The sequence below is a fragment of the Phalangium opilio genome, unplaced genomic scaffold (genome assembly GCF_054372755.1).
Source record: "Phalangium opilio isolate 3A_F unplaced genomic scaffold, DU_Popi_V2 ptg000360l_1, whole genome shotgun sequence".
Lineage (NCBI taxonomy): Eukaryota > Metazoa > Arthropoda > Arachnida > Opiliones > Phalangiidae > Phalangium > Phalangium opilio.
The window spans coordinates 417780-488913 of record NW_028324230.1 but is presented as its reverse complement, the minus strand read 5'-3'; the positions used below and the strand labels follow the sequence as shown (position 1 = coordinate 488913).

The 71134-nt window shown below is 41.4% G+C and overlaps 3 protein-coding genes and 8 non-coding genes across 11 annotated transcripts; 6 read left to right on the top strand and 5 right to left on the bottom strand.

Moving 5' to 3' along the window:
• Positions 1-24023: 24023 nt before the first annotated feature.
• TRNAN-AUU (transfer RNA asparagine (anticodon AUU)) lies at positions 24024-24096 on the bottom strand. The gene has a single exon. It is a non-coding gene; the product is annotated as a tRNA-Asn (tRNA).
• A 2573-nt stretch (positions 24097-26669) lies between these two features.
• Positions 26670-26742, bottom strand: TRNAN-AUU (transfer RNA asparagine (anticodon AUU)). Its single transcript has one exon. It is a non-coding gene; the product is annotated as a tRNA-Asn (tRNA).
• An 8835-nt stretch (positions 26743-35577) lies between these two features.
• On the bottom strand, positions 35578-36219 carry LOC149597381 (uncharacterized). The gene has a single exon (XM_089860909.1). The coding sequence runs from the start codon at positions 36217-36219 to the stop codon at positions 35578-35580; it is 642 nt and encodes a 213-aa protein (XP_089717035.1).
• Positions 36220-36295: 76 nt separating this feature from the next.
• LOC149597380 (uncharacterized) lies at positions 36296-38545 on the bottom strand. The gene is made up of 2 exons (XM_089860908.1): positions 37808-38545; positions 36296-37759 (listed from the first exon to the last, which is right to left on the bottom strand). The coding sequence occupies exons 1-2, from the start codon at positions 38543-38545 to the stop codon at positions 36296-36298; spliced, it is 2202 nt and encodes a 733-aa protein (XP_089717034.1).
• A 3-nt stretch (positions 38546-38548) lies between these two features.
• Positions 38549-39028, bottom strand: LOC149597379 (uncharacterized). The gene has a single exon (XM_089860907.1). The coding sequence runs from the start codon at positions 39026-39028 to the stop codon at positions 38549-38551; it is 480 nt and encodes a 159-aa protein (XP_089717033.1).
• Positions 39029-42003: 2975 nt separating this feature from the next.
• TRNAH-AUG (transfer RNA histidin (anticodon AUG)) lies at positions 42004-42076 on the top strand. Its single transcript has one exon. It is a non-coding gene; the product is annotated as a tRNA-His (tRNA).
• Positions 42077-52261: 10185 nt separating this feature from the next.
• On the top strand, positions 52262-52334 carry TRNAH-AUG (transfer RNA histidin (anticodon AUG)). The gene has a single exon. It is a non-coding gene; the product is annotated as a tRNA-His (tRNA).
• A 2075-nt stretch (positions 52335-54409) lies between these two features.
• TRNAH-AUG (transfer RNA histidin (anticodon AUG)) lies at positions 54410-54482 on the top strand. The gene has a single exon. It is a non-coding gene; the product is annotated as a tRNA-His (tRNA).
• Positions 54483-60666: 6184 nt separating this feature from the next.
• On the top strand, positions 60667-60739 carry TRNAH-AUG (transfer RNA histidin (anticodon AUG)). Its single transcript has one exon. It is a non-coding gene; the product is annotated as a tRNA-His (tRNA).
• Positions 60740-63107: 2368 nt separating this feature from the next.
• TRNAH-AUG (transfer RNA histidin (anticodon AUG)) lies at positions 63108-63180 on the top strand. The gene has a single exon. It is a non-coding gene; the product is annotated as a tRNA-His (tRNA).
• Positions 63181-70671: 7491 nt separating this feature from the next.
• TRNAH-AUG (transfer RNA histidin (anticodon AUG)) lies at positions 70672-70744 on the top strand. The gene has a single exon. It is a non-coding gene; the product is annotated as a tRNA-His (tRNA).
• Positions 70745-71134: the final 390 nt, after the last annotated feature.

Below are 71134 nucleotides of genomic sequence, written 5' to 3'. Positions count from 1 at the left end.
TGAAAATAGTTAAGAAATACTCAAAATATGCTTTTCTGGCCGTGAAACGTCGATTTTGCAAATGTTATTAAAAATCGAGGTACATTTTTATTTATTGTTCAATCGAGATGAAATCACTTTTAAGGAGTATTTTATAGAGAATTAAGCTGAATTCGGTCAAAAATTTGTCCAGAAAAAAATGCATTCAAAAATGTACCGAAAAAATCGTATGTTTTTTTTCTTCAAGATACAAAATCCGTGTCAACGATTTCTTGTTGAAAATTGAATTTTAACAGTTTTTTGAATGACTATCGTTACATTTGCTTGAATTAAAGCAAAAAGTACAAAAATAACGGCTTCAGTGGCTATATTTGAAAATAGTTAAGAAATACTCAAAATATGCTTTTCTGGCCGTGAAACGTCGATTTTGAAAATGTTATTAAAAATCGAGGTACATTTTTATTTATTGTTCAATCGAGATGAAATCACTTTTAAGGAGTATTTTATAGAGAATTAAGCTGAATTCGGTAAAAAATTTGTCCAGAAAAAAATGCATTCAAAAATGTACCGAAAAAATCGCATGTTTTTTTCTTCAAGATACAAAATCCGTGACTACGATTTCTTATTGAAAATTGAATTTTAACAGTTTTTTGATTGAATGTCGTTACATTTGCTTGAATTAAAGTAAAATGTGCAAAAATAACGGCTTCAGTGGTTATATTTGAAAATAGTTAAGAAATACTCAAAATATGCTTTTCTGGCCGTGAAACGTCGATTTTGAAAATGTTATTAAAAGTCGAGGTACATTTTTATTTATTGTTCAATCGAGATGAAATCTCTTTTAAGGAGTATTTTATAGAGCATTAAGCTGAATTCGGTAAAAAATTTGTCCAGAAAAAAATGCATTCAAAAATGTACCGAAAAAGTCGCATGTTTTTTTCTTCAAGATACAAATTCCGTGACTACGATTTCTTATTGAAAATTGAATTTTAACAGTTTTTTGAATGACTATCGTTACATTTGCTTGAATTAAAGCAAAAAGTACAAAAATAACGGCTTCAGTGGCTATATTTGAAAATAGTTAAGAAATACTCAAAATATGCTTTTCTGGCCGTGAAACGTCGATTTTGAAAATGTTATTAAAAATCGAGGTACATTTTTATTTATTGTTCAATCGAGATGAAATCACTTTTAAGGAGTATTTTATAGAGAATTAAGCTGAATTCGGTAAAAAATTTGTCCAGAAAAAAATGCATTCAAAAATGTACCGAAAAAATCGCATGTTTTTTTCTTCAAGATACAAAATCCGTGACTACGATTTCTTATTGAAAATTGAATTTTAACAGTTTTTTGATTGAATGTCGTTACATTTGCTTGAATTAAAGTAAAATGTACAAAAATAACGGCTTCAGTGGTTATATTTGAAAATAGTTAAGAAATACTCAAAATATGCTTTTCTGGCCGTGAAACGTCGATTTTGAAAATGTTATTAAAAGTCGAGGTACATTTTTATTTATTGTTCAATCGAGATGAAATCTCTTTTAAGGAGTATTTTATAGAGCATTAAGCTGAATTCGGTAAAAAATTTGTCCAGAAAAAAATGCATTCAAAAATGTACCGAAAAAGTCGCATGTTTTTTTCTTCAAGATACAAATTCCGTGACTACGATTTCTTATTGAAAATTGAATTTTAACAGTTTTTTGATTGAATGTCGTTACATTTGCTTGAATTAAAGTAAAATGTACAAAAATAACGGCTTCAGTGGTTATATTTTAAAATAGTTAAGAAATACTCAAAATATGCTTTTCTGGCCGTGAAACGTCGATTTTGAAAATGTTATTAAAAATCGAGGTACATTTTTATTTATTGTTCAATCGAGATGAAATCACTTTTAAGGAGTATTTTATAGAGAATTAAGCTGAATTCGGTCAAAAATTTGTCCAGAAAAAAATGCATTCAAAAATGTACCGAAAAAATCGTATGTTTTTTTTCTTCAAGATACAAAATCCGTGACAACGATTTCTTGTTGAAAATTGAATTTTAACAGTTTTTTGAATGACTATCGTTACATTTGCTTGAATTAAAGCAAAAAGTACAAAAATAACGGCTTCAGTGGCTATATTTGAAAATAGTTAAGAAATACTCAAAATATGCTTTTCTGGCCGTGAAACGTCGATTTTGAAAATGTTATTAAAAATCGAGGTACATTTTTATTTATTGTTCAATCGAGATGAAATCACTTTTAAGGAGTATTTTATAGAGAATTAAGCTGAATTCGGTAAAAAATTTGTCCAGAAAAAAATGCATTCAAAAATGTACCGAAAAAATCGCATGTTTTTTTCTTCAAGATACAAAATCCGTGACTACGATTTCTTATTGAAAATTGAATTTTAACAGTTTTTTGAATGAATATCGTTACATTTGCTTGAATTAAAGCAAAAATTATGGTTTCAGTGGTTAAATTTGAAAATAGTGAAGAAATACTCAAAATATGCTTCTCTGGCCGGGAAACGTCGATTTTGAAAATGTTATTAAAAATCGAGGTACATTTTTATTTATTGTTCAATCGAGATGAAATCACTTTTAAGGAGTATTTTATAGAGAATTAAGCTGAATTCGGTAAAAAATTTGTCCAGAAAAAAATGCATTCAAAAATGTACCGAAAAAATCGCATGTTTTTTTCTTCAAGATACAAAATCCGTGACTACGATTTCTTATTGAAAATTGAATTTTAACAGTTTTTTGATTGAATGTCGTTACATTTGCTTGAATTAAAGTAAAATGTACAAAAATAACGGCTTCAGTGGTTATATTTGAAAATAGTTAAGAAATACTCAAAATATGCTTTTCTGGCCGTGAAACGTCGATTTTGAAAATGTTATTAAAAGTCGAGGTACATTTTTATTTATTGTTCAATCGAGATGAAATCTCTTTTAAGGAGTATTTTATAGAGCATTAAGCTGAATTCGGTAAAAAATTTGTCCAGAAAAAAATGCATTCAAAAATGTACCGAAAAAGTCGCATGTTTTTTTCTTCAAGATACAAATTCCGTGACTACGATTTCTTATTGAAAATTGAATTTTAACAGTTTTTTGATTGAATGTCGTTACATTTGCTTGAATTAAAGTAAAATGTACAAAAATAACGGCTTCAGTGGTTATATTTTAAAATAGTTAAGAAATACTCAAAATATGCTTTTCTGGCCGTGAAACGTCGATTTTGAAAATGTTATTAAAAATCGAGGTACATTTTTATTTATTGTTCAATCGAGATGAAATCACTTTTAAGGAGTATTTTATAGAGAATTAAGCTGAATTCGGTCAAAAATTTGTCCAGAAAAAAATGCATTCAAAAATGTACCGAAAAAATCGTATGTTTTTTTTCTTCAAGATACAAAATCCGTGACAACGATTTCTTGTTGAAAATTGAATTTTAACAGTTTTTTGAATGACTATCGTTACATTTGCTTGAATTAAAGCAAAAAGTACAAAAATAACGGCTTCAGTGGCTATATTTGAAAATAGTTAAGAAATACTCAAAATATGCTTTTCTGGCCGTGAAACGTCGATTTTGAAAATGTTATTAAAAATCGAGGTACATTTTTATTTATTGTTCAATCGAGATGAAATCACTTTTAAGGAGTATTTTATAGAGAATTAAGCTGAAATCGGTAAAAAATTTGTCCAGAAAAAATGCATTCAAAAATATACCGAAAAAATCGCATGTTTTTTTCTTCAAGATGCAAAATCCGTGACTACGATTTCTTATTGAAAATTGAATTTTAACAGTTTTTTGATTGAATGTCGTTACATTTGCTTGAATTAAAGTAAAATGTACAAAAATAACGGCTTCAGTGGTTATATTTGAAAATAGTTAAGAAATACTCAAAATATGCTTTTCTGGCCGTGAAACGTCGATTTTGAAAATGTTATTAAAAGTCGAGGTACATTTTTATTTATTGTTCAATCGAGATGAAATCTCTTTTAAGGAGTATTTTATAGAGCATTAAGCTGAATTCGGTAAAAAATTTGTCCAGAAAAAAATGCATTCAAAAATGTACCGAAAAAGTCGCATGTTATTTCTTCAAGATACAAATTCCGTGACTACGATTTCTTATTGAAAATTGAATTTTAACAGTTTTTTGAATGACTATCGTTACATTTGCTTGAATTAAAGCAAAAAGTACAAAAATAACGGCTTCAGTGGCTATATTTGAAAATAGTTAAGAAATACTCAAAATATGCTTTTCTGGCCGTGAAACGTCGATTTTGAAAATGTTATTAAAAATCGAGGTACATTTTTATTTATTGTTCAATCGAGATGAAATCACTTTTAAGGAGTATTTTATAGAGAATTAAGCTGAATTCGGTAAAAAATTTGTCCAGAAAAAAATGCATTCAAAAATGTACCGAAAAAATCGCATGTTTTTTTCTTCAAGATACAAAATCCGTGACTACGATTTCTTATTGAAAATTGAATTTTAACAGTTTTTTGATTGAATGTCGTTACATTTGCTTGAATTAAAGTAAAATGTACAAAAATAACGGCTTCAGTGGTTATATTTGAAAATAGTTAAGAAATACTCAAAATATGCTTTTCTGGCCGTGAAACGGTGATTTTGAAAATGTTATTAAAAGTCGAGGTACATTTTTATTTATTGTTCAATCGAGATGAAATCTCTTTTAAGGAGTATTTTATAGAGCATTAAGCTGAATTCGGTAAAAAATTTGTCCAGAAAAAAATGCATTCAAAAATGTACCGAAAAAGTCGCATGTTTTTTTCTTCAAGATACAAATTCCGTGACTACGATTTCTTATTGAAAATTGAATTTTAACAGTTTTTTGATTGAATGTCGTTACATTTGCTTGAATTAAAGTAAAATGTACAAAAATAACGGCTTCAGTGGTTATATTTGAAAATAGTTAAGAAATACTCAAAATATGCTTTTCTGGCCGTGAAACGTCGATTTTGAAAATGTTATTAAAAATCGAGGTACATTTTTATTTATTGTTCAATCGAGATGAAATCACTTTTAAGGAGTATTTTATAGAGAATTAAGCTGAATTCGGTCAAAAATTTGTCCAGAAAAAAATGCATTCAAAAATGTACCGAAAAAATCGTATGTTTTTTTTCTTCAAGATACAAAATCCGTGACAACGATTTCTTGTTGAAAATTGAATTTTAACAGTTTTTTGAATGACTATCGTTACATTTGCTTGAATTAAAGCAAAAAGTACAAAAATAACGGCTTCAGTGGCTATATTTGAAAATAGTTAAGAAATACTCAAAATATGCTTTTCTGGCCGTGAAACGTCGATTTTGAAAATGTTATTAAAAATCGAGGTACATTTTTATTTATTGTTCAATCGAGATGAAATCACTTTTAAGGAGTATTTTATAGAGAATTAAGCTGAATTCGGTAAAAAATTTGTCCAGAAAAAAATGCATTCAAAAATGTACCGAAAAAATCGCATGTTTTTCTTCTTCAAGATACAAAATCCGTGACAACGATTCCTTGTTGAAAATTGAATTTTAACAGTTTTTTGAATGTTTATCGTTACATTTGCTTGAATTAAAGTAAAATGTACAAAAATAACGGCTTCAGTGGTTATATTTGAAAATAGTGAAGAAATACTCAAAATATGCTTTTCTGGCCGTGAAACGTCGATTTTGAAAATGTTATTAAAAATCGAGGTACATTTTTATTTATTGTTCAATCGAGATAAAATCACTTTTAAGGAGTATTTTATAGAGAATTAAGCTGAATTCGGTCAAAAATTTGTCCAGAAAAAAATGCATTCAAAAATGTACCGAAAAAATCGCATGTTTTTCTTCTTCAAGATACAAAATCCGTGACAACGATTCCTTGTTGAAAATTGAATTTTAACAGTTTTTTGAATGTTTATCGTTACATTTGCTTGAATTAAAGCAAAAAGTACAAAAATAACGGCTTCAGTGGCTATATTTGAAAATAGTTAAGAAATACTCAAAATATGCTTTTCTGGTCGTGAAACGTCGATTTTGAAAAGTTTTTCCACCATACCTGCCGATCATTTAATTTCTGAGTTTCCGTGGCTCAATGGTTAGCGCGTTCGGCTGTTAACCGAAAGGTTGGTGGTTCGAGCCCACCCGGGAGCGGAGTTGTGAGGCCTCAGATGTAACATAAAAAGTCAAAGTTTTTCTACAATACTGACGACAATTTATTTTCAAAACTTCCGTGGCACAATGGTTAGCGCGTTCGGCTGTTAACCAATAGGTTGGTGGTTCGAGCCCACCCGGGAGCGGTGTTGTGGGATCTCAAATGTCACGTATAAAGCCAAAGTTTTTCCACAATACCTGACGAGCAAATAGTTTTTGGGCTTCCGTGGCGCAATGGTTAGCGCGCTCCGCTGTTATTCAAAAGGTTGGTGGTTCGAGCCCAACCGGGAGAGGTGTTGTGAAGTCTCAAATGTAACGTAAAAAGTCAAAGTTTTTCCACAATACCTGCCGATCATTTAATTTCTGAGTTTCCGTGGGTCAATGGTTAGCGCGTTCGGCTGTTAACCGAAAGATTGCTAGTTCGAGCCCACCCGGGAACGTTGGTGTGTTTTGGTATAAATAACGTAAAAAGTCAAAGTTTTTCCACAATACCTGCCGATTATTTAATTTCTGAGTTTCCGTGGGTCAATGGTTAGCGCGTTCGGCTGTTAACCGAAAGATTGCTAGTTCGAGCCCACCCGGGAAAGTTGGTGTGTTTTGGTAAAAATAACGTAAAAAGTCAAAGTTTTTCCACCATACCTGCCGATCATTTAATTTCTGAGTTTCCGTGGCTCAGTGGTTAGCGCGTTCGGCTGTTAACCGAAAGGTTGGTGGTTCGAGCCCACCCAGGAGCGGAGTTGTGAGGCCTCAGATGTAACATAAAAAGTCAAAGTTTTTCTACAATACTGACGACAATTTATTTTCAAAACTTCCGTGGCACAATGGTTAGCGCGTTCGGCTGTTAACCGAAAGATTGCAAGTTCGAGCCCACCCGGGAACGTTGGTGTGTTTTGGTATAAATAACGTAAAAAGTCAAAGTTTTTCCATAATACCTGACGACCATTTAATTTTTGGGCTTCCGTGGCGCAATGGTTAGCGCGTTCAGCTGTTTATCAAAAGGTTGGTGGTTCGAGCCCACCCGGGAGCGGTGTCGTGTTGTCTCAGATGTATCGTAAAAAGTCAAAGTTTTTCTACAATACCTGACGACTTGAAGAAAAAAACATGCGATTTTTTCGGTACATTTTTGAATGCATTTTTTTCTGGACAAATTTTTTACCGAATTCAGTTTAATTCTCTATAAAATACTCCTTAAAAGTGATTTCATCTCGATTGAACAATAAATAAAAATGTACCTCGATTTTTAATAACATTTTCAAAATCGACGTTTCACGACCAGAAAAGCATATTTTGAGTATTTCTTAACTATTTTCAAATATAACCACTGAAGCCGTTATTTTTGTACATTTTACTTTAATTCAAGCAAATGTAACGACATTCAATCAAAAAACTGTTAAAATTCAATTTTCAATAAGAAATCGTAGTCACGGATTTTGTATCTTGAAGAAAAAAACATGCGATTTTTTCGGTACATTTTTGAATGCATTTTTTCCGGACAAATTTTTTACCGAATTCAGCTTAATTCTCTATAAAATACTCCTTAATAGTGATTTCATCTCGATTGAACAATAAATAAAAATGTACCTCGATTTTTAATAACATTTTCAAAATCGACATTTCACGGCCAGAAAAGCATATTTTGAGTATTTCTTAACTATTTTCAAATATAGCCACTGAAGCCGTTATTTTTGTACTTTTTGCTTTAATTCAAGCAAATGTAACGATAGTCATTCAAAAAACTGTTAAAATTCAATTTTCAACAAGAAATCGTTGTCACGGATTTTGTATCTTGAAGAAGAAAAACATGCGATTTTTTCGGTACATTTTTGAATGCATTTTTTTCTGGACAAATTTTTGACCGAATTCAGCTTAATTCTCTATAAAATACTCCTTAAAAGTGATTTCATCTCGATTGAACAATAAATAAAAATGTACCTCGATTTTTAATAACATTTTCAAAATCGACGTTTCACGGCCAGAAAAGCATATTTTGAGTATTTCTTAACTATTTTCAAATATAACCACTGAAGCCGTTATTTTTGTACATTTTACTTTAATTCAAGCAAATGTAACGACATTCAATCAAAAAACTGTTAAAATTCAATTTTCAATAAGAAATCGTAGTCACGGATTTTGTATCTTGAAGAAAAAAACATGCGATTTTTTCGGAACATTTTTGAATGCATTTTTTTCTGGACAAATTTTTTACCGAATTCAGCTTAATTCTCTATAAAATACTCCTTAAAAGTGATTTCATCTCGATTGAACAATAAATAAAAATGTACCTCGATTTTTAATAACATTTTCAAAATCGACGTTTCACGACCAGAAAAGCATATTTTGAGTATTTCTTAACTATTTTCAAATATAGCCACTGAAGCCGTTATTTTTGTACTTTTTGCTTTAATTCAAGCAAATGTAACGATAGTCATTCAAAAAACTGTTAAAATTCAATTTTCAACAAGGAATCGTTGTCACGGATTTTGTATCTTGAAGAAGAAAAACATGCGATTTTTTCGGTACATTTTTGAATGCATTTTTTTCTGGACAAATTTTTGACCGAATTCAGCTTAATTCTCTATAAAATACTCCTTAAAAGTGATTTCATCTCGATTGAACAATAAATAAAAATGTACCTCGATTTTTAATAACATTTTCAAAATCGACGTTTCACGGCCAGAAAAGCATATTTTGAGTATTTCTTAACTATTTTCAAATATAACCACTGAAGCCGTTATTTTTGTACATTTTACTTTAATTCAAGCAAATGTAACGACATTCAATCAAAAAACTGTTAAAATTCAATTTTCAATAAGAAATCGTAGTCACGGATTTTGTATCTTGAAGAAAAAACATGCGATTTTTTCGGTACATTTTTGAATGCATTTTTTTCTGGACAAATTTTTGACCGAATTCAGCTTAATTCTCTATAAAATACTCCTTAAAAGTGATTTCATCTCGATTGAACAATAAATAAAAATGTACCTCGATTTTTAATAACATTTTCAAAATCGACGTTTCACGGCCAGAAAAGCATATTTTGAGTATTTCTTAACTATTTTCAAATATAACCACTGAAGGCGTTATTTTTGTACATTTTACTTTAATTCAAGCAAATGTAACGACATTCAATCAAAAAACTGTTAAAATTCAATTTTCAACAAGAAATCGTTGTCACGGATTTTGTATCTTGAAGAAAAAAAACATACGATTTTTTCGGTACATTTTTGAATGCATTTTTTTCTGGACAAATTTTTGACCGAATTAAGCTTAATTCTCTATAAAATACTCCTTAAAAGTGATTTCATCTCGATTGAACAATAAATAAAAATGTACCTCGATTTTTAATAACATTTTCAAAATCGACGTTTCACGGCCAGAAAAGCATATTTTGAGTATTTCTTAACTATTTTCAAATATAACCACTGAAGCCGTTATTTTTGTACATTTTACTTTAATTCAAGCAAATGTAACGACATTCAATCAAAAAACTGTTAAAATTCAATTTTCAATAAGAAATCGTAGTCACGGATTTTGTATCTTGAAGAAAAAAACATGCGATTTTTTCGGTACATTTTTGAATGCATTTTTTTCTGGACAAATTTTTTACCGAATTCAGCTTAATTCTCTATAAAATACTCCTTAAAAGTGATTTCATCTCGATTGAACAATAAATAAAAATGTACCTCGATTTTTAATAACATTTTCAAAATCGACGTTTCACGGCCAGAAAAGCATATTTTGAGTATTTCTTAACTATTTTCAAATATAACCACTGAAGCCGTTATTTTTGTACATTTTACTTTAATTCAAGCAAATGTAACGACATTCAATCAAAAAACTGTTAAAATTCAATTTTCAATAAGAAATCGTAGTCACGGATTTTGTATCTTGAAGAAAAAACATGCGATTTTTTCGGTACATTTTTGAATGCATTTTTTTCTGGACAAATTTTTTACCGAATTAAGCTTAATTCTCTATAAAATACTCCTTAAAAGTGATTTCATCTCGATTGAACAATAAATAAAAATGTACCTCGATTTTTAATAACATTTTCAAAATCGACGTTTCACGGCCAGAAAAGCATATTTTGAGTATTTCTTAACTATTTTCAAATATAACCACTGAAGCCGTTATTTTTGTACATTTTACTTTAATTCAAGCAAATGTAACGACATTCAATCAAAAAACTGTTAAAATTCAATTTTCAATAAGAAATCGTAGTCACGGATTTTGTATCTTGAAGAAAAAAACATGCGATTTTTTCGGTACATTTTTGAATGCATTTTTTTCTGGACAAATTTTTTACCGAATTCAGCTTAATTCTCTATAAAATACTCCTTAAAAGTGATTTCATCTCGATTGAACAATAAATAAAAATGTACCTCGATTTTTAATAACATTTTCAAAATCGACGTTTCACGACCAGAAAAGCATATTTTGAGTATTTCTTAACTATTTTCAAATATAGCCACTGAAGCCGTTATTTTTGTACTTTTTGCTTTAATTCAAGCAAATGTAACGATAGTCATTCAAAAAACTGTTAAAATTCAATTTTCAACAAGGAATCGTTGTCACGGATTTTGTATCTTGAAGAAGAAAAACATGCGATTTTTTCGGTACATTTTTGAATGCATTTTTTTCTGGACAAATTTTTGACCGAATTCAGCTTAATTCTCTATAAAATACTCCTTAAAAGTGATTTCATCTCGATTGAACAATAAATAAAAATGTACCTCGATTTTTAATAACATTTTCAAAATCGACGTTTCACGGCCAGAAAAGCATATTTTGAGTATTTCTTAACTATTTTCAAATATAACCACTGAAGCCGTTATTTTTGTACATTTTACTTTAATTCAAGCAAATGTAACGACATTCAATCAAAAAACTGTTAAAATTCAATTTTCAATAAGAAATCGTAGTCACGGATTTTGTATCTTGAAGAAAAAACATGCGATTTTTTCGGTACATTTTTGAATGCATTTTTTTCTGGACAAATTTTTGACCGAATTCAGCTTAATTCTCTATAAAATACTCCTTAAAAGTGATTTCATCTCGATTGAACAATAAATAAAAATGTACCTCGATTTTTAATAACATTTTCAAAATCGACGTTTCACGGCCAGAAAAGCATATTTTGAGTATTTCTTAACTATTTTCAAATATAACCACTGAAGGCGTTATTTTTGTACATTTTACTTTAATTCAAGCAAATGTAACGACATTCAATCAAAAAACTGTTAAAATTCAATTTTCAACAAGAAATCGTTGTCACGGATTTTGTATCTTGAAGAAAAAAACATACGATTTTTTCGGTACATTTTTGAATGCATTTTTTTCTGGACAAATTTTTGACCGAATTAAGCTTAATTCTCTATAAAATACTCCTTAAAAGTGATTTCATCTCGATTGAACAATAAATAAAAATGTACCTCGATTTTTAATAACATTTTCAAAATCGACGTTTCACGGCCAGAAAAGCATATTTTGAGTATTTCTTAACTATTTTCAAATATAACCACTGAAGCCGTTATTTTTGTACATTTTACTTTAATTCAAGCAAATGTAACGACATTCAATCAAAAAACTGTTAAAATTCAATTTTCAATAAGAAATCGTAGTCACGGATTTTGTATCTTGAAGAAAAAAACATGCGATTTTTTCGGTACATTTTTGAATGCATTTTTTTCTGGACAAATTTTTTACCGAATTCAGCTTAATTCTCTATAAAATACTCCTTAAAAGTGATTTCATCTCGATTGAACAATAAATAAAAATGTACCTCGATTTTTAATAACATTTTCAAAATCGACGTTTCACGGCCAGAAAAGCATATTTTGAGTATTTCTTAACTATTTTCAAATATAACCACTGAAGCCGTTATTTTTGTACATTTTACTTTAATTCAAGCAAATGTAACGACATTCAATCAAAAAACTGTTAAAATTCAATTTTCAATAAGAAATCGTAGTCACGGATTTTGTATCTTGAAGAAAAAACATGCGATTTTTTCGGTACATTTTTGAATGCATTTTTTTCTGGACAAATTTTTTACCGAATTAAGCTTAATTCTCTATAAAATACTCCTTAAAAGTGATTTCATCTCGATTGAACAATAAATAAAAATGTACCTCGATTTTTAATAACATTTTCAAAATCGACGTTTCACGGCCAGAAAAGCATATTTTGAGTATTTCTTAACTATTTTCAAATACAGCCACTGAAGCCGTTATTTTTGTACTTTTTGCTTTAATTCAAGCAAATGTAACGATAGTCATTCAAAAAACTGTTAAAATTCAATTTTCAACAAGAAATCGTTGTCACGGATTTTGTATCTTGAAGAAAAAAAACACGATTTTTTCGGTACATTTTTGAATGCATTTTTTTCTGGACAAATTTTTGACCGAATTCAGCTTAATTCTCTATAAAATACTCCTTAAAAGTGATTTCATCTCGATTGAACAATAAATAAAAATGTACCTCGATTTTTAATAACATTTTCAAAATCGACGTTTCACGGCCAGAAAAGCATATTTTGAGTATTTCTTAACTATTTTCAAATATAACCACTGAAGCCGTTATTTTTGTACATTTTACTTTAATTCAAGCAAATGTAACGACATTCAATCAAAAAACTGTTAAAATTCAATTTTCAACAAGAAATCGTTGTCACGGATTTTGTATCTTGAAGAAAAAAAACATACGATTTTTTCGGTACATTTTTGAATGCATTTTTTTCTGGACAAATTTTTGACCGAATTCAGCTTAATTCTCTATAAAATACTCCTTAAAAGTGATTTCATCTCGATTGAACAATAAATAAAAATGTACCTCGATTTTTAATAACATTTTCAAAATCGACGTTTCACGGCCAGAAAAGCATATTTTGAGTATTTCTTAACTATTTTCAAATATAACCACTGAAGCCGTTATTTTTGTACATTTTACTTTAATTCAAGCAAATGTAACGACATTCAATCAAAAAACTGTTAAATTTCAATTTTCAATAAGAAATCGTAGTCACGGATTTTGTATCTTGAAGAAAAAAACATGCGATTTTTTCGGTACATTTTTGAATGCATTTTTTTCTGGACAAATTTTTTACCGAATTCAGCTTAATTCTCTATAAAATACTCCTTAAAAGTGATTTCATCTCGATTGAACAATAAATAAAAATGTACCTCGATTTTTAATAACATTTTCAAAATCGACGTTTCACGGCCAGAAAAGCATATTTTGAGTATTTCTTAACTATTTTCAAATATAACCACTGAAGCCGTTATTTTTGTACATTTTACTTTAATTCAAGCAAATGTAACGACATTCAATCAAAAAACTGTTAAAATTCAATTTTCAATAAGAAATCGTAGTCACGGATTTTGTATCTTGAAGAAAAAACATGCGATTTTTTCGGTACATTTTTGAATGCATTTTTTTCTGGACCAATTTTTTACCGAATTAAGCTTAATTCTCTATAAAATACTCCTTAAAAGTGATTTCATCTCGATTGAACAATAAATAAAAATGTACCTCGATTTTTAATAACATTTTCAAAATCGACGTTTCACGGCCAGAAAAGCATATTTTGAGTATTTCTTAACTATTTTCAAATACAGCCACTGAAGCCGTTATTTTTGTACTTTTTGCTTTAATTCAAGCAAATGTAACGATAGTCATTCAAAAAACTGTTAAAATTCAATTTTCAACAAGAAATCGTTGTCACGGATTTTGTATCTTGAAGAAAAAAAACACGATTTTTTCGGTACATTTTTGAATGCATTTTTTTCTGGACAAAATTTTGACCGAATTCAGCTTAATTCTCTATAAAATACTCCTTAAAAGTGATTTCATCTCGATTGAACAATAAATAAAAATGTACCTCGATTTTTAATAACATTTTCAAAATCGACGTTTCACGGCCAGAGAAGCATATTTTGAGTATTTCTTCACTATTTTCAAATTTAACCACTGAAACCATAATTTTTGCTTTAATTCAAGCAAATGTAACGATATTCATTCAAAAAACTGTTAAAATTCAATTTTCAACAAGAAATCGTTGTCACGGATTTTGTATCTTGAAGAAGAAAAACATGCGATTTTTTCGGTACATTTTTGAATGCATTTTTTTCTGGACAAATTTTTGACCGAATTCAGTTTAATTCTCTATAAAATACTCCTTAAAAGTGATTTCATCTCGATTGAACAATAAATAAAAATGTACCTCGATTTTTAATAATATTTTCAAAATCGACGTTTCACGGCCAGAAAAGCATATTTTGAGTATTTCTTAACTATTTTCAAATATAACCACTGAAGCCGTTATTTTTGTACATTATACTTTAATTCAAGCAAATGTAACGACATTCAATCAAAAAACTGTTAAAATTCAATTTTCAATAAGAAATCGTAGTCACGGATTTTGTATCTTGAAGAAAAAAACATGCGATTTTTTCGGTACATTTTTGAATGCATTTTTTTCTGGACAAATTTTTTACCGAATTCAGCTTAATTCTCTATAAAATACTCCTTAAAAGTGATTTCATCTCGATTGAACAATAAATAAAAATGTACCTCGATTTTTAATAACATTTTCAAAATCGACGTTTCACGGCCAGAAAAGCATATTTTGAGTATTTCTTAACTATTTTCAAATATAACCACTGAAGCCGTTATTTTTGTACATTTTACTTTAATTCAAGCAAATGTAACGACATTCAATCAAAAAACTGTTAAAATTCAATTTTCAATAAGAAATCGTAGTCACGGATTTTGTATCTTGAAGAAAAAACATGCGATTTTTTCGGTACATTTTTGAATGCATTTTTTTCTGGACCAATTTTTTACCGAATTAAGCTTAATTCTCTATAAAATACTCCTTAAAAGTGATTTCATCTCGATTGAACAATAAATAAAAATGTACCTCGATTTTTAATAACATTTTCAAAATCGACGTTTCACGGCCAGAAAAGCATATTTTGAGTATTTCTTAACTATTTTCAAATACAGCCACTGAAGCCGTTATTTTTGTACTTTTTGCTTTAATTCAAGCAAATGTAACGATAGTCATTCAAAAAACTGTTAAAATTCAATTTTCAACAAGAAATCGTTGTCACGGATTTTGTATCTTGAAGAAAAAAAACACGATTTTTTCGGTACATTTTTGAATGCATTTTTTTCTGGACAAAATTTTGACCGAATTCAGCTTAATTCTCTATAAAATACTCCTTAAAAGTGATTTCATCTCGATTGAACAATAAATAAAAATGTACCTCGATTTTTAATAACATTTTCAAAATCGACGTTTCACGGCCAGAGAAGCATATTTTGAGTATTTCTTCACTATTTTCAAATTTAACCACTGAAACCATAATTTTTGCTTTAATTCAAGCAAATGTAACGATATTCATTCAAAAAACTGTTAAAATTCAATTTTCAACAAGAAATCGTTGTCACGGATTTTGTATCTTGAAGAAGAAAAACATGCGATTTTTTCGGTACATTTTTGAATGCATTTTTTTCTGGACAAATTTTTGACCGAATTCAGTTTAATTCTCTATAAAATACTCCTTAAAAGTGATTTCATCTCGATTGAACAATAAATAAAAATGTACCTCGATTTTTAATAATATTTTCAAAATCGACGTTTCACGGCCAGAAAAGCATATTTTGAGTATTTCTTAACTATTTTCAAATATAACCACTGAAGCCGTTATTTTTGTACATTATACTTTAATTCAAGCAAATGTAACGACATTCAATCAAAAAACTGTTAAAATTCAATTTTCAATAAGAAATCGTAGTCACGGATTTTGTATCTTGAAGAAAAAAACATGCGATTTTTTCGGTACATTTTTGAATGCATTTTTTTCTGGACAAATTTTTTACCGAATTCAGCTTAATTCTCTATAAAATACTCCTTAAAAGTGATTTCATCTCGATTGAACAATAAATAAAAATGTACCTCGATTTTTAATAACATTTTCAAAATCGACGTTTCACGGCCAGAAAAGCATATTTTGAGTATTTCTTAACTATTTTCAAATACAGCCACTGAAGCCGTTATTTTTGTACTTTTTGCTTTAATTCAAGCAAATGTAACGATAGTCATTCAAAAAACTGTTAAAATTCAATTTTCAACAAGAAATCGTTGTCACGGATTTTGTATCTTGAAGAAAAAAAACACGATTTTTTCGGTACATTTTTGAATGCATTTTTTTCTGGACAAAATTTTGACCGAATTCAGCTTAATTCTCTATAAAATACTCCTTAAAAGTGATTTCATCTCGATTGAACAATAAATAAAAATGTACCTCGATTTTTAATAACATTTTCAAAATCGACGTTTCACGGCCAGAGAAGCATATTTTGAGTATTTCTTCACTATTTTCAAATTTAACCACTGAAACCATAATTTTTGCTTTAATTCAAGCAAATGTAACGATATTCATTCAAAAAACTGTTAAAATTCAATTTTCAACAAGAAATCGTTGTCACGGATTTTGTATCTTGAAGAAGAAAAACATGCGATTTTTTCGGTACATTTTTGAATGCATTTTTTTCTGGACAAATTTTTGACCGAATTCAGTTTAATTCTCTATAAAATACTCCTTAAAAGTGATTTCATCTCGATTGAACAATAAATAAAAATGTACCTCGATTTTTAATAATATTTTCAAAATCGACGTTTCACGGCCAGAAAAGCATATTTTGAGTATTTCTTAACTATTTTCAAATATAACCACTGAAGCCGTTATTTTTGAACATTATACTTTAATTCAAGCAAATGTAACGACATTCAATCAAAAAACTGTTAAAATTCAATTTTCAATAAGAAATCGTAGTCACGGATTTTGTATCTTGAAGAAAAAAACATGCGATTTTTTCGGTACATTTTTGAATGCATTTTTTTCTGGACAAATTTTTTACCGAATTCAGCTTAATTCTCTATAAAATACTCCTTAAAAGTGATTTCATCTCGATTGAACAATAAATAAAAATGTACCTCGATTTTTAATAACATTTTCAAAATCGACGTTTCACGGCCAGAGAAGCATATTTTGAGTATTTCTTCACTATTTTCAAATTTAACCACTGAAACCATAATTTTTGTACTTTTTGCTTTAATTCAAGCAAATGTAACGATATTCATTCAAAAAACTGTTAAAATTCAATTTTCAACAAGAAATCGTTGTCACGGATTTTGTATCTTGAAGAAAAAAAACATGCGATTTTTTCGGTACATTTTTAAATGCATTTTTTTCTGGACAAATTTTTGACCGAATTCAGCTTAATTCTCTATAAAATACTCCTTAAAAGTGATTTCATCTCGATTGAACAATAAATAAAAATGTACCTCGATTTTTAATAACATTTTCAAAATCGACATTTCACGGCCAGAAAAGAATATTTTGAGTATTTCTTAACTATTTTCAAATATAGCCACTGAAGCCGTTATTTTTGTACTTTTTGCTTTAATTCAAGCAAATGTAACGACATTCAATCAAAAAACTGTTAAAATTCAATTTTCAATAAGAAATCGTAGTCACGGATTTTGTATCTTGAAGAAAAAAACATGCGATTTTTTCGGTACATTTTTGAATGCATTTTTTTCTGGACAAATTTTTTACCGAATTCAGCTTAATTCTCTATAAAATACTCCTTAAAAGTGATTTCATCTCGATTGAACAATAAATAAAAATGTACCTCGATTTTTAATAACATTTTCAAAATCGACGTTTCACGGCCAGAAAAGCATATTTTGAGTATTTCTTAACTATTTTCAAATATAGCCACTGAAGCCGTTATTTTTGTACTTTTTGCTTTAATTCAAGCAAATGTAACGATAGTCATTCAAAAAACTGTTAAAATTCAATTTTCAACAAGAAATCGTTGTCACGGATTTTGTATCTTGAAGAAAAAAAACATACGATTTTTTCGGTACATTTTTGAATGCATTTTTTTCTGGACAAAATTTTGACCGAATTCAGCTTAATTCTCTATAAAATACTCCTTAAAAGTGATTTCATCTCGATTGAACAATAAATAAAAATGTACCTCGATTTTTAATAACATTTTCAAAATCGACGTTTCACGGCCAGAAAAGCATATTTTTAGTATTTCTTAACTATTTTCAAATATAACCACTGAAGCCGTTATTTTTGTACATTTTACTTTAATTCAAGCAAATGTAACGACATTCAATCAAAAAACTGTTAAAATTCAATTTTCAACAAGAAATCGTTGTCACGGATTTTGTATCTTGAAGAAAAAAAACATGCGATTTTTTCGGTACATTTTTAAATGCATTTTTTTCTGGACAAATTTTGGACCGAATTCAGCTTAATTCTCTATAAAATACTCCTTAAAAGTGTTTTCATCTCGATTGAACAATAAATAAAAATGTACCTCGATTTTTAATAACATTTTCAAAATCGACATTTCACGGCCAGAAAAGCATATTTTGAGTATTTCTTAACTATTTTCAAATATAGCCACTGAAGCCGTTATTTTTGTACTTTTTGCTTTAATTCAAGCAAATGTAACGACATTCAATCAAAAAACTGTTAAAATTCAATTTTCAATAAGAAATCGTAGTCACGGATTTTGTATCTTGAAGAAAAAAACATGCGATTTTTTCGGTACATTTTTGAATGCATTTTTTTCTGGACAAAATTTTGACCGAATTCAGCTTAATTCTCTATAAAATACTCCTTAAAAGTGATTTCATCTCGATTGAACAATAAATAAAAATGTACCTCGATTTTTAATAACATTTTCAAAATCGACGTTTCACGGCCAGAAAAGCATATTTTGAGTATTTCTTAACTATTTTCAAATATAACCACTGAAGCCGTTATTTTTGTACATTTTACTTTAATTCAAGCAAATGTAACGACATTCAATCAAAAAACTGTTAAAATTCAATTTTCAACAAGAAATCGTTGTCACGGATTTTGTATCTTGAAGAAAAAAAACATACGATTTTTTCGGTACATTTTTGAATGCATTTTTTTCTGGACAAATTTTTGACCGAATTCAGCTTAATTCTCTATAAAATACTCCTTAAAAGTGATTTCATCTCGATTGAACAATAAATAAAAATGTACCTCGATTTTTAATAACATTTTCAAAATCGACGTTTCACGGCCAGAAAAGCATATTTTGAGTATTTCTTAACTATTTTCAAATATAACCACTGAAGCCGTTATTTTTGTACATTTTACTTTAATTCAAGCAAATGTAACGACATTCAATCAAAAAACTGTTAAAATTCAATTTTCAACAAGAAATCGTTGTCACGGATTTTGTATCTTGAAGAAAAAAAACATACGATTTTTTCGGTATATTTTTGAATGCATTTTTTTCTGGACAAATTTTTGACCGAATTCAGCTTAATTCTCTATAAAATACTCCTTAAAAGTGATTTCATCTCGATTGAACAATAAATAAAAATGTACCTCGATTTTTAATAACATTTTCAAAATCGACGTTTCACGGCCAGAAAAGCATATTTTGAGTATTTCTTAACTATTTTCAAATATAACCACTGAAGCCGTTATTTTTGTACATTTTACTTTAATTCAAGCAAATGTAACGACATTCAATCAAAAAACTGTTAAAATTCAATTTTCAACAAGAAATCGTTGTCACGGATTTTGTATCTTGAAGAAAAAAAACATGCGATTTTTTCGGTACATTTTTGAATGCATTTTTTTCTGGACAAATTTTTGACCGAATTCAGCTTAATTCTCTATAAAATACTCCTTAAAAGTGATTTCATCTCGATTGAACAATAAATAAAAATGTACCTCGATTTTTAATAACATTTTCAAAATCGACGTTTCACGGCCAGAGAAGCATATTTTGAGTATTTCTTCACTATTTTCAAATTTAACCACTGAAACCATAATTTTTGCTTTAATTCAAGCAAATGTAACGATATTCATTCAAAAAACTGTTAAAATTCAATTTTCAACAAGAAATCGTTGTCACGGATTTTGTATCTTGAAGAAAAAAAACATGCGATTTTTTCGGTACATTTTTAAATGCATTTTTTTCTGGACAAATTTTTGACCGAATTCAGCTTAATTCTCTATAAAATACTCCTTAAAAGTGATTTCATCTCGATTGAACAATAAATAAAAATGTACCTCAATTTTTAATAACATTTTCAAAATCGACGTTTCACGGCCAGAAAAGCATATTTTGAGTTATTTATACCAAAACACACCAACGTTCCCGGGTGGGCTCGAATTAGCAATCTTTCGGTTAACAGCCGAACGCTCTAACCATTGTGCCACGGAAGTTTAGAAAATAAATTGTCGTCAGGTATTCTAGAAAAACTTTGACTTTTTACTATACATCTGAGACAACACAACACCGCTCCCGGGTGGGCTCGAACCACCAACCTTTCGGTTAACAGCCGAACGCGCTAACCCTTGAGCCACGGAAACTCAGAAATTAAATGATCGGCAGGTATTGTGGAAAAACTTTGACTTTTTACGTTATTTATCACAAAACACAAAAACGTTCCCGGGTGGGCTCGAACTAGCAATCTTTCGGTTAGCAGCCGAACGCGCTAACCATTGTGCCACGGAAGCCCAAAAATTAAATGGTCGTCAGGTATTATGGAAAAACTTTGACTTTTTACGTTATTTTTACCAAAACACACCAACGTTCCCGGGTGGGCTCGAACTAGCAATCTTTCGGTTAGCAGCCGAACGCGCTAACCATTGTGCCACGGAAGCTTAGAAAATAAATTGTCGTCAGGTATTGTAGAAAAACTTTGACTTTTTACTATACATCTGAGACAACACAACACCGCTCCCGGGTGGGCTCGAACCACCAACCTTTTGATTAGCAGCTGAACGCGCTAACCATTGCGCCACGTAAGCCCAAAAATTAAATGGTCGTCAGGAATTATGGAAAACTTTGACTTTTTACGTTATTTATACCAAAACACACCAACGTTCCCGAGTGGGCTCGAACTAGCAATCTTTCGGTTAACAGGCGAACGCGCTAACCATTGTGCCATGGAAGTTTAGAAAATAACTTGTCGTCAGGTATTGTAGAAAAACTTTGACTTTTTACGTTACATCTGACAAAACACAACACCGCTCCCGGGTGGGCTCGAACCACCAACCTTTCGGTTAACAGCCGAACGCGCTAATCATTGCGCCACGGAAGCCCAAAAATTAAGTGGTCGTCAAGTATTATGGAAAAACTTTGACTTTTTACGTTATTTATACCAAAACACACCAACGTTCCCGGGTGGGCTCGAACTAGCAATCTTTCGGTTAGCAGCCAAACGCGCTAACCATTGTGCCACGGAAGTTTAGAAAAAAATTCTCGTCAGGTATTCTAGAAAAACCTTGACTTTTTACGTTACATCTGAGACAACACAACACCGCTCCCGGGTGGGCTCGAACCACCAACCTTTTGATTAACAGCTGAACGCGCTAACCATTGCGCCACGGAAGCCCAAAAATTAAATGGTCGTCAGGTATTATGGAAAAACTTTGACTTTATTCGTTATTTTTACCAAAACACACCAACGTTCCCGGGTGGGCTCAAACTAGCAATCTTTCGGTTAAGAGCCGAACGCGCTAACCATTGTGCCACGGAAGTTTAGAAAATAAAATGTCGTCAGGTATTGTAGAAAAACTTTGACTTTTTTCGTTACATCTGACACAACACAACACCGCTCCCGGTTGGGCTCGAACCACCAATCTTTTTACTAACAGCTGAACGCGCTAACCATTGCGCCACGGAAGCCCAAAAATTAAACAGTCGTCAGGTATTATGGAAAAACTTTGACTTTTTACGTTATTTATCACAAAACACACCAACGTTCCCGGGTGGGCTCGAACTAGCAATCTTTCGGTTAACAGCCGAACGCGCTAACCATTGTGCCACGGAAGTTTAGAAAATAAAATGTCGTCAGGTATTGTAGAAAAACTTTGACTTTTTTCGTTACATCTGACACAACACAACACCGCTCCCGGCTGGGCTCGAACCACCAACCTTTCGGTTAACAGCCGATCGTGCTAACAATTGAGCCAAGGAAACTCAGATGTTAAATGATCGGCAGGTATTGTGGAAAATCTTTGACTTTTTATGTTACATCTGAGGCCTCACAACTCCGCTCCCGGGTGGGCTCGAACCACCAACCTTTCGGTTAACAGCCGAACGCGCAAACCATTGAGCCACGGAAACTCAGAAATTAAATGATCGGCAGGTATTGTGGAAAAACTTTGACTTTTTATGGTTACATCTGAGACCTCACAACTCCGCTCCCGGTTGGGCTCGAACCACCAACCTTTTTACTAACAGCTGAACCCGCTAACCATTGCGCCACGGAAGCCCAAAAATTAAATGGTCGTCAGGTATTATGGAAAAACTTTGACTTTTTACGTTATTTATCACAAAACACACCAACGTTCCCGGGTGGGCTCGAACTAGCAATCTTTCGGTTAACAGCCGAACGCGCTAACCATTGTGCCACGGAAGTTGAGAAATTAAATTGTCGTCCGGTATTGTAGAAAAACTTTGACATTTAACGTTACATCTGAAACAGCACAACACCGCTCCCGGGTGGGCTCGAACCACCAACCTTTCGGTTAACAGGCGAACGCGCTAACCATTGAGCCACGGAAACTCAGAAATTAAATGATCGGCAAGTATTGTGGAAAAACTTTGACTTTTTATGTTACATCTGAGGCCTCACAACTCCGCTCCCGGGTGGGCTCGAACCATCAACCTTTCGGTTAACAGCCGAACGCGCTAACCATTGAGCCACGGAAACTAGGAAATTAAATGATCGGCAGGTATTGTGGAAACCTTTGACTTTTTATGTTACATCTGAGACCTCACAACTCCGCTCCCGGTTGGGCTCAAACAACCAACCTTTTTACTAACAGCTGAACGCGCTAACCATTGCGCCACGGAAGCCCAAAAATTAAATAATCGTCAGGTATTATGGAAAAACTTTGACTTTTTACGTTATTTATACCAAAACACATCAACGTTCCCGGGTGGGCTCGATCTAGCAATCTTTCGGTAAACAGCCGAACGCTCTAACCATTGTGCCACGGAAGTTTAGAAAATAAATTGTCGTCAGGTATTCTAGAAAAACTTTGACTTTTTACGTTACATCTGAAACAACACAACACCGCTCCCGGGTGGGCTCGAACAACAACCTTTCGGTTAACAGCCGAACGCGCTAACCCTTGAGCCACGGAAACTCAGAAATTAAATGATCGGCAGGTATTGTGGATATCTTTGACTTTTTACGTTACATCTGAAACAACACAACACCGCTTCCAGGTGGGCTCGAACCACCAACCTTTTGATTAACAGCTGAACGCGCTAACCATTATTGCGCCACGGAAGCCCAAAAATTAAATGGTCGTCAGGTATTATGGAAGAACTTTGACTTTTACGTTATTTATACCAAAACACACCAACGTTCCCGGGTGGGCTCGAATTAGCAATCTTTCGGTTAACAGCCGAACGCTCTAACCATTGTGCCACGGAAGTTTAGAAAATAAATTGTCGTCAGGTATTCTAGAAAAACTTTGACTTTTTACGTTACGTCTGAAGTAACACAACACCGCTCCCGGGTGGGCTCGAACCACCAACCTTTCGTTTAACAGCCGAACGCACTAACCATTGAGCCACGGAAATTCAGAAATTAAATGATCGGCAGGAATTGTGGAAAAACTTTGACTATTTATGTTATATCTGAGACAACACAACACCGCTCCCGGGTGGGCTCGAACCACCAACCTTTCGGTTAACAGCCGAACGCACTAACCATTGAGCCACGGAAACTCAGAAATTAAATGATCGGCAGGTATTGTGGAAAAACTTTGACTTTTTATGTTACATCTGAGGCCTCACAACTCCGCTCCCGGGTGGGCTCGAACCACTAACCTTTCGGTTAATAGCCGAACGCGCTAACCATTGAGCCACGGAAACTCAGAAATTAAATGATCGGCTGGTATTGTGGAAAAACTTTGACTTTTTATGTTACATCTGAGACCTCACAACACCGCTCCCGGGTGGGCTCGAACCACCAACCTTTTGATTAACAGCTGAACGCGCTAACCATTGCGCCACGGAAGCCCAAAAATTAAATGGTCGTCAGGTATTATGGAAAAACTTTGACTTTATTCGTTATTTTTACCAAAACACACCAACGTTCCCGGGTGGGCTCGAACTAGCAATCTTTCAGTTAAGAGCCGAACGCGCTAACCATTGTGCCACGGAAGTTTAGAAAATAAATTGTCGTCAGGTATTGTAGAAAAACTTTGACTTTTTACGTTACATCTGACACAACACAACACCGCTCCCGGTTGGGCTCGAACCACCAATCTTTTTACTAACAGCTGAACGCGCTAACCATTGCGCCACGGAAGCCCAAAAATTAAACAGTCGTCAGGTATTATGGAAAAACTTTGACTTTTTACGTTATTTATCACAAAACACACCAACGTTCCCGGGTGGGCTCGAACTAGCAATCTTTCGGTTAACAGCCGAACGCGCTAACCATTGTGCCACGGAAGTTTAGAAAATAAAATGTCGTCAGGTATTGTAGAAAAACTTTGACTTTTTTCGTTACATCTGACACAACACAACACCGCTCCCGGCTGGGCTCGAACCACCAACCTTTCGGTTAACAGCCGATCGTGCTAACAATTGAGCCAAGGAAACTCAGATGTTAAATGATCGGCAGGTATTGTGGAAAATCTTTGACTTTTTATGTTACATCTGAGGCCTCACAACTCCGCTCCCGGGTGGGCTCGAACCACCAACCTTTCGGTTAACAGCCGAACGCGCAAACCATTGAGCCACGGAAACTCAGAAATTAAATGATCGGCAGGTATTGTGGAAAAACTTTGACTTTTTATGGTTACATCTGAGACCTCACAACTCCAATCCCGGTTGGGCTCGAACCACCAACCTTTTTACTAACAGCTGAACCCGCTAACCATTGCGCCACGGAAGCCCAAAAATTAAATGGTCGTCAGGTATTATGGAAAAACTTTGACTTTTTACGTTATTTATCACAAAACACACCAACGTTCCCGGGTGGGCTCGAACTAGCAATCTTTCGGTTAACAGCCGAACGCGCTAACCATTGTGCCACGGAAGTTGAGAAATTAAATTGTCGTCCGGTATTGTAGAAAAACTTTGACATTTAACGTTACATCTGAAACAGCACAACACCGCTCCCGGGTGGGCTCGAACCACCAACCTTTCGGTTAACAGGCGAACGCGCTAACCATTGAGCCACGGAAACTCAGAAATTAAATGATCGGCAAGTATTGTGGAAAAACTTTGACTTTTTATGTTACATCTGAGGCCTCACAACTCCGCTCCCGGGTGGGCTCGAACCATCAACCTTTCGGTTAACAGCCGAACGCGCTAACCATTGAGCCACGGAAACTAGGAAATTAAATGATCGGCAGGTATTGTGGAAACCTTTGACTTTTTATGTTACATCTGAGACCTCACAACTCCGCTCCCGGTTGGGCTCAAACAACCAACCTTTTTACTAACAGCTGAACGCGCTAACCATTGCGCCACGGAAGCCCAAAAATTAAATAATCGTCAGGTATTATGGAAAAACTTTGACTTTTTACGTTATTTATACCAAAACACATCAACGTTCCCGGGTGGGCTCGATCTAGCAATCTTTCGGTAAACAGCCGAACGCTCTAACCATTGTGCCACGGAAGTTTAGAAAATAAATTGTCGTCAGGTATTCTAGAAAAACTTTGACTTTTTACGTTACATCTGAAACAACACAACACCGCTCCCGGGTGGGCTCGAACAACAACCTTTCGGTTAACAGCCGAACGCGCTAACCCTTGAGCCACGGAAACTCAGAAATTAAATGATCGGCAGGTATTGTGGATATCTTTGACTTTTTACGTTACATCTGAAACAACACAACACCGCTTCCAGGTGGGCTCGAACCACCAACCTTTTGATTAACAGCTGAACGCGCTAACCATTATTGCGCCACGGAAGCCCAAAAATTAAATGGTCGTCAGGTATTATGGAAGAACTTTGACTTTTACGTTATTTATACCAAAACACACCAACGTTCCCGGGTGGGCTCGAATTAGCAATCTTTCGGTTAACAGCCGAACGCTCTAACCATTGTGCCACGGAAGTTTAGAAAATAAATTGTCGTCAGGTATTCTAGAAAAACTTTGACTTTTTACGTTACGTCTGAAGTAACACAACACCGCTCCCGGGTGGGCTCGAACCACCAACCTTTCGTTTAACAGCCGAACGCACTAACCATTGAGCCACGGAAATTCAGAAATTAAATGATCGGCAGGAATTGTGGAAAAACTTTGACTATTTATGTTATATCTGAGACAACACAACACCGCTCCCGGGTGGGCTCGAACCACCAACCTTTCGGTTAACAGCCGAACGCACTAACCATTGAGCCACGGAAACTCAGAAATTAAATGATCGGCAGGTATTGTGGAAAAACTTTGACTTTTTATGTTACATCTGAGGCCTCACAACTCCGCTCCCGGGTGGGCTCGAACCACTAACCTTTCGGTTAATAGCCGAACGCGCTAACCATTGAGCCACGGAAACTCAGAAATTAAATGATCGGCTGGTATTGTGGAAAAACTTTGACTTTTTATGTTACATCTGAGACCTCACAACACCGCTCCCGGGTGGGCTCGAACCACCAACCTTTTGATTAACAGCTGAACGCGCTAACCATTGCGCCACGGAAGCCCAAAAATTAAATGGTCGTCAGGTATTATGGAAAAACTTTGACTTTATTCGTTATTTTTACCAAAACACACCAACGTTCCCGGGTGGGCTCGAACTAGCAATCTTTCAGTTAAGAGCCGAACGCGCTAACCATTGTGCCACGGAAGTTTAGAAAATAAATTGTCGTCAGGTATTGTAGAAAAACTTTGACTTTTTACGTTACATCTGACACAACACAACACCGCTCCCGGTTGGGCTCGAACCACCAATCTTTTTACTAACAGCTGAACGCGCTAACCATTGCGCCACGGAAGCCCAAAAATTAAACAGTCGTCAGGTATTATGGAAAAACTTTGACTTTTTACGTTATTTATCACAAAACACACCAACGTTCCCGGGTGGGCTCGAACTAGCAATCTTTCGGTTAACAGCCGAACGCGCTAACCATTGTGCCACGGAAGTTTAGAAAATAAAATGTCGTCAGGTATTGTAGAAAAACTTTGACTTTTTTCGTTACATCTGACACAACACAACACCGCTCCCGGCTGGGCTCGAACCACCAACCTTTCGGTTAACATCCGATCGTGCTAACAATTGAGCCAAGGAAACTCAGATGTTAAATGATCGGCAGGTATTGTGGAAAATCTTTGACTTTTTATGTTACATCTGAGGCCTCACAACTCCGCTCCCGGGTGGGCTCGAACCACCAACCTTTCGGTTAACAGCCGAACGCGCAAACCATTGAGCCACGGAAACTCAGAAATTAAATGATCGGCAGGTATTGTGGAAAAACTTTGACTTTTTATGGTTACATCTGAGACCTCACAACTCCGCTCCCGGTTGGGCTCGAACCACCAACCTTTTTACTAACAGCTGAACCCGCTAACCATTGCGCCACGGAAGCCCAAAAATTAAATGGTCGTCAGGTATTATGGAAAAACTTTGACTTTTTACGTTATTTATCACAAAACACACCAACGTTCCCGGGTGGGCTCGAACTAGCAATCTTTCGGTTAACAGCCGAACGCGCTAACCATTGTGCCACGGAAGTTGAGAAATTAAATTGTCGTCCGGTATTGTAGAAAAACTTTGACATTTAACGTTACATCTGAAACAGCACAACACCGCTCCCGGGTGGGCTCGAACCACCAACCTTTCGGTTAACAGGCGAACGCGCTAACCATTGAGCCACGGAAACTCAGAAATTAAATGATCGGCAAGTATTGTGGAAAAACTTTGACTTTTTATGTTACATCTGAGGCCTCACAACTCCGCTCCCGGGTGGGCTCGAACCATCAACCTTTCGGTTAACAGCCGAACGCGCTAACCATTGAGCCACGGAAACTAGGAAATTAAATGATCGGCAGGTATTGTGGAAACCTTTGACTTTTTATGTTACATCTGAGACCTCACAACTCCGCTCCCGGTTGGGCTCAAACAACCAACCTTTTTACTAACAGCTGAACGCGCTAACCATTGCGCCACGGAAGCCCAAAAATTAAATAATCGTCAGGTATTATGGAAAAACTTTGACTTTTTACGTTATTTATACCAAAACACATCAACGTTCCCGGGTGGGCTCGATCTAGCAATCTTTCGGTAAACAGCCGAACGCTCTAACCATTGTGCCACGGAAGTTTAGAAAATAAATTGTCGTCAGGTATTCTAGAAAAACTTTGACTTTTTACGTTACATCTGAAACAACACAACACCGCTCCCGGGTGGGCTCGAACAACAACCTTTCGGTTAACAGCCGAACGCGCTAACCCTTGAGCCACGGAAACTCAGAAATTAAATGATCGGCAGGTATTGTGGATATCTTTGACTTTTTACGTTACATCTGAAACAACACAACACCGCTTCCAGGTGGGCTCGAACCACCAACCTTTTGATTAACAGCTGAACGCGCTAACCATTATTGCGCCACGGAAGCCCAAAAATTAAATGGTCGTCAGGTATTATGGAAGAACTTTGACTTTTACGTTATTTATACCAAAAAACACAAACGTTCCCGGGTGGGCTCGAATTAGCAATCTTTCGGTTAACAGCCGAACGCTCTAACCATTGTGCCACGGAAGTTTAGAAAATAAATTGTCGTCAGGTATTCTAGAAAAACTTTGACTTTTTACGTTACGTCTGAAGTAACACAACACCGCTCCCGGGTGGGCTCGAACCACCAACCTTTCGTTTAACAGCCGAACGCACTAACCATTGAGCCACGGAAATTCAGAAATTAAATGATCGGCAGGAATTGTGGAAAAACTTTGACTATTTATGTTATATCTGAGACCTCACAACACCGCTCCCGGTTGGGCTCGAACCACCAACCTTTTGATTAACAGCTGAACGCGCTAACCATTGCGCCACGGAAGCCCAAAAATTAAATGGTCGTCAGGTATTATGGAAAAACTTTGACTTTTTACGTTATTTATCACAAAACACACCAACGTTCCCGGGTGGGCTCGAACTAGCAATCTTTCGGTTAACAGCCGAACGCGCTAACCATTGTGTCACGGAAGTTTAGAAAATAAGTTGTCGTCAGGTATTGTAGAAAAACTTTGACTTTTTACGTTACATCTGACACAACACAACACCGCTCCCGGGTGGGCTCGAACCACCAACCTTTTGATTAACAGCTGAACGCGCTAACCATTGCGCCACGGAAGCCCAAAAATTAAATGGTCGTCAGGTATTATGGAAAAACTTTGACTTTTTACGTTAAAAACTTTGACTTTTTACGTTACATCTGAAACAACACAACACCGCTTCCAGGTGGGCTCGAACCACCAACCTTTCGGTTAACAGCCGAACGCGCTAACCATTGAGCCACGGAAACTCAGAAATTAAATGATCGGCAGGTATTCTGGAAAAACTTTGACTTTTTATGTTACATCTGAGGCCTCAAAACTCCGCTCCCGGGTGGGCTCGAACCACCAACCTCTCGGTTAACAGCCGAACGCGCTAACCATTGAGCCACGGAAACTCTGAAATTAAATGATCGGCAGGTATTGTGGAAAAACTTTGACTTTTTATGTTACATCTGAGACCTCACAACTCCGCTCCCGGTTGAACTCGAACCACCAACCCTTTTATTAACAGCTGAACGCGCTAACCATTGCGCCACGGAAGCCCAAAAATTAAATGGTCGTCAGGTATTATGGAAAAACTTTGACTTTTTACGTTATTTATCACAAAACACGCCAACGTTCCCGGGTGGGCTAAAACTAGCAATCTTTCGGTTAACAGCCGAACGCGCTAACCATTGTGCCACGGAAGTTTAGAAAAAAATTCTCGTCAGGTATTCTAGAAAAACCTTGACTTTTTACGTTACATCTGAGACAACACAACACCGCTCCCGGTTGGGCTCGAACCACCAACCTTTTTACTAACAGCTTAACGCGCTAACCATTGCGCCACGGAAGCCCAAAAACTAAACAGTCGTCAGGTATTATGGAAAAACTTTGACTTTTTACGTTATTTATCACAAAACACACCAACGTTCCCGGGTGGGCTCGAACTAGCAATCTTTCGGTTAAAAGCCGAACGCGCTAACCATTGTGCCACGGAAGTTTAGAAAATAAAATGTCGTCAGGTATTGTAGAAAAACTTTGACTTTTTTCGTTACATCTGACACAACACAACACCGCTCCCGGCTGGGCTCGAACCACCAACCTTTCGGTTAACAGCCGATCGTGCTAACAATTGAGCCAAGGAAACTCAGATGTTAAATGATCGGGAGTAATTGTGGAAAATCTTTGACTTTTTATGTTACATCTGAGGCCTCACAACTCCGCTCCCGGGTGGGCTCGAACCACCAACCTTTCGGTTAACAGCCGAACGCGCAAACCATTGAGCCACGGAAACTCAGAAATAAAATGATCGGCAGGTATTGTGGAAAAACTTTGACTTTTTATGGTTACATCTGAGACCTCACAACTCCGCTCCCGGTTGGGCTCGAACCACCAACCTTTTTACTAACAGCTGAACCCGCTAACCATTGCGCCACGGAAGCCCAAATATTAAATGGTCGTCAGGTATTATGGAAAAACTTTGACTTTTTACGTTATTTATCACAAAACACACCAACGTTCCCGGGTGGGCTCGAACTAGCAATCTTTCGGTTAACAGCCGAACGCGCTAACCATTGTGCCACGGAAGTTGAGAAATTAATTTGTCGTCCGGTATTGTAGAAAAACTTTGACATTTAACGTTACATCTGAAACAACACAACACCGCTCCCGGGTGGGCTCGAACCACCAACCTTTCGGTTAACAGCCGAACGCGCTAACCATTGAGCCACGGAAACTCAGAAATTAAATGATCGGCAAGTATTGTGGAAAAACTTTGACTTTTTATGTTACATCTGAGGCCTCACAACTCCGCTCCCGGGTGGGCTCGAACCATCAACCTTTCGGTTAACAGCCGAACGCGCTAACCATTGAGCCACGGAAACTCAGAAATTAAATGATCGGCAGGTATTGTGGAAACCTTTGACTTTTTATGTTACATCTGAGACCTCACAACTCCGCTCCCGGTTGGGCTCAAACAACCAATTTTTTTACTAACAGCTGAACGCGCTAACCATTGCGCCACGGAAGCCCAAAAATTAAATGGTCGTCAGGTATTATGGAAGAACTTTGACTTTTTACGTTATTTATACCAAAACACACCAACGTTCCCGGGTGGGCTCGAATTAGCAATCTTTCGGTTAACAGCCGAACGCTCTAACCATTGTGCCACGGAAGTTTAGAAAATAAATTGTCGTCAGGTATTCTAGAAAAACTTTGACTTTTTACGTTACGTCTGAAGTAACACAACACCGCTCCCGGGTGGGCTGGAACCACCAACCTTTCGTTTAACAGCCGAACGCACTAACCATTGAGCCACGGAAATTCAGAAATTAAATGAGCGGCAGGAATTGTGGAAAAACTTTGACTATTTATGTTATATCTGAGACCTCACAACTCCGCTCCCGGTTGGGCTCGAACCACCAACCTTTTGATTAACAGCTGAACGCGCTAACCATTGCGCCACGGAAGCCCAAAAATTAAATGGTCGTCAGGTATTATGGAAAAACTTTGACTTTTTACGTTATTTATCACAAAACACACCAACGTTCCCGGGTGGGCTCGAACTAGCAATCTTTCGGTTAACAGCCGAACGCGCTAACCATTGTGTCACGGAAGTTTAGAAAATAAGTTGTCGTCAGGTATTGTAGAAAAACTTTGACTTTTTACGTTACATCTGACACAACACAACACCGCTCCCGGGTGGGCTCGAACCACCAACCTTTTGATTAACAGCTGAACGCGCTAACCATTGCGCCACGGAAGCCCAAAAATTAAATGGTCGTCAGGTATTATGGAAAAACTTTGACTTTTTACGTTAAAAACTTTGACTTTTTACGTTAAAAACTTTGACTTTTTACGTTACATCTGAAACAACACAACACCGCTTCCAGGTGGGCTCGAACCACCAACCTTTCGGTTAACAGCCGAACGCGCTAACCATTGAGCCACGGAAACTCAGAAATTAAATGATCGGCAGGTATTCTGGAAAAACTTTGACTTTTTATGTTACATCTGAGGCCTCAAAACTCCGCTCCCGGGTGGGCTCGAACCACCAACCTCTCGGTTAACAGCTGAACGCGCTAACCATTGAGCCACGGAAACTCTGAAATTAAATGATCGGCAGGTATTGTGGAAAAACTTTGACTTTTTATGTTACATCTGAGAACTCACAACTCCGCTCCCGGTTGAACTCGAACCACCAACCCTTTTATTAACAGCTGAACGCGCTAACCATTGCGCCACGGAAGCCCAAAAATTAAATGGTCGTCAGGTATTATGGAAAAACTTTGACTTTTTACGTTATTTATCACAAAACACGCCAACGTTCCCGGGTGGGCTAAAACTAGCAATCTTTCGGTTAACAGCCGAACGCGCTAACCATTGTGCCACGGAAGTTTAGAAAAAAATTCTCGTCAGGTATTCTAGAAAAACCTTGACTTTTTACGTTACATCTGAAACAACACAACACCGCTTCCAGGTGGGCTCGAACCACCAACCTTTCGGTTAACAGCCGAACGCGCTAACCATTGAGCCACGGAAACTCAGAAATTAAATGATCGGCAGGTATTCTGGAAAAACTTTGACTTTTTATGTTACATCTGAGGCCTCAAAACTCCGCTCCCGGGTGGGCTCGAACCACCAACCTCTCGGTTAACAGCTGAACGCGCTAACCATTGAGCCACGGAAACTCTGAAATTAAATGATCGGCAGGTATTGTGGAAAAACTTTGACTTTTTATGTTACATCTGAGAACTCACAACTCCGCTCCCGGTTGAACTCGAACCACCAACCCTTTTATTAACAGCTGAACGCGCTAACCATTGCGCCACGGAAGCCCAAAAATTAAATGGTCGTCAGGTATTATGGAAAAACTTTGACTTTTTACGTTATTTATCACAAAACACGCCAACGTTCCCGGGTGGGCTAAAACTAGCAATCTTTCGGTTAACAGCCGAACGCGCTAACCATTGTGCCACGGAAGTTTAGAAAAAAATTCTCGTCAGGTATTCTAGAAAAACCTTGACTTTTTACGTTACATCTGAGACAACACAACACCGCTCCCGGGTGGGCTCGAACCACCAACCTTTCGGTTAACAGCCGAACGCACTAACCATTGAGCCACGGAAACTCAGAAATTAAATGATCGGCAGGTATTGTGGAAAAACTTTTGTTACACCTGACGACAATTTATTTTCTAGACTTCCATGGCACAATATTTAGCGCGTTCGACTGTTAACCGAAAGATTGCTAGTTCGAGCCCACCCGGGAACGTTGGTGTGTTTTGGTATAAATGACGTAAAAAGCCAAAGTTTTTCCATAATACCTGACGACCATTTAATTTTTGGGCTTCCGTGGCTCATTGGTTAGCGCGTTCGGCTGTTAACCGAAAGGTTGGTGGCGAGCCCACCCGAGAGCGGAGTTGTGAGGCCTCAGATGTAATATAAAAAGTCAAAGTTTTTCCACAATACCTGCCAATCATTTAATTTCTGAGTTTCCGTGGCTCAATGGTTAGCGCGTTCGGCTGTTAACCGAAAGGTTGGTGGTTCGAGCCCACACGGGAGCGATGTTGTGTTGTCTCAGATGTTACGTAAAAAGTCAAAGTTTTTTATATACCTGACGACAATTTTTTTCTTAACTTCCGTGGCACAATGGTAAGCGCGTTCGACTGTTAACCGAAAGATTGCTAGTTCGAGCCCACCCGGGACAGGTGTTATGGGGTCTCAGATGTGACGTAAAAAGTCAAAGTTTTTCCACAATACCTGACGACCATTTCATTTCTGAGCTTCCTTGGCTCCATGGTTATCGCGTTCGGTGTTAACCAAAAGGTTGTTGGTTCGAGCCCACCCGGGAGCGGTGTTGTGAGGTCTCAGATGTGACGTAAAAAATAAGAGTTTTTCCACAATACCTGACGAACATTTAATTTTTGGGCTTCCGTGGCGCAATGGTTAGAGCGTTCAGCTGTTAACCGAAAGGTTGGTGGTTCGAGCCCACCCGGGAGCGGTGTTGTGGGATCTCAAATGGGACGTAAAAAGTCTAAGTTTCTCCACAATACCTGACGAACTTTTCATTTTTGAGCTTCCTTGGCTCCATGGATAGCGCGTTCGGATGTTAACCAAAAGGTTGGTGGTTCGAGCCCACCCGGGAGCGGTGTTGTGGGATCTCAAATGTAACGTATAAAGCCAAAGTTTTCCCACAATACCTGACGACCATTTAATTTTTGGGCTTCCGTGGCGCAATGGTTAGCGCGTTCGGCTGTTTACCGAAAGGTTGTTGGTTCGAGCCCACCGGGGAGCGGTGTTGTGGGATCTCAAATGTAACGTATAAAGCCAAAGTTTTTCCACAATACCTGACGACCGTTTCATTTCTGAGCTTCCTTGGCTCCATGGTTATCGCGTTCGGATGTTAACCAAAACGTTGTTGGTTCGAGCCCACCCGGGAGCGTTGTTTTGATGTCTCAGACGTGACGTAAAAAATAAGAGTTTTTCCACAATACCTGACGAACATTTAATTTTTGGGCTTCCGTGGCGCAATGGTTAGAGCGTTCAGCTGTTAACCGAAAGGTTGGTGGTTCGAGCCCATCCGAAAGCGGTGTCACAGAATAGTTTTAAAACCAATACTCCTCGAAGGTGAAATAATGGTTCAGTCCAAGGGTTAGCGAAAAACACAAAATTATCATGAACTTTAATGTACAAAATACGGTTACTCCGACCAACACGTCTTTACATCCCAAAAAATATATGGAGAGTGGTCTTTTCTTATTGAAAAAGTACCCAAAAAACTCAAAATGAAATCCCCCTTTTTTCACTCCCAATCTCGCTCGGTATCTTATAATCCCCCGAATCGAGGAATCGTCAACAGAGGGGGCGAACCTCCAAAAATAGGAGCGGTCCATGCCGGTGGTCTTAACCCTTAACCAAGAAAACTTATCCCCTTAGGAATAAGTTCTCCCTATCCATGAATATTGGCATTTTAAAGCTAAGTATCTCAGTTCAATTTACGATTTACGTCACGCTCCCCCCATGAACTTTTAGAAGTTCATCTTTAAATTCAAATTAATCCCTTAATCCCAATACAAGTAAATTCAAACAATCCAATAAAATGATACAGAATAAAACACAACATGCAATACAAATGTATTCTAATTTAAAACTTCTAATTTGTAGAGCAACTGTATAGGGCGTTTCAAAAATGTTCCGTTAGGTAATCTAACCCTACACGATCTTGTAATTCCATCGCGTCCTTTAAATAATTCGGCTATCAGTCCAGTTTTCCACAACATACGCGGGGTACGGTCCTCCTGAACCATCACCAGGTCGTCGATCTGGTATTCTGTCCCCTTTGAAGCTGGCTTCCTCTCGTTACTAGTGCGAAGCTCCAGAAGGTACTCCTTGTTCCATCTTTGCCAGATTCTTTCTAGAAGCGCCTGTTGATACTTTAGGCGATTAGTCAACTCTTTCTTAGTTGACGGGACGACTACGCTGGTCGGGAATATTCTCGACGGTAGTGACGTCAGTCGATCTCCGATTAGAAAATGTCCTGGGGTTAAAGGAGAGGGCTCGTCCTTCTCGTTGTAGGTGAACGTGAGAGGCCTCGAATTCAGAATCGCCTCCACTTCTGCCAGTAGAGTCCTCATCTCCTCCTTGTCCAGTTTGGCTTTACCTAAAACCTTCCTTAGAGCTATCTTTGTTAGCCCCACCATCCTCTCGTACCATCCTCCCCACCACGCTCCTCGTTCAACGATAAACTTCCACGTTATCCTGGCTTCCGAAAAGTAGTTCATAACATCCGGATCTCGGATGGTTTTCCAAATTATCTTTAAGTCTTCGGAGGCTTTCTTAAACGTGAGCGCGTTGTCGCTATAGATCGTTGATGGTATTCCCCGTCGGGCGGCAAACTGCCGAAAAGCCTGGAGAAACCTTTCCGTGGTCAAGCTTGGTACCAATTCTAAATGCGTCGCTCTCGTGACGGCGCATATAAGATTTTTCAGTCGTGGTTTTGCCGGTTTTAGTATGTAGTGGTCCGGCAAAATCCACCCCGGTTATTTCAAACGGTTTGGCTTTTCTAATCCGGTCCGCCGGAAGCGGTGCTTCAATCTGTTTCCCTGGCTTGGCCGATAATCTTCGACAGATTAAACAAGAATTGATTCTTGATTTTATCAATTGGCGTGCTCTGGGGATCCAAAATCTTTCCCTCAGATGCGTCATCGTCATTCCTTGACCTCCGTGCATTGTTTTTAGGTGGCAGGAATCTGCGACTAAACGAGATAGTCTATTTGTCGGGTCCAATATCCCGGGGTGCTTTTCTCTATACGTGAACTCTGACTTTTCTAATCTACCTCCAACGCTCAGTAGTCCATTTTCATCTAGGAACGGGTCTAGTAGATATAGCTTCGATTCTTTCGAAATTTCTTGTTTATTCTTAATTCTTGAGATTTCGTTTCCATAATCTCTTTTCTGTTCTTGTTGGATGACTATCCTCTCGGCTTTGTTTATTTCTTCAGCATCCAAGGGTCCCCCTTTCCACTCCTCTTTTTTCTTTGACACTCTCGCTCTGACGTTTCCAACGAATCTGTGTACCCAGGCCATTACCCGTAGTACTTTCTTTAGAGTGCTGAACCTTTCTAAGTCGAGGAAGGGTTCAGTTTCCTTTCCGCTTATACAGGCTCCTTGGTATGTATCCTTAAACGCCGGTCTAAGTTCTTCATCGCAAGCCTTTGGGTAAATTCCCGGGCTTGGATTCTCTTTAATCCAATCTTTTTCCTCCATTCTTAAAAATGGTGGCCCTTCCCACCATAACTTGAGTGTGAGAAGCTCTTCTGCTTTTCTTCCCCTCGTAGGTAAATCAGCAGGGTTGTTAACCCCTCGACAGTAGTGCCAAGTAGTCGGGTCCGTTAGACTCTGGATTTCGCTTACTCTGTTGCTGACGTAGGGTAAATACTTGTTTGGTGAATGTTTGATCCATCCCAGAGCTATGGTGCTGTCCGTCCACATTGACAATTTGGGATTTTCCCTTGCAAAATCCTTCTCTAGCAAGTATTTTACTAGCCGTGCTCCTAGTAGGGCTGCCGTTAATTCTAGTTTCGGCAGTGTGATCTTCGTGGTCGTGATTTTCTTATCATTTGAACTGGTTTTCTTCAGAGGCGCTACTCGGCTTTTAGCTGCCACTAGAGTAGTTCCGATCTTCCCTTCCGATGTCTTGTACCGTAAATACACCACAGCAGCGTATCCCTTTTCGCTTGCGTCACAAAAGGAAACGAGTTCCTTGTACGGTATGGTAGAACCTTCGCTCCTTTCTTGGAAATAGTGCCTTGGGATTTCGATCTTTCCAAGGTGCGGTACTTCTTGACATCAGTTTTCAAAGATTTTTACCAATTCATCGTCTAATTGATCGTCCCAATCAACACCTCTCTGCCAAAGTTCTTGGAATAGAAATTTTCCTCGAACCGTGAAGGGTGCTAGTAGGCCCAGAGGATCGAATATCCTGGCTACTGCTTGTAAAATGAATCTTTTGGTGCATTTTTTCTCGACCAGAAATTCCAACAGACCTGTCATGTCAAATGCCAAACAATCCTTTTCTGGTTTCCATTTTATGCCTAAAATGGTTGAATCCGGATTTCTGGGGTCTGTTAGTAGGAAATCCTCTGACTTTCCCATATTTTCGTTCCATTTTTCTCTTAGTTCTCTTGAATTTGTTTTCCATTTTCGCAAATTCATTCCCGCTCTGCTCATGACTTCTTTGCATCCTATTGATAAATCAAAAGCTTCTTTTACGTCATCGGCTCCAGACGCTAGATCATCTATGTAAAGTCCCTCTCGAATAGCTTCGCAGATGACATGATTTTCCTTTTGATTCTGATCTAGGTGATGCCTGATCGTCGCGGTTAAAAGGAATGGACTCGAAGTGACTCCAAATGCAAATCGAGTTATCCGATATTCGTCGAAGGGCTGTGAAATATCTTCCGGTGATCCGTCCCTCCACAGAAAACGCAGAGCGTCTCGATCATTAGTATTCAAGGATATTTGCAGAAACGCCTTCGCTATGTCTGCAGTAAACGCTATTCGAGGCTTTCTGAACCTGACCAGAAGGTCCAAAAGCTCTGGATTCATGTTTTACCCAGCGTAGAGACAGTCATTTAATGAGAAGGCTCCTTTGACTTTCGATGACGCGTCAAATACGACTCTGATACGCGTCGTCTCGCTAGTTCTTCTAATCACTTCTCTGTGAGGCAGGTAATAGACTGGGTTTCCCGCGCTCGGATCTTCCACCACTGGTTCTATGATTCCAGATTCCAGCTGCTCTTTAATTACTTGACTGTAATCATGATGTAGAACTGGGTCGGATCGAAACTTCTTAAATAGATTTTGGGTTCTTCGGATCGCCACACTCTTGTTATCTTTCAGAGCCTCCTTGTTATTTTTCCATGGAAGACTCACTCCGTAGCGACCATTCTCAAAGTAAATCGTCTCTTCGAATTTCTTGACAATTTCCTCTTCATTTGTTTTCTCGGTTGCATTCATCCCTTGCTCGCTGATGCCGATTGAATCCAATTCCCAAAACGCCTTTATTTGATTCGATATCTTTTCTTCCATTGTGATTACATTCATGGATACAGCTTGATTTGAGACTACTGCTTCCGTGGCGCAATGGTTAGCGCGTTCGGCTGTTAACCGAAAGGTTGGTGATTCGAGCCCACCCGAAAGCGGTGTTGTGAGGTCTCAGATGTAACGTAAAATGTCATAGTTTTTCCACAATACCTGACGACCATTTAATATTTGGGCTTACGTGGCGCAATGGTTAGTGCGCTCAGCTGTTATTCAAAAGGTTGGTGGTTCGAGCCCCTCCGGGAGCGTTTTGTGGGGTCTCAGATGTGACGTAAAAAGTCGAGGTTTTTCCACAATACCTGACGACCATTTAATACTTGGGCTTCCGTGGCACAATGGTTAGCGCGTTCGGCTGTTAACCGAAAGGTTGGTGGTTCGAGCCCACCCGAAAGCGGTGTTGTGAGGTCTCAGATGTAACGTAAAATGTCATAGTTTTTCCACAATACCTGACGACCATTTAATATTTGGGCTTCCGTGGCGCAATGGTTAGTGCGCTCAGCTGTTATTCAAAAGGTTGGTGGTTCGAGCCCCTCCGGGAGCGTTTTGTGGGGTCTCAGATGTAACGTAAAAAGTCAGAGTTTCTCCACAATACCTGACAACCATTTAATTACTGAGCTTCCGTGGCTCAATGGTTAGCGCGTTCGGCTGTTAACCAATAGGTTGGTGGTTCGAGCCCATCCGGGAGCGGTGTTGTGAGGTCTCAGATGTATCGTAAAATGTCATAGTTTTTCCACAGCACCTGACGACCATTTAAATTTTGGGCTTCCGTGGCGCAATGGTTAGCGCGTTCAGCTGTTATTCAAAAGACTGGTGGTTTGAGCCCTCCCGGGAGCGGTGCTGTGAGGTCTCAGATGTAACGTAAAATGTCAGAGTTTTTCCACAATAACTGACGAACATTTAATTTTTGGGCTTCCGTGGCGCAATGGTTAGCGCGTTCAGCAGTAAAACAATAGGTTGGTGGTTCGAGCCCACCCGGGAGCGGTGTTGTGGGATCTCAAATGTAACGTAAAAAGCCAAAGTTTTTTCACAATACCTGACGACCATTTAATTCTTGGGCTTCCGTTGCGCAATGGTTAGCGCGTTCGGCTGTTGACCGAAAGGTTGGTGGTTCGAGCCCACCTGGGAGAGGTGTTGTAGGGTCTCAGATGTAACGTAAAAAGTCATAACTTATCCACAATACCTAACAACCATTTAATTTCTGAGCTTCTGTGGCTCAATGGTTAGCGCGTTCGGCTGTTAACCAATAGGTTGGTGGTTCGAGCCCATCCGGGAGAAGTGTTGTGACGTCTCAGATGTAACGTAAAATGTCAGAGTTTTTCCACAATACCTGACGAACATTTAATTTTTGGGCTTCCGTGGCTCAATGGTTAGAGCGTTCGGCTGTTAACCAATAGGTTGGTGGTTCGAGCCCTCCCGGGAGCGGTGTTGTGACGTCTCAGATGTAACGTAAAATGTCAGAGTTTTTCCACAATACCTGACGAACATTTAATTTTTGGGCTTCCGTGGCGCAATGGTTAGCGCGTTCAGCTGTTAACCGAAAGGTTGGTGGTTCGAGCCCACCCGGGAGCGGTGTTTTTGGATCTCAAATGTAACGTAAATAGCCAAAGTTTTTCCACAATACCTGACGACCATTTAATTTTTGGGCGTCCGTGGCGAATGGTTAGCGCGTTCGGCTGTTAACCAATAGGTTGGTGGTTCGAGCCCATCCGGGAGAGGTGTTGTGACGTCTCAGATGTAACGTAAAATGTCAGAGTTTTTCCACAATACCTGACGAACATTTAATTTTTGGGCTTCCGTGGCTCAATGGTTAGCGCGTTCGGCTGTTAATCGAAAGGTTGGTGGTTCGAGCCCATCCGGGAGCGGTGTTGTGAGGTCTCAGATGTAGCGTGAAAAGTCAAACTTTTTCGATAATACGTGATAACCATTTATTTTCTGAGCTTCCGTGGCTCAATTGTTAGCGCGTTCGGCTGTTAACCAATAGGTTGGTGGTTCGAGCCCACCCGGGAGCGGTGTTGTGGGATCTCTAATGTAACGTAAAAACCCAAAGTTTTCCCACAATACCAGACGACCATTTAATTTTTGGGCGTCCGTGGCGCAATGGTTAGCGCGTTCGGCTGTTAACCGAAAGGTTGGTGGTTCGAGCCCATCTGGGAGCGGTGTTGTGAGGTCTCAGATGTAACGTAAAAAGTCAGAGTTTTTCCACAATACCTGACGAACTTTTAATTTTTGGGCTTCCGTGGCTCAATGGTTAGCGCGTTCGGCTGTTAACCAGTAAGTTGGTGGTTCGAGCCCACCCGAAACCGGTGTTGTGAGGTCTCAGATGTGGCGTAAAAAGTCAAGGTTTCTCCACAATACCTGACAACCATTTAATTACTGAGCTTCCGTGGTTCAATGGTTGGCGCGTTCGGCTGTTAACCGAAAGGTTGGTGGTTCGAGCCCATCCGGGAGCGGTGTTGTGAGGTCTCAGATGTGACGTAAAAGTCAAGAGTTTTCCACAATACCTGACGACCAATTAATATTTGGGCTTCCGTGGCGCAATGGTTAGTGCGTTCAGCAGTTAACCGAAAGGTGGGTGGTTCGAGCCCACACGGGAGAGGTGTTGTGGGGTCTCAGATGTAGCGTAAAAAGTCAAAACTTTTCCACAATACGGGACAACCATTTAATTCCTGAGCTTCCGTGGCTCAATGGTTAGCGCGTTCGGCTGTTAACCAATAGGTTGGTGGTTCGAGCCCACCCGGGAGCGGTGTTGTGGGGTCTCAGATGTAGCATAAAAATTCAAAACTTTTCCACAATACGTGATAACCATTTAATTTCTGAGCTTCCGTGGCTTAATTGTTAGCGCGTTCGGCTGTTAACCAATAGGTTGGTGGTTCGAGCCCACCCGGGACCGGTGTTGTGGGATCTCAAATGTAACGTAAAAACCAAAGTTTTTCCATAATACCTGACGACCATTGAATTTTTGGGTTTCCGTGGCGCATTGGTTAGCGCGTTCGGCTATGAACCGAAAGGTTGGTGGTTCGTGCCCATCCGGGAGCGGTGTTGTGAGGTCTCAGATGTGACGTAAAAAGTCGAGGTTTTTCCACAATACCTGACGAACATTTAATTTTTGGGCTTCCGTGGCGCAATGGTTAGCGCGCTCAACTGTTATTCAAAAGGTTGGTGGTTCGATCGTACCCGGGAGCGGTGTTGTGATGTCTCAGATGTGACGTAAAAAGTCGAGGTTTTTCCACAATACCTGACGACCATTTAATATTTGGGCTTCCGTGGCGCAATGGTTAGCGCGTTCGGCTGTTAACCGAAAGGTTGGTGGTTCGAGCCCACCCGAAAGCGGTGTTGTGAGGTCTCAGATGTAACGTAAAATGTCATAGTTTTTCCACAATACCTGACGACCATTTAATATTTGGGCTTACGTGGCGCAATGGTTATTGCGCTCAGCTGTTATTCAAAAGGTTGGTGGTTCGAGCCCCTCCGGGAGCGTTTTGTGGGGTCTCAGATGTGACGTAGAAAGTCGAGGTTTTTCCACAATACCAGACGACCATTTAATACTTGGGCTTCCGTGGCGCAATGGTTAGCGCGTTCGGCTGTTAACCGAAAGGTTGGTGGTTCGAGCCCACCCGAAAGCGGTGTTGTGAGGTCTCAGATGTAACGTAAAATGTCATAGTTTTTCCACAATACCTGACGACCATTTAATATTTGGGCTTACGTGGCGCAATGGTTATTGCGCTCAGCTGTTATTCAAAAGGTTGGTGGTTCGAGCCCCTCCGGGAGCGTTTTGTGGGGTCTCAGATGTAACGTAAAAAGTCAGAGTTTCTCCACAATACCTGACAACCATTTAATTACTGAGCTTCCGTGGCTCAATGGTTAGCGCGTTCGGCTGTTAACCAATAGGTTGGTGGTTCGAGCCCATCCGGGAGCGGTGTTGTGAGGTCTCAGATGTAACGTAAAATGTCATAGTTTTTCCACAGCACCTGACGACCATTTAAATTTTGGGCTTCCGTGGCGCAATGGTTAGCGCGTTCAGCTGTTATTCAAAAGACTGGTGGTTTGAGCCCTCCCGGTAGCGGTGCTGTGAAGTCTCAGATGTAACGTAAAATGTCAGAGTTTTTCCACAATAACTGACGAACTTTTAATTTTTGGGCTTCCGTGGCGCAATGGTTAGCGCGTTCAGCAGTAAAACAATAGGTTGGTGGTTCGAGCCCACCCGGGAGCGGTGTTGTGGGATCTCAAATGTAACGTAAAAAGCCAAAGTTTTTTCACAATACCTGACGACCATTTAATTCTTGGGCTTCCGTTGCGCAATGGTTAGCGCGTTCGGCTGTTGACCGAAAGGTTGGTGGTTCGAGCCCACCTGAGAGAGGTGTTGTAGGGTCTCAGATGTAACGTAAAAAGTCATAACTTATCCACAATACCTAACAACCATTTAATTTCTGAGCTTCTGTGGCTCAATGGTTAGCGCGTTCGGCTGTTAACCAAAAGGTTGGTGGTTCGAGCCCATCCGGGAGAAGTGTTGTGACGTCTCAGATGTAACGTAAAATGTCAGAGTTTTTCCACAATACCTGACGAACATTTAATTTTTGGGCTTCCGTGGCTCAAAGGTTAGAGCGTTCGGCTGTTAACCAATAGGTTGGTGGTTCGAGCCCTCCCGGGAGCGGTGTTGTGACGTCTCAGATGTAACGTAAAATGTCAGAGTTTTTCCACGATACCTGACGAGCATTTAATTTTTGGGCTTCCGTGGCGCAATGGTTAGCGCGTTCAGCTGTTAACCGAAAGGTTGGTGGTTCGAGCCCCCCCGGGAGCGGTGTTTTTGGATCTCAAATGTAACGTAAATAGCCAAAGTTTTTCCACAATACCTGACGACCATTTAATTTTTGGGCGTCCGTGGCGAATGGTTAGCGCGTTCGGCTGTTAACCAATAAGTTGGTGGTTCGAGCCCATCCGGGAGAGGTGTTGTGACGTCTCAGATGTAACGTAAAATGTCATAGTTTTTCCACAATACCTGACGACCATTTAATATTTGGGCTTACGTGGCGCAATGGTTATTGCGCTCAGCTGTTATTCAAAAGGTTGGTGGTTCGAGCCCCTCCGGGAGCGTTTTGTGGGGTCTCAGATGTAACGTAAAAAGTCAGAGTTTCTCCACAATACCTGACAACCATTTAATTACTGAGCTTCCGTGGCTCAATGGTTAGCGCGTTCGGCTGTTAACCAATAGGTTGGTGGTTCGAGCCCATCCGGGAGCGGTGTTGTGAGGTCTCAGATGTAACGTAAAATGTCATAGTTTTTCCACAGCACCTGACGACCATTTAAATTTTGGGCTTCCGTGGCGCAATGGTTAGCGCGTTCAGCTGTTATTCTAAAGACTGGTGGTTTGAGCCCTCCCGGTAGCGGTGCTGTGAGGTCTCAGATGTAACGTAAAATGTCAGAGTTTTTCCACAATAACTGACGAACTTTTAATTTTTGGGCTTCCGTGGCGCAATGGTTAGCGCGTTCAGCAGTAAAACAATAGGTTGGTGGTTCGAGCCCACCCGGGAGCGGTGTTGTGGGATCTCAAATGTAACGTAAAAAGCCAAAGTTTTTTCACAATACCTGACGACCATTTAATTCTTGGGCTTCCGTTGCGCAATGGTTAGCGCGTTCGGCTGTTGACCGAAAGGTTGGTGGTTCGAGCCCACCTGGGAGAGGTGTTGTAGGGTCTCAGATGTAACGTAAAAAGTCATAACTTATCCACAATACCTAACAACCATTTAATTTCTGAGCTTCTGTGGCTCAATGGTTAGCGCGTTCGGCTGTTAACCAAAAGGTTGGTGGTTCGAGCCCATCCGGGAGAAGTGTTGTGACGTCTCAGATGTAACGTAAAATGTCAGAGTTTTTCCACAATACCTGACGAACATTTAATTTTTGGGCTTCCGTGGCTCAAAGGTTAGAGCGTTCGGCTGTTAACCAATAGGTTGGTGGTTCGAGCCCTCCCGGGAGCGGTGTTGTGACGTCTCAGATGTAACGTAAAATGTCAGAGTTTTTCCACGATACCTGACGAGCATTTAATTTTTGGGCTTCCGTGGCGCAATGGTTAGCGCGTTCAGCTGTTAACCGAAAGGTTGGTGGTTCGAGCCCCCCCGGGAGCGGTGTTTTTGGATCTCAAATGTAACGTAAATAGCCAAAGTTTTTCCACAATACCTGACGACCATTTAATTTTTGGGCGTCCGTGGCGAATGGTTAGCGCGTTCGGCTGTTAACCAATAAGTTGGTGGTTCGAGCCCATCCGGGAGAGGTGTTGTGACGTCTCAGATGTAACGTAAAATGTCAGAGTTTTTCCACAATACCTGACGAACATTTAATTTTTGGGCTTCCGTGGCTCAATGGTTAGCGCGTTCGGCTGTTAATCGAAAGGTTGGTGGTTCGAACCCATCCGGGAGCGGTGTTGTGAGGTCTCAGATGTAGCGTGAAAAGTCAAACTTTTTCGATAATACGTGATAACCATTTATTTTCTGAGCTTCCGTGGCTCAATTGTTAGCGCGTTCGGCTGTTAACCAATAGGTTGGTGGTTCGAACCCACCCGGGAGCGGTGTTGTGGGATCTCTAATGTAACGTAAATAGCCAAAGTTTTTCCACAATACCTGTCGACCATTTAATTTTTGGGCGTCCGTGGCGCAATGGTTAGCGCGTTCGGCTGTTAACCGAAAGGTTGGAGGTTCGAGCACATCCGGGAGCGGTGTTGTGAGGTCTCAGATGTGAAGTAAAAAGTCAAAGTTTTACCTCAATACCTCACGACCATTTAATATTTGGGCTTCCGTTGCGCTATGGTTAGCGCGTTCGGCTGTTAACCGAAAGGTTGGTGGTTCGAGCCCACCCAGGAGCGGTGTTGTGGGATCTCTAATGTAACGTAAAAACCCAAAGTTTTCCCACAATACCAGACGACCATTTAATTTTTGGGCGTCCGTGGCGCAATGGTTAGCGCGTTCGGCTGTTAACCGAAAGGTTGGTGGTTCGAGCCCATCCGGGAGCGGTGTTGTGACGTCTCAGATGTTACGTAAAATGTCAGAGTTTTTCCACAATACCTGACGAACATTTCATTTCTGGGCTTCCGTGGCGCAATAATTAGCGCGTCCAGCTGTTAATCGAAAGGTTGGTGGTTCGAGCCCACCCGGGAGCGGTGTTTTGGGATCTCAAATGTAACGTAAATAGCCAAAGTTTTTCCACAATACCTGACGACCATTTAATTTTTGGCCGTCCGTGGCGAATGGTTAGCGCGTTCGGCTGTTAACCGAAAGGTTGGTGGTTCGAGCCCATCCGGGAGCGGTGTTGTGAGGTCTCAGATGTAGCGTGAAAAGTCAAACTTTTTCCCTTATACATGATAACCATTTATTTTCTGAGCTTCCGTGGCTCAATGGTTAGCGCGTTCGGCTGTTAACTAACAGGTTGGTGGTTCGAGCCCATCCAAGAGAGGTGTTGTGACGTCTCAGATGTAACGTAAAATGTCAGAGTTTTTCCACAATACCTGACGAACATTTAATTTTTGGGCTTCCGTGGCTCAATGGTTAGCGCGTTCGGCTGTTAATCGAAAGGTTGGTGGTTCGAGCCCATCCGGGAGCGGTGTTGTGAGGTCTCAGATGTAGCGTGAAAAGTCAAACTTTTTCCATAATACGTGATAACCATTTATTTTCTGAGCTTCCGTGGCTCAATTGTTAGCGCGTTCGGCTGTTAACCAATAGGTTGGTGGTTCGAGCCCACCCGGGAGCGGTGTTTTGGGATCTCAAATGTAACGTAAATAGCCAAAGTTTTTCCACAATACCTGTCGACCATTTAATTTTTGGGCGTCCGTGGCGCAATGGTTAGCGCGTTCGGCTGTTAACCGAAAGGTTGGAGGTTCGAGCACATCCGGGAGCGGTGTTGTGAGGTCTCAGATGTGAAGTAAAAAGTCAAAGTTTTACCTCAATACCTGACGACCATTTAATATTTGGGCTTCCGTTGCGCTATGGTTAGCGCGTTCGGCTGTTAACCGAAAGGTTGGTGGTTCGAGCCCACCCAGGAGCGGTGTTGTGGGATCTCTAATGTAACGTAAAAACCCAAAGTTTTCCCACAATACCAGACGACCATTTAATTTTTGGGCGTCCGTGGCGCAATGGTTAGCGCGTTCGGCTGTTAACCGAAAGGTTGGTGGTTCGAGCCCATCCGGGAGCGGTGTTGTGACGTCTCAGATGTTACGTAAAATGTCAGAGTTTTTCCACAATACCTGACGAACATTTCATTTCTGGGCTTCCGTGGCGCAATAATTAGCGCGTCCAGCTGTTAATCGAAAGGTTGGTGGTTCGAGCCCACCCGGGAGCGGTGTTTTGGGATCTCAAATGTAACGTAAATAGCCAAAGTTTTTCCACAATACCTGACGACCATTTAATTTTTGGCCGTCCGTGGCGAATGGTTAGCGCGTTCGGCTGTTAACCGAAAGGTTGGTGGTTCGAGCCCATCCGGGAGCGGTGTTGTGAGGTCTCAGATGTAGCGTGAAAAGTCAAACTTTTTCCCTTATACATGATAACCATTTATTTTCTGAGCTTCCGTGGTTCAATGGTTAGCGCGTTCGACTGTTAACTAACAGGTTGCTGGTTCGAGCCCATCCGGGAGATGTGTTGTGACGTCTCAGATGTAACGTAAAATGTCAGAGTTTTTCCACAATACCTGACGAACATTTAATTTTTGGACTTCCGTGGCTCAATGGTTAGCGCGTTCGGCTGTTAATCGAAAGGTTGGTGGTTCGAGCCCATCCGGGAGCGGTGTTGTGAGGTCTCAGATGTAGCGTGAAAAGTCAAACTTTTTCCATAATACGTGATAACCATTTATTTTCTGAGCTTCCGTGGCTGAATTGTTAGCGCGTTCGGCTGTTAACCAATAGGTTGGTGGTTCGAGCCCACCCGGGAGCGGTGTTTTGGGATCTCAAATGTAACGTAAATAGCCAAAGTTTTTCCACAATACCTGTCGACCATTTAATTTTTGGGCGTCCGTGGCGCAATGGTTAGCGCGTTCGGCTGTTAACCGAAAGGTTGGAGGTTCGAGCCCATCCGGGAGCGGTGTTGTGAGGTCTCAGATGTGAAGTAAAAAGTCAAAGTTTTACCTCAATACCTGACGACCATTTAATATTTGGGCTTCCGTTGCGCTATGGTTAGCGCGTTCGGCTGTTAACCGAAAGGTTGGTGGTTCGAGCCCACCCGGGAGCGGTGTTGTGGGATCTCTAATGTAACGTAAAAACCCAAAGTTTTCCCACAATACCAGACGACCATTTAATTTTTGGGCGTCCGTGGCGCAATGGTTAGCGCGTTCGGCTGTTAACCAAAAGGTTGGTGGTTCGAGCCCATCCGGGAGCGGTGTTGTGACGTATCAGATGTTACGTAAAATGTCAGAGTTTTTCCACAATACCTGACGAACATTTCATTTCTGGGCTTCCGTGGCGCAATAATTAGCGCGTCCAGCTGTTAATCGAAAGGTTGGTGGTTCGAGCCCACCCGGGAGCGGTGTTTTGGGATCTCAAATGTAACGTAAATAGCCAAAGTTTTTCCACAATACCAGACGACCATTTAATTTTTGGGCGTCCGTGGCGCAATGGTTAGCGCGTTCGGCTGTTAACCGAAGGGTTGGTGGTTCGAGCCCATCCGGGAGCGGTGTTGTGACGTCTCAGATGTTACGTAAAATGTCAGAGTTTTTCCACAATACTTGACGAACATTTCATTTCTGGGCTTCCGTGGCGCAATAATTAGCGCGTCCAGCTGTAAATCGAAAGGTTGGTGGTTCGAGCCCATCCGGGAGCGGTGTTGTGAGGTCTCAGATGTAGCGTGAAAAGTCAAACTTTTTCCGTAATACATGATAACCATTTATTTTCTGAGCTTCCGTGGCTCAATGTTCGGCTGTTAACTAATAGGTTGGTGGTTCGAGCCCATCCGGGAGAAGTGTTGTGACGTCTCTAGTTTTTGGGCTTCCGTGGCGCAATGGTTAGCGCGTTCGGCTGTTAACCAATAGGTTGGTGGTTCGAGCCCACCCGGGAGCGGTGATGTGGGATCTTAAATGTAACGTAGAAAGCCAAAGTTTTTCCACAATATCTGACGACCATTTATTTTTTGGGATTCCTAGGCGCAATGGTTAGCGCGTTCGGCTGTTAACCGAAAGGTTGGTGGTTCGAGCCCAACCGGGAGAGGTGTAGTAGGGTCTCAGATGTAACGTAATAAGTCATAACTTATCCACAATACCTGACAACCATTCAATTTCTGAGCTTCCGTGGCTCAATGGTTAGCGCGTTCGGCTGTTAACCAATAGGTTGGTGGTTCGAGCCCATCCGGGAGCGGTGTTGTGACGTCTCAGATGTTACGTAAAATGTCAGAGTTTTTCCACAATACCTGACGAACATTTCATTTCTGGGCTTCCGTGGCGCAATAATTAGCGCGTCCAGCTGTTAATCGAAAGGTTGGTGGTTCGAGCCCACCCGGGAGCGGTGTTTTGGGATCTCAAATGTAACGTAAATAGCCAAAGTTTTTCCACAATACCAGACGACCATTTAATTTTTGGGCGTCCGTGGCGCAATGGTTAGCGCGTTCGGCTGTTAACCGAAGGGTTGGTGGTTCGAGCCCATCCGGGAGCGGTGTTGTGACGTCTCAGATGTTACGTAAAATGTCAGAGTTTTTCCACAATACTTGACGAACATTTCATTTCTGGGCTTCCGTGGCGCAATAATTAGCGCGTCCAGCTGTAAATCGAAAGGTTGGTGGTTCGAGCCCATCCGGGAGCGGTGTTGTGAGGTCTCAGATGTAGCGTGAAAAGTCAAACTTTTTCCGTAATACATGATAACCATTTATTTTCTGAGCTTCCGTGGCTCAATGTTCGGCTGTTAACTAATAGGTTGGTGGTTCGAGCCCATCCGGGAGAAGTGTTGTGACGTCTCTAGTTTTTGGGCTTCCGTGGCGCAATGGTTAGCGCGTTCGGCTGTTAACCAATAGGTTGGTGGTTCGAGCCCACCCGGGAGCGGTGATGTGGGATCTTAAATGTAACGTAGAAAGCCAAAGTTTTTCCACAATATCTGACGACCATTTATTTTTTGGGATTCCTAGGCGCAATGGTTAGCGCGTTCGGCTGTTAACCGAAAGGTTGGTGGTTCGAGCCCAACCGGGAGAGGTGTAGTAGGGTCTCAGATGTAACGTAATAAGTCATAACTTATCCACAATACCTGACAACCATTCAATTTCTGAGCTTCCGTGGCTCAATGGTTAGCGCGTTCGGCTGTTAACCAATAGGTTGGTGGTTCGAGCCCATCCGGGAGCGGTGTTGTGACGTCTCAGATGTTACGTAAAATGTCAGAGTTTTTCCACAATACCTGACGAACATTTCATTTCTGGGCTTCCGTGGCGCAATAATTAGCGCGTCCAGCTGTTAATCGAAAGGTTGGTGGTTCGAGCCCACCCGGGAGCGGTGTTTTGGGATCTCAAATGTAACGTAAATAGCCAAAGTTTTTCCACAATACCTGACGACCATTTAATTTTTGGCCGTCCGTGGCGAATGGTTAGCGCGTTCGGCTGTTAACCGAAAGGTTGGTGGTTCGAGCCCATCCGGGAGCGGTGTTGTGAGGTCTCAGATGTAGCGTGAAAAGTCAAACTTTTTCCCTTATACATGATAACCATTTATTTTCTGAGCTTCCGTGGCTCAATGGTTAGCGCGTTCGGCTGTTAACTAACAGGTTGGTGGTTCGAGCCCATCCGGGAGAGGTGTTGTGACGTCTCAGATGTAACGTAAAATGTCAGAGTTTTTCCACAATACCTGACGAACATTTAATTTTTGGGCTTCCGTGGCTCAATGGTTAGCGCGTTCGGCTGTTAATCGAAAGGTTGGTGGTTCGAGCCCATCCGGGAGCGGTGTTGTGAGGTCTCAGATGTAGCGTGAAAAGTCAAACTTTTTCCATAATACGTGATAACCATTTATTTTCTGAGCTTCCGTGGCTGAATTGTTAGCGCGTTCGGCTGTTAACCAATAGGTTGGTGGTTCGAGCCCACCCGAAAGCGGTGTTGTGAGGTCTCAGATGTAACGTAAAATGTCATAGTTTTTCCACAATAACTGACGAACATTTAATTTCTGAACTTCCGTGGCTCAATGGTTAGCGCGTTCGGCTGTTAACCAATAGGTTGGTGGTTCGAGCCCATCTGGGAGCGGTGTTGTGAGGTCTCAGATGTAACGTAAAAAGTCAAACGTTTTCCACAATAACTGACGAACCGAAAGTTTGGTGGTTCGAGCCCATCTTGGAGCGTTTTGTGGTGTCTCAGATGTAACGTGAAAAGTCAAGGTTTCTCCACAATACCTGACGAACATTTAATTTTTGGGCTTCCGTGGCTCAATGGTTAGCGCGTTCGGCTGTTAACCAGTAAGTTGGTGGTTCGAGCCCACCCGAAACCGGTGTTGTGAGGTCTCAGATGTGGCGTAAAAAGTCAAGGTTTCTCCACAATACCTGACAACCATTTAATTACTGAGCTTCCGTGGCTCAATGGTTGGCGCGTTCGGCTGTTAACCGAAAGGTTGGTGGTTCGAGCCCACCCGAAACCGGTGTTGTGAGGTCTCAGATGTGGCGTAAAAAGTCAAGGTTTCTCCACAATACCTGACAACCATTTAATTACTGAGCTTCCGTGGCTCAATGGTTGGCGCGTTCGGCTGTTAACCGAAAGGTTGGTGGTTCGAGCCCATCCGGGAGCGGTGTTGTGAGGTCTCAGATGTGACGTAAAAGTCAAGAGTTTTCCACAATACCTGACGACCAATTAATATTTGGGCTTCCGTGGCGCAATGGTTAGTGCGTTCAGCAGTTAACCGAAAGGTGGGTGGTTCGAGCCCACCCGGGAGAGGTGTTGTGGGGTCTCAGATGTAGCGTAAAAAGTCAAAACTTTTCCACAATACGGGACAACCATTTAATTCCTGAGCTTCCGTGGCTCAATGGTTAGCGCGTTCGGCTGTTAACCAATAGGTTGGTGGTTCGAGCCCACCCGGGAGCGGTGTTGTGGGGTCTCAGATGTAGCATAAAAATTCAAAACTTTTCCACAATACGTGATAACCATTTAATTTCTGAGCTTCCCTGGCTTAATTGTTAGCGCGTTCGGCTGTTAACCAATAGGTTGGTGGTTCGAGCCCACCCGGGACCGGTGTTGTGGGATCTCAAATGTAACGTAAAAACCAAAGTTTTTCCACAATACCTGACGAACATTGAATTTTTGGGTTTCCGTGGCGCATTGGTTAGCGCGTTCGGCTATGAACCGAAAGGTTGGTGGTTCGTGCCCATCCGGGAGCGGTGTTGTGAGGTCTCAGATGTGACGTAAAAAGTCGAGGTTTTTCCACAATACCTAACGAACATTTAATTTTTGGGCTTCCGTGGCGCAATGGTTAGCGCGCTCAACTGTTATTCAAAAGGTTGGTGGTTCGAGCGTACCCGGGAGCGGTGTTGTGATGTCTCAGATGTGACGTAAAAAGTCGAGGTTTTTCCACAATACCTGACGACCATTTAATATATGGGCTTCCGTGGCGCAATGGTTAGCGCGTTCGGCTGTTAACCGAAAGGTTGGTGGTTCGAGCCCACCCGAAAGCGGTGTTGTGAGGTCTCAGATGTAACGTAAAATGTCATAGTTTTTCCACAATACCTGACGACCATTTAATATTTGGGCTTACGTGGCGCAATGGTTAGTGCGCTCAGCTGTTATTCAAAAGGTTGGTGGTTCGAGCTCCTCCGGGAGCGTTTTGTGGGGTCTCAGATGTGACGTAAAAAGTCGAGGTTTTTCCACAATACCTGACGACCATTTAATATTTGGGCTTCCGTGGCGCAATGGTTAGCGCGTTCGGCTGTTAATCGAAAGGTTGGTGGTTCGAGCCCACCCGAAAGCGGTGTTGTGAGGTCTCAGATGTAACGTAAAATGTCATAGTTTTTCCACAATACCTGACGACCATTTAATATTTGGGCTTACGTGGCGCAATGGTTAGTGCGCTCAGCTGTTATTCAAAAGGTTGGTGGTTCGAGCCCCTCCGGGAGCGTTTTGTGGGGTCTCAGATGTAACGTAAAAAGTCAGAGTTTCTCCACAATACCTGACAACCATTTAATTACTGAGCTTCCGTGGCTCAATGGTTAGCGCGTTCGGCTGTTAACCAATAGGTTGGTGGTTCGAGCCCATCCGGGAGCGGTGTTGTGAGGTCTCAGATGTAACGTAAAATGTCATAGTTTTTCCACAGCACCTGACGACCATTTAAATTTTGGGCTTCTGTGGCGCAATGGTTAGCGCGTTCAGCTATTATTCAAAAGACTGGTGGTTTGAGCCCTCCCGGGAGCGGTGCTGTGAGGTCTCAGATGTAACGTAAAATGTCAGAGTTTTTCCACAATAACTGACGAACATTTAATTTTTGGGCTTCCGTGGCGCAATGGTTAGCGCGTTCAGCAGTAAAACAATAGGTTGGTGGTTCGAGCCCACCCGGGAGCGGTGTTGTGGGATCTCAAATGTAACGTAAAAAGCCAAAGTTTTTTCACAATACCTGACGACCATTTAATTCTTGGGCTTCCGTTGCGCAATGGTTAGCGCGCTCAACTGTTATTCAAAAGGTTGGTGGTTCGAGCGTACCCGGGAGCGGTGTTGTGATGTCTCAGATGTGACGTAAAAAGTCGCGGTTATTCCACAATACCTGACGACCATTTAATATTTGGGCTTCCGTGGCGCAATGGTTAGCGCGTTCGGCTGTTAACCGAAAGGTTGGTGGTTCGAGCCCACCCGAAAGCGGTGTTGTGAGGTCTCAGATGTAACGTAAAATGTCATAGTTTTCCACAATAACTGACGAACATTTAATTTCTGAACTTCCGTGGCTCAATGGTTAGCGCGTTCGGCTGTTAACCAATAGGTTGGTGGTTCGAGCCCATCTGGGAGCGGTGTTGTGAGGTCTCAGATGTAACTTAAAAAGTCAAACGTTTTCCACAATAACTGACGAACCGAAAGTTTGGTGGTTCAAGCCCATCCGGGAGCGTTTTGTGGTGTCTCAGATGTAACGTGAAAAGTCAGAGTTTTTCCACAATACCTGACGAACATTTAATTTTTGGAATTCCGTGGCTCAATGGTTAGCGCGTTCGGCTGTTAACCAGTAAGTTGGTGGTTCGAGCCCACCCGAAACCGGTGTTGTGAGGTCTCAGATGTAGCATAAAAATTCAAAACTTTTCCACAATACGTGATAACCATTTAATTTCTGAGCTTCCGTGGCTTAATTGTTAGCGCGTTCGGCTGTTAACCAATAGGTTGGTGGTTCGAGCCCACCCGGGACCGGTGTTGTGGGATCTCAAATGTAACGTAAAAACCAAAGTTTTTCCACAATACCTGACGACCATTGAATTTTTGGGTTTCCGTGGCGCATTGGTTAGCGCGTTCGGCTATGAACCGAAAGGTTGGTGGTTCGTGCCCATCCGGGAGCGTTTTGTGGTGTCTCAGATGTAACGTGAAAAGTCAGAGTTTTTCCACAATACCTGACGAACATTTAATTTTTGGGCTTCCGTGGCTCAATGGTTAGCGCGTTCGGCTGTTAACCAGTAAGTTGGTGGTTTGAGCCCACCCGAAACCGGTGTTGTGAGGTCTCAGATGTGGCGTAAAAAGTCAAGGTTTCTCCACAATACCTGACAACCATTTAATTACTGAGCTTCCGTGGCTCAATGGTTGGCGCGTTCGGCTGTTAACCGAAAGGTTGGTGGTTCGAGCCCATCCGGGAGCGGTGTTGTGAGGTCTCAGATGTGACGTAAAAGTCAAGAGTTTTCCACAATACCTGACGACCAATTAATATTTGGGCTTCCGTGGCGCAATGGTTAGTGCGTTCAGCAGTTAACCGAAAGGTGGGTGGTTCGAGCCCACCCGGGAGCGGTGTTGTGGGGTCTCAGATGTAGCATAAAAATTCAAAACTTTTCCACAATACGTGATAACCATTTAATTTCTGAGCTTCCGTGGCTTAATTGTTAGCGCGTTCGGCTGTTAACCAATAGGTTGGTGGTTCGAGCCCACCCGGGACCGGTGTTGTGGGATCTCAAATGTAACGTAAAAAGTCGAGGTTTTTCCACAATACCTGACGAACATTTAATTTTTGGGCTTCCGTGGCGCAATGGTTAGCGCGCTCAACTGTTATTCAAAAGGTTGGTGGTTCGAGCGTACCCGGGAGCGGTGTTGTGATGTCTCAGATGTGACGTAAAAGTCGAGGTTTTTCCACAATACCTGACGACCATTTAATATTTGGGCTTCCGTGGCGCAATGGTTAGCGCGTTCGGCTGTTAACCGAAAGGTTGGTGATTCGAGCCCACCCGAAAGCGGTGTTGTGAGGTCTCAGATGTAACGTAAAATGTCATAGTTTTTCCACAATACCTGACGACCATTTAATATTTGGGCTTACGTGGCGCAATGGTTAGTGCGCTCAGCTGTTATTCAAAAGGTTGGTGGTTCGAGCCCCTCCGGTAGCGTTTTGTGGGGCTCAGATGTAACGTAAAAATTCAGAGTTTTTCCACAATACCTGACGAACATTTAATTTTTGGGCTTCCGTGGCTCAATGGTTAGCGCGTTCGGCTGTTAACCAGTAAGTTGGTGGTTCGAGCCCACCCGAAACCGGTGTTGTGAGGTCTCAGATGTGGCGTAAAAAGTCAAGGTTTCTCCACAATACCTGACGAACATTTAATTTTTGGGCTTCCGTGGCGCAATGGTTAGCGCGCTCAACTGTTATTCAAAAGGTTGGTGGTTCGAGCGTACCCGGGAGCGGTGTTGTGATGTCTCAGATGTGACGTAAAAAGTCGAGGTTTTTCCACAATACCTGACGACCATTTAATATTTGGGCTTCCGTGGCGCAATGGTTAGCGCGTTCGGCTGTTAACCGAAAGGTTGGTGATTCGAGCCCACCCGAAAGCGGTGTTGTGAGGTCTCAGATGTAACGTAAAATGTCATAGTTTTTCCACAATACCTGACGACCATTTAATATTTGGGCTTACGTGGCGCAATGGTTAGTGCGCTCAGCTGTTATTCAAAAGGTTGGTGGTTCGAGCCCCTCCGGGAGCGTTTTGTGGGGTCTCAGATGTGACGTAAAAAGTCGAGGTTTTTCCACAATACCTGACGACCATTTAATATTTGGGCTTCCGTGGCGCAATGGTTAGCACGTTCGGCTGTTAACCGAAAGGTTGGTGGTTCGAGCCCACCCGAAAGCGGTGTTGTGAGGTCTCAGATGTAACGTAATATGTCATAGTTTTTCCACAATACCTGACGACCATTTAATATTTGGGCTTACGTGGCGCAATGGTTAGTGCGCTCAGCTGTTATTCAAAAGGTTGGTGGTTCGAGCCCCTCCGGGAGCGTTTTGTGGGGTCTCAGATGTAACGTAAAAAGTCAGAGTTTCTCCACAATACCTGACAACCATTTAATTACTGAGCTTCCGTGGCTCAATGGTTAGCGCGTTCGGCTGTTAACCAATAGGTTGGTGGTTCGAGCCCATCCGGGAGCGGTGTTGTGAGGTCTCAGATGTAACGTAAAATGTCATAGTTTTTCCACAGCACCTGACGACCATTTAAATTTTGGGCTTCCGTGGCGCAATGGTTAGCGCGTTCAGCTGTTATTCAAAAGACTGGTGGTTTGAGCCCTCCCGGGAGCGGTGCTGTGAGGTCTCAGATGTAACGTAAAATGTCAGAGTTTTTCCACAATAACTGACGAACATTTAATTTTTGGGCTTCCGTGGCGCAATGGTTAGCGCGTTCAGCAGTAAAACAATAGGTTGGTGGTTCGAGCCCACCCGGGAGCGGTGTTGTGGGATCTCAAATGTAACGTAAAAAGCCAAAGTTTTTTCACAATACCTGACGACCATTTAATTCTTGGGCTTCCGTTGCGCAATGGTTAGCGCGTTCGGCTGTTGACCGAAAGGTTGGTGGTTCGAGCCCACCTGGGAGAGGTGTTGTAGGGTCTCAGATGTAACGTAAAAAGTCATAACTTATCCGCAATACCTAACAACCATTTAATTTCTGAGCTTCTGTGGCTCAATGGTTAGCGCGTTCGGCTGTTAACCAATAGGTTGGTGGTTCGAGCCCATCCGGGAGAAGTGTTGTGACGTCTCAGATGTAACGTAAAATATCAGAGTTTTTCCACAATACCTGACGAACATTTAATTTTTGGGCTTCCGTGGCTCAATGGTTAGAGCGTTCGAATGTTAACCAATAGGTTGGTGGTTCGAGCCCTCCCGGGAGCGGTGTTGTGACGTCTCAGATGTAACGTAAAAAGCCAAAGTTTTTTCACAATACCTGACGACCATTTAATTCTTGGGCTTCCGTTGCGCAATGGTTAGCGCGTTCGGCTGTTGACCGAAAGGTTGGTGGTTCGAGCCCACCTGGGAGAGGTGTTGTAGGGTCTCAGATGTAACGTAAAAAGTCATAACTTATCCGCAATACCTAACAACCATTTAATTTCTGAGCTTCTGTGGCTCAATGGTTAGCGCGTTCGGCTGTTAACCAATAGGTTGGTGGTTCGAGCCCATCCGGGAGAAGTGTTGTGACGTCTCAGATGTAACGTAAAATATCAGAGTTTTTCCACAATACCTGACGAGCATTTAATTTTTGGGCTTCCGTGGCGCAATGGTTAGCGCGTTCAGCTGTTAACCGAAAGGTTGGTGGTTCGAGCCCACCCGGGAGCGGTGTTTTTGGATCTCAAATGTAACGTAAATAGCCAAAGTTTTTCCACAATACCTGACGACCATTTAATTTTTGGGCGTCCGTGGCGAATGGTTAGCGCGTTCGGCTGTTAACCAATAGGTTGGTGGTTCGAGCCCATCCGGGAGAGGTGTTGTGACGTCTCAGATGTAACGTAAAATGTCAGAGTTTTTCCACAATACCTGACGAACATTTAATTTTTGGGATTCCGTGGCTCAATGGTTAGCGCGTTCGGCTGTTAATCGAAAGGTTGGTGGTTCGAGCCCATCCGGGAGCGGTGTTGTGAGGTCTCAGATGTAACGTAAAATGTCATAGTTTTTCCACAGCACCTGACGACCATTTAAATTTTGGGCTTCCGTGGCGCAATGGTTAGCGCGTTCAGCTGTTATTCAAAAGACTGGTGGTTTGAGCCCTCCCGGGAGCGGTGCTGTGAGGTCTCAGATGTAACGTAAAATGTCAGAGTTTTTCCACAATAACTGACGAACATTTAATTTTTGGGCTTCCGTGGCGCAATGGTTAGCGCGTTCAGCAGTAAAACAATAGGTTGGTGGTTCGAGCCCACCCGGGAGCGGTGTTGTGGGATCTCAAATGTAACGTAAAAAGCCAAAGTTTTTTCACAATACCTGACGACCATTTAATTCTTGGGCTTCCGTTGCGCAATGGTTAGCGCGTTCGGCTGTTGACCGAAAGGTTGGTGGTTCGAGCCCACCTGGGAGAGGTGTTGTAGGGTCTCAGATGTAACGTAAAAAGTCATAACTTATCCGCAATACCTAACAACCATTTAATTTCTGAGCTTCTGTGGCTCAATGGTTAGCGCGTTCGGCTGTTAACCAATAGGTTGGTGGTTCGAGCCCATCCGGGAGAAGTGTTGTGACGTCTCAGATGTAACGTAAAATATCAGAGTTTTTCCACAATACCTGACGAACATTTAATTTTTGGGCTTCCGTGGCTCAATGGTTAGAGCGTTCGAATGTTAACCAATAGGTTGGTGGTTCGAGCCCTCCCGGGAGCGGTGTTGTGACGTCTCAGATGTAACGTAAAAAGCCAAAGTTTTTTCACAATACCTGACGACCATTTAATTCTTGGGCTTCCGTTGCGCAATGGTTAGCGCGTTCGGCTGTTGACCGAAAGGTTGGTGGTTCGAGCCCACCTGGGAGAGGTGTTGTAGGGTCTCAGATGTAACGTAAAAAGTCATAACTTATCCGCAATACCTAACAACCATTTAATTTCTGAGCTTCTGTGGCTCAATGGTTAGCGCGTTCGGCTGTTAAGCAATAGGTTGGTGGTTCGAGCCCATCCGGGAGAAGTGTTGTGACGTCTCAGATGTAACGTAAAATATCAGAGTTTTTCCACAATACCTGACGAGCATTTAATTTTTGGGCTTCCGTGGCGCAATGGTTAGCGCGTTCAGCTGTTAACCGAAAGGTTGGTGGTTCGAGCCCACCCGGGAGCGGTGTTTTTGGATCTCAAATGTAACGTAAATAGCCAAAGTTTTTCCACAATACCTGACGACCATTTAATTTTTGGGCGTCCGTGGCGAATGGTTAGCGCGTTCGGCTGTTAACCAATAGGTTGGTGGTTCGAGCCCATCCGGGAGAGGTGTTGTGACGTCTCAGATGTAACGTAAAATGTCAGAGTTTTTCCACAATACCTGACGAACATTTAATTTTTGGGATTCCGTGGCTCAATGGTTAGCGCGTTCGGCTGTTAATCGAAAGGTTGGTGGTTCGAGCCCATCCGGGAGCGGTGTTGTGAGGTCTCAGATGTAGCGTGAAAAGTCAAACTTTTTCGATAATACGTGATAACCATTTATTTTCTGAGCTTCCGTGGCTCAATTGTTAGCGCGTTCGGCTGTTAACCAATAGGTTGGTGGTTCGAGCCCACCCGGGAGCGGTGTTGTGGGATCTCTAATGTAACGTAAAAACCCAAAGTTTTCCCACAATACCAGACGACCATTTAATTTTTGGGCGTCCGTGGCGCAATGGTTAGCGCGTTCGGCTGTTAACCGAAAGGTTGGTGGTTCGAGCCCATGTGGGAGCGGTGTTGTGAGGTCTCAGTTGTAACGTAAAAAGTCAAACGTTTTCCACAATAACTGACGAACCGAAAGTTTGGTGGTTCGAGCCCATCCGGGAGCGTTTTGTGGTGTCTCAGATGTAACGTGAAAAGTCAGAGTTTTTCCACAATACCTGACGAACATTTAATTTTTGGGCTTCCGTGGCTCAATGGTTAGCGCGTTCGGCTGTTAACCAGTAAGTTGGTGGTTCGAGCCCACCCGAAACCGGTGTTGTGAGGTCTCAGATGTGGCGTAAAAAGTCAAGGTTTCTCCACAATACCTGACAACCATTTAATTACTGAGCTTCCGTGGCTCAATGGTTGGCGCGTTCGGCTGTTAACCGAAAGGTTGGTGGTTCGAGCCCATCCGGGAGCGGTGTTGTGAGGTCTCAGATGTGACGTAAAAGTCAAGAGTTTTCCACAATACCTGACGACCAATTAATATTTGGGCTTCCGTGGCGCAATGGTTAGTGCGTTCAGCAGTTAACCGAAAGGTGGGTGGCTCGAGCCCACCCGGGAGAGGCGTTGTGGGGTCTCAGATGTAGCGTAAAAAGTCAAAACTTTTCCACAATACGGGACAACCATTTAATTCCTGAGCTTCCGTGGCTCAATGGTTAGCGCGTTCGGCTGTTAACCAATAGGTTGGTGGTTCGAGCCCACCCGGGAGCGGTGTTGTGGGGTCTCAGATGTAGCATAAAAATTCAAAACTTTTCCACAATACGTGATAACCATTTAATTTCTGAGCTTCCGTGGCTTAATTGTTAGCGCGTTCGGCTGTTAACCAATAGGTTGGTGGTTCGAGCCCACCCGGGACCGGTGTTGTGGGATCTCAAATGTAACGTAAAAACCAAAGTTTTTCCACAATACCTGACGACCATTGAATTTTTGGGTTTCCGTGGCGCATTGGTTAGCGCGTTCGGCTATGAACCGAAAGGTTGGTGGTTCGTGCCCATCCGGGAGCGGTATTTTGAGGTCTCAGATGTGACGTAAAAAGTCGAGGTTTTTCCACAATACCTGACGAACATTTAATTTTTGGGCTTCCGTGGCGCAATGGTTAGCGCGCTCAACTGTTATTCAAAAGGTTGGTGGTTCGAGCGTACCCGGGAGCGGTGTTGTGATGTCTCAGATGTGACGTAAAAAGTCGAGGTTTTTCCACAATACCTGACGACCATTTAATATTTGGGCTTACGTGGCGCAATGGTTAGTGCGCTCAGCTGTTATTCAAAAGGTTGGTGATTCGAGCCCCTCCGGGAGCGTTTTGTGGGGTCTCAGATGTGACGTAAAAAGTCGAGGTTTTTCCACAATACCTGACGACCATTTAATACTTGGGCTTCCGTGGCGCAATGGTTAGCGCGTTCGGCTGTTAACCGAAAGGTTGGTGGTTCGAGCCCACCCGAAAGCGGTGTTGTGAGGTCTCAGATGTAACGTAAAATGTCATAGTTTTTCCACAATACCTGACGACCATTTAATATTTGGGCTTACGTGGCGCAATGGTTAGTGCGCTCAGCTGTTATTCAAAAGGTTGGTGGTTCGAGCCCCTCCGGGAGCGTTTTGTGGGGTCTCAGATGTAACGTAAAAAGTCATAACTTATCCGCAATACCTAACAACCATTTAATTTCTGAGCTTCTGTGGCTCAATGGTTAGCGCGTTCGGCTGTTAACCAATAGGTTGGTGGTTCGAGCCCATCCGGGAGAAGTGTTGTGACGTCTCAGATGTAACGTAAAATATCAGAGTTTTTCCACAATACCTGACGAGCATTTAATTTTTGGGCTTCCGTGGCGCAATGGTTAGCGCGTTCAGCTGTTAACCGAAAGGTTGGTGGTTCGAGCCCACCCGGGAGCGGTGTTTTTGGATCTCAAATGTAACGTAAATAGCCAAAGTTTTTCCACAATACCTGACGACCATTTAATTTTTGGGCGTCCGTGGCGAATGGTTAGCGCGTTCGGCTGTTAACCAATAGGTTGGTGGTTCGAGCCCATCCGGGAGAGGTGTTGTGACGTCTCAGATGTAACGTAAAATGTCAGAGTTTTTCCACAATACCTGACGAACATTTAATTTTTGGGATTCCGTGGCTCAATGGTTAGCGCGTTCGGCTGTTAATCGAAAGGTTGGTGGTTCGAGCCCATCCGGGAGCGGTGTTGTGAGGTCTCAGATGTAGCGTGAAAAGTCAAACTTTTTCGATAATACGTGATAACCATTTATTTTCTGAGCTTCCGTGGCTCAATTGTTAGCGCGTTCGGCTGTTAACCAATAGGTTGGTGGTTCGAGCCCACCCGGGAGCGGTGTTGTGGGATCTCTAATGTAACGTAAAAACCCAAAGTTTTCCCACAATACCAGACGACCATTTAATTTTTGGGCGTCCGTGGCGCAATGGTTAGCGCGTTCGGCTGTTAACCGAAAGGTTGGTGGTTCGAGCCCATGTGGGAGCGGTGTTGTGAGGTCTCAGTTGTAACGTAAAAAGTCAAACGTTTTCCACAATAACTGACGAACCGAAAGTTTGGTGGTTCGAGCCCATCCGGGAGCGTTTTGTGGTGTCTCAGATGTAACGTGAAAAGTCAGAGTTTTTCCACAATACCTGACGAACATTTAATTTTTGGGCTTCCGTGGCTCAATGGTTAGCGCGTTCGGCTGTTAACCAGTAAGTTGGTGGTTCGAGCCCACCCGAAACCGGTGTTGTGAGGTCTCAGATGTGGCGTAAAAAGTCAAGGTTTCTCCACAATACCTGACAACCATTTAATTACTGAGCTTCCGTGGCTCAATGGTTGGCGCGTTCGGCTGTTAACCGAAAGGTTGGTGGTTCGAGCCCATCCGGGAGCGGTGTTGTGAGGTCTCAGATGTGACGTAAAAGTCAAGAGTTTTCCACAATACCTGACGACCAATTAATATTTGGGCTTCCGTGGCGCAATGGTTAGTGCGTTCAGCAGTTAACCGAAAGGTGGGTGGCTCGAGCCCACCCGGGAGAGGCGTTGTGGGGTCTCAGATGTAGCGTAAAAAGTCAAAACTTTTCCACAATACGGGACAACCATTTAATTCCTGAGCTTCCGTGGCTCAATGGTTAGCGCGTTCGGCTGTTAACCAATAGGTTGGTGGTTCGAGCCCACCCGGGAGCGGTGTTGTGGGGTCTCAGATGTAGCATAAAAATTCAAAACTTTTCCACAATACGTGATAACCATTTAATTTCTGAGCTTCCGTGGCTTAATTGTTAGCGCGTTCGGCTGTTAACCAATAGGTTGGTGGTTCGAGACCACCCGGGACCGGTGTTGTGGGATCTCAAATGTAACGTAAAAACCAAAGTTTTTCCACAATACCTGACGACCATTGAATTTTTGGGTTTCCGTGGCGCATTGGTTAGCGCGTTCGGCTATGAACCGAAAGGTTGGTGGTTCGTGCCCATCCGGGAGCGGTATTTTGAGGTCTCAGATGTGACGTAAAAAGTCGAGGTTTTTCCACAATACCTGACGAACATTTAATTTTTGGGCTTCCGTGGCGCAATGGTTAGCGCGCTCAACTGTTATTCAAAAGGTTGGTGGTTCGAGCGTACCCGGGAGCGGTGTTGTGATGTCTCAGATGTGACGTAAAAAGTCGAGGTTTTTCCACAATACCTGACGACCATTTAATATTTGGGCTTACGTGGCGCAATGGTTAGTGCGCTCAGCTGTTATTCAAAAGGTTGGTGATTCGAGCCCCTCCGGGAGCGTTTTGTGGGGTCTCAGATGTGACGTAAAAAGTCGAGGTTTTTCCACAATACCTGACGACCATTTAATACTTGGGCTTCCGTGGCGCAATGGTTAGCGCGTTCGGCTGTTAACCGAAAGGTTGGTGGTTCGAGCCCACCCGAAAGCGGTGTTGTGAGGTCTCAGATGTAACGTAAAATGTCATAGTTTTTCCACAATACCTGACGACCATTTAATATTTGGGCTTACGTGGCGCAATGGTTAGTGCGCTCAGCTGTTATTCAAAAGGTTGGTGGTTCGAGCCCCTCCGGGAGCGTTTTGTGGGGTCTCAGATGTAACGTAAAAAGTCAGAGTTTCTCCACAATACCTGACAACCATTTAATTACTGAGCTTCCGTGGCTCAATGGTTAGCGCGTTCGGCTGTTAACCAATAGGTTGGTGGTTCGAGCCCATCCGGGAGCGGTGTTGTGAGGTCTCAGATGTAACGTAAAATGTCATAGTTTTCCCACAGCACCTGACGACCATTTAAATTTTGGGCTTCCGTGGCGCAATGGTTAGCGCGTTCAGCTGTTATTCAAAAGACTGGTGGTTTGAGCCCTCCCGGGAGCGGTGCTGTGAGGTCTCAGATGTAACGTAAAATGTCAGAGTTTTTCCACAATAACTGACGAACATTTAATTTTTGGGCTTCCGTGGCTCAATGGTTAGCGCGTTCAGCAGTAAATCAATAGGTTGGTGGTTCGAGCCCACCCGGGAGCGGTGTTGTGGGATCTCAAATGTAACGTAAAAAGCCAAAGTTTTTTCACAATACCTGACGACCATTTAATTCTTGGGCTTCCGTTGCGCAATGGTTAGCGCGTTCGGCTGTTGACCGAAAGGTTGGTGGTTCGAGCCCACCTGGGAGAGGTGTTGTAGGGTCTCAGATGTAACGTAAAAAGTCATAACTTATCCACAATACCTAACAACCATTTAATTTCTGAGCTTCTGTGGCTCAATGGTTAGCGCGTTCGGCTGTTAACCAATAGGTTGGTGGTTCGAGCCCATCCGGGAGAAGTGTTGTGACGTCTCAGATGTAACCTAAAATGTCAGAGTTTTTCCACAATACCTGACGAGCATTTAATTTTTGGGCTTCCGTGGCTCAATGGTTAGCGCGTTCGGCTGTTAATCGAAAGGTTGGTGGTTCGAGCCCATCCGGGAGCGGTGTTTTGGGATCTCAAATGTAACGTAAATAGCCAAAGTTTTTCCACAATACCTGTCGACCATTTAATTTTTGGGCGTCCGTGGCGCTATGGTTAGCGCGTTCAGCTGTTAACCGAAAGGTTGGTGGTTCGAGCCCACCCGGGAGCGGTGTTTTTGGATCTCAAATGTAACGTAAATAGCCAAAGTTTTTCCACAATACCTGACGACCATTTAATTTTTGGGCGTCCGTGGCGAATGGTTAGCGCGTTCGGCTGTTAACCAATAGGTTGGTGGTTCGAGCCCATCCGGGAGAGTTGTTGTGACGTCTCAGATGTAACGTAAAATGTCAGAGTTTTTCCACAATACCTGACGAACATTTCATTTCTGGGCTTCCGTGGCGCAATAATTAGCGCGTCCACCTGTTAATCGAAAGGTTGATGGTTCGAGCCCATCCGGGAGCGGTGTTGTGAGGTCTCAGATGTAGCGTGAAAAGTCAAACTTTTTCGATAATACGTGATAACCATTTATTTTCTGAGCTTCCGTGGCTCAATTGTTAGCGCGTTCGGCTGTTAACCAATAGGTTGGTGGTTCGAGCCCACCCGGGAGCGGTGTTTTGGGATCTCAAATGTAACGTAAATAGCCAAAGTTTTTCCACAATACCTGTCGACCATTTAATTTTTGGGCGTCCGTGGCGCAATGGTTAGCGCGTTCGGCTGTTAACCGAAAGGTTGGAGGTTCGAGCCCATCCGGGAGCGGTGTTGTGAGGTCTCAGATGTGAAGTAAAAAGTCAAAGTTTTACCTCAATACCTGACGACCATTTAATATTTGGGCTTCCGTTGCGCTATGGTTAGCGCGTTCGGCTGTTAACCGAAAGGTTGGTGGTTCGAGCCCACCCGGGAGCGGTGTTGTGGGATCTCTAATGTAACGTAAAAACCCAAAGTTTTCCCACAATACCAGACGACCATTTAATTTTTGGGCGTCCGTGGCGCAATGGTTAGCGCGTTCGGCTGTTAACCGAAAGGTTGGTGGTTCGAGCCCATCCGGGAGCGGTGTTGTGACGTCTCAGATGTTACGTAAAATGTCAGAGTTTTTCCACAATACCTGACGAACATTTCATTTCTGGGCTTCCGTGGCGCAATAATTAGCGCGTCCACCTGTTAATCGAAAGGTTGGTGGTTCGAGCCCACCCGGGAGGGGTGTTTTGGGATCTCAAATGTAACGTAAATAGCCAAAGTTTTTCCACAATACCTGACGACCATTTAATTTTTGGCCGTCCGTGGCGAATGGTTAGCGCGTTCGGCTGTTAACCGAAAGGTTGGTGGTTCGAGCCCATCCGGGAGCGGTGTTGTGAGGTCTCAGATGTAGCGTGAAAAGTCAAACTTTTTCCCTAATACATGATAACCATTTATTTTCTGAGCTTCCGTGGCTCAATGGTTAGCGCGTTCGGCTGTTAACTAACAGGTTGGTGGTTCGAGCCCATCCGGGAGAGATGTTGTGACGTCTCAGATGTAACGTAAAATGTCAGAGTTTTTCCACAATACCTGACGAACATTTAATTGTTGGGCTTCCGTGGCTCAATGGTTAGCGCGTTCGGCTGTTAATCGAAAGGTTGGTGGTTCGAGCCCATCCGGGAGCGGTGTTGTGAGGTCTCAGATGTAGCGTGAAAAGTCAAACTTTTTCCATAATATGTGATAACCATTTATTTTCGAGCTTCCGTGGCTCAATTGTTAACCAATAGGTTGGTGGTTCGAGCCCATCCGGGAGCGGTGTTGTGAGGTCTCAGATGTGAAGTAAAAAGTCAAAGTTTTACCTCAATACCTGACGACCATTTAATATTTGGGCTTCCGTTGCGCTATGGTTAGCGCGTTCGGCTGTTAACCGAAAGGTTGGTGGTTCGAGCCCACCCGGGAGCGGTGTTGTGGGATCTCTAATGTAACGTAAAAACCCAAAGTTTTCCCACAATACCAGACGACCATTTAATTTTTGGGCGTCCGTGGCGCAATGGTTAGCGCGTTCGGCTGTTAACCGAAAGGTTGGTGGTTCGAGCCCATCCGGGAGCGGTGTTGTGACGTCTCAGATGTTACGTAAAATGTCAGAGTTTTTCCACAATACCTGACGAACATTTCATTTCTGGGCTTCCGTGGCGCAATAATTAGCGCGTCCAGCTGTTAATCGAAAGGTTGGTGGTTCGAGCCCACCCGGGAGGGGTGTTTTGGGATCTCAAATGTAACGTAAATAGCCAAAGTTTTTCTACAATACCTGACGACCATTTAATTTTTGGCCGTCCGTGGCGAATGGTTAGCGCGTTCGGCTGTTAACCGAAAGGTTGGTGGTTCGAGCCCATCCGGGAGCGGTGTTGTGAGGTCTCAGATGTAGCGTGAAAAGTCAAACTTTTTCCCTAATACATGATAACCATTTATTTTCTGAGCTTCCGTGGCTCAATGGTTAGCGCGTTCGGCTGTTAACTAACAGGTTGGTGGTTCGAGCCCATCCGGGAGAGATGTTGTGACGTCTCAGATGTAACGTAAAATGTCAGAGTTTTTCCACAATACCTGACGAACATTTAATTGTTGGGCTTCCGTGGCTCAATGGTTAGCGCGTTCGGCTGTTAATCGAAAGGTTGGTGGTTCGAGCCCATCCGGGAGCGGTGTTGTGAGGTCTCAGATGTAGCGTGAAAAGTCAAACTTTTTCCATAATATGTGATAACCATTTATTTTCTGAGCTTCCGTGGCTCAATTGTTAGCGCGTTCGGCGGTTAACTAATAGGTTGGTGGTTCGAGCCCATCCGGGAGCGGTGTTGTGAGGTCTCAGATGTGAAGGAAAAAGTCAAGGTTTTACCTAAATACCTGACGACTATTTAATATTTGGGCTTCCGTTGCGCTATGGTTAGCGCGTTCGGCTGTTAACCGAAAGGTTGGTGGTTCGAGCCCACCCGGGAGCGGTGTTGTGGGATCTCTAATGTAACGTAAAAACCCAAAGTTTTCCCACAATACCAGACGACCATTTAATTTTTGGGCGTCCGTGGCGCAATGGTTAGCGCGTTCGGCTGTTAACCGAAAGGTTGGTGGTTCGAGCCCATCCGGGAGCGGTGTTGTGACGTCTCAGATGTTACGTAAAATGTCAGAGTTTTTCCACAATACCTGACGAACATTTCATTTCTGGGCTTCCGTGGCGCAATAATTAGCGCGTCCAGCTGTTAATCGAAAGGTTGGTGGTTCGAGCCCACCCGGGAGGGGTGTTTTGGGATCTCAAATGTAACGTAAATAGCCAAAGTTTTTCCACAATACCTGACGACCATTTAATTTTTGGCCGTCCGTGGCGAATGGTTAGCGCGTTCGGCTGTTAACCGAAAGGTTGGTGGTTCGAGCCCATCCGGGAGCGGTGTTGTGAGGTCTCAGATGTAACGTAAAATGTCATAGTTTTTCCACAATACCTGACGACCATTTAATATTTGGGCTTACGTGGCGCAATGGTTAGTGCGCTCAGCTGTTATTCAAAAGGTTGGTGGTTCGAGCCCCTCCGGGAGCGTTTTGTGGGGTCTCAGATGTAACGTAAAAAGTCAGAGTTTCTCCACAATACCTGACAACCATTTAATTACTGAGCTTCCGTGGCTCAATGGTTAGCGCGTTCGGCTGTTAACCAATAGGTTGGTGGTTCGAGCCCATCCGGGAGCGGTGTTGTGAGGTCTCAGATGTAACGTAAAATGTCATAGTTTTTCCACAGCACCTGACGACCATTTAAATTTTGGGCTTCCGTGGCGCAATGGTTAGCGCGTTCAGCTGTTATTCAAAAGACTGGTGGTTTGAGCCCTCCCGGGAGCGGTGCTGTGAGGTCTCAGATGTAACGTAAAATGTCAGAGTTTTTCCACAATAACTGACGAACATTTAATTTTTGGGCTTCCGTGGCGCAATGGTTAGCGCGTTCAGCAGTAAAACAATAGGTTGGTGGTTCGAGCCCACCCGGGAGCGGTGTTGTGGGATCTCAAATGTAACGTAAAAAGCCAAAGTTTTTTCACAATACCTGACGACCATTTAATTCTTGGTCTTCCGTTGCGCAATGGTTAGCGCGTTCGGCTGTTGACCGAAAGGTTGGTGGTTCGAGCCCACCTGGGAGAGGTGTTGTAGGGTCTCAGATGTAACGTAAAAAGTCATAACTTATCCGCAATACCTAACAACCATTTAATTTCTGAGCTTCTGTGGCTCAATGGTTAGCGCGTTCGGCTGTTAACCAATAGGTTGGTGGTTCGAGCCCATCCGGGAGAAGTGTTGTGACGTCTCAGATGTAACGTAAAATGTCAGAGTTTTTCCACAATACCTGACGAACATTTAATTTTTGGGCTTCCGTGGCTCAATGGTTAGAGCGTTCGGCTGTTAACCAATAGGTTGGTGGTTCGAGCCCTCCCGGGAGCGGTGTTGTGACGTCTCAGATGTAACGTAAAATGTCAGAGTTTTTCCACAATACCTGACGAGCATTTAATTTTTGGGCTTCCTTGGCGCAATGGTTAGCGCGTTCAGCTGTTAACCGAAAGGTTGGTGGTTCGAGCCCACCCGGGAGCGGTGTTTTTGGATCTCAAATGTAACGTAAATAGCCAAAGTTTTTCCACAATACCTGACGACCATTTAATTTTTGGGCGTCCGTGGCGAATGGTTAGCGCGTTCGGCTGTTAACCAATAGGTTGGTGGTTCGAGCCCATCCGGGAGAGGTGTTGTGACGTCTCAGATGTAACGTAAAATGTCAGAGTTTTTCCACAATACCTGACGAACATTTAATATTTGGGCTTCCGTGGCTCAATGGTTAGCGCGTTCGGCTGTTAATCGAAAGGTTGGTGGTTCGAGCCCATCCGGGAGCGGTGTTGTGAGGTCTCAGATGTAGCGTGAAAAGTCAAACTTTTTCGATAATACGTGATAACCATTTATATTCTGAGCTTCCGTGGCTCAATTGTTAGCGCGTTCGGCTGTTAACCAATAGGTTGGTGGTTCGAGCCCACCCGGGAGCGGTGTTGTGGGATCTCTAATGTAACGTAAAAACCCAAAGTTTTCCCACAATACCAGACGACCATTTAATTTTTGGGCGTCCGTGGCGCAATGGTTAGCGCGTTCGGCTGTTAACCGAAAGGTTGGTGGTTCGAGCCCATCTGGGAGCGGTGTTGTGAGGTCTCAGTTGTAACGTAAAAAGTCAAACGTTTTCCACAATAACTGACGAACCGAAAGTTTGGTGGTTCGAGCCCATCCGGGAGCGTTTTGTGGTGTCTCAGATGTAACGTGAAAAGTCAGAGTTTTTCCACAATACCTGACGAACATTTAATTTTTGGGCTTCCGTGGCTCAATGGTTAGCGCGTTCGGCTGTTAACCTGTAAGTTGGTGGTTCGAGCCCACCCGAAACCGGTGTTGTGAGGTCTCAGATGTGGCGTAAAAAGTCAAGGTTTCTCCACAATACCTGACAACCATTTAATTACTGAGCTTCCTTGGCTCAATGGTTGGCGCGTTCGGCTGTTAACCGAAAGGTTGGTGGTTCGAGCCCATCCTGGAGCGGTGTTGTGAGGTCTCAGATGTGTTGTAAAAGTCAAGAGTTTTCCACAATACCTGACGACCAATTAATATTTGGGCTTCCGTGGCGCAATGGTTAGTGCGTTCAGCAGTTAACCGAAAGGTGGGTGGCTCGAGCCCACCCGGGAGAGGCGTTGTGGGGTCTCAGATGTAGCGTAAAAAGTCAAAACTTTTCCACAATACGGGACAACCATTTAATTCCTGAGCTTCCGTGGCTCAATGGTTAGCGCGTTCGGCTGTTAACCAATAGGTTGGTGGTTCGAGCCCACCCGGGAGCGGTGTTGTGGGGTCTCAGATGTAGCATAAAAATTCAAAACTTTTCCACAATACGTGATAACCATTTAATTTCTGAGCTTCCGTGGCTTAATTGTTAGCGCGTTCGGCTGTTAACCAATAGGTTGGTGGTTCGAGCCCACCCGGGACCGGTGTTGTGGGATCTCAAATGTAACGTAAAAACCAAAGTTTTTCCACAATACCTGACGACCATTGAATTTTTGGGTTTCCGTGGCGCATTGGTTAGCGCGTTCGGCTATGAACCGAAAGGTTGGTGGTTCGTGCCCATCCGGGAGCGGTGTTGTGAGGTCTCAGATGTGACGTAAAAAGTCGAGGTTTTTCCACAATACCTGACGAACATTTAATTTTTGGGCTTCCGTGGCGCAATGGTTAGCGCGTTCGGCTGTTAACCGAAAGGTTGGTGGTTCGAGCCCACCCGAAAGCGGTGTTGTGAGGTCTCAGATTTAACGTAAAATGTCATAGTTTTTCCACAATACCTGACGACCATTTAATATTTGGGCTTACGTGGCGCAATGGTTAGTGCGCTCAGCTGTTATTCAAGAGGTTGGTGATTCGAGCCCCTCCGGGAGCGTTTTGTGGGGTCTCAGATGTGACGTAAAAAGTCGAGGTTTTTCCACAATACCTGACGACCATTTAATACTTGGGCTTCCGTGGCGCAATGGTTAGC

Coding starts and splice junctions, on each gene's coding strand:
- LOC149597379 (XM_089860907.1), bottom strand. CDS start 39,028: ATGGAAGAAAAGATATCGAATCAAATAAAGGCGTTTTGGGAATTGGAT.
- LOC149597380 (XM_089860908.1), bottom strand. CDS start 38,545: ATGAATCCAGAGCTTTTGGACCTTCTGGTCAGGTTCAGAAAGCCTCGA. Junction 37,760..37,807: donor ATCAATTAGACGATGAATTG/GTAAAAATCTTT, acceptor CACCTTGGAAAG/ATCGAAATCCCAAGGCACTA.
- LOC149597381 (XM_089860909.1), bottom strand. CDS start 36,219: ATGAACTACTTTTCGGAAGCCAGGATAACGTGGAAGTTTATCGTTGAA.